General features: G+C 33.7%; 2 protein-coding genes across 2 annotated transcripts; both read left to right on the top strand.

The window, feature by feature from the left end:
* The first annotated feature begins 34,475 nt into the window (after positions 1-34,475).
* Positions 34,476-38,722, top strand: LOC143612595 (zinc finger CCCH domain-containing protein ZFN-like). Its single transcript, XM_077086543.1, has 6 exons — positions 34,476-34,705; positions 34,798-34,860; positions 34,979-35,098; positions 35,426-35,719; positions 36,545-36,859; positions 38,245-38,722. Exons 1-6 carry the CDS (start codon positions 34,586-34,588, stop codon positions 38,479-38,481), a joined length of 1,149 nt encoding a protein of 382 aa, XP_076942658.1. The 5' UTR covers positions 34,476-34,585; the 3' UTR covers positions 38,482-38,722.
* Positions 38,723-44,207: 5,485 nt separating this feature from the next.
* LOC143612596 (protein FAR1-RELATED SEQUENCE 12-like) lies at positions 44,208-45,121 on the top strand. The gene is made up of 3 exons (XM_077086544.1): positions 44,208-44,461; positions 44,512-44,518; positions 44,768-45,121. Exons 1-3 carry the CDS (start codon positions 44,208-44,210, stop codon positions 45,119-45,121), a joined length of 615 nt encoding a protein of 204 aa, XP_076942659.1.
* The last annotated feature ends 26,968 nt before the right edge of the window (positions 45,122-72,089 follow it).

Below are 72,089 nucleotides of genomic sequence, written 5' to 3'. Positions count from 1 at the left end.
CCGTCCGAGATGCAAGAATGATCCAATCAGTTGCAAGAATTGTTGGATAAAGGATTCATACGTCCTAGTCATTCCCCGTGGGGTGCACCTGTATTATTCGTGAAAAAGAAGGACGGGAGCCTTGGAATGTGCATTGATTAGGGAGAATTGAACAAAGTGACGATCAAGAATAGATATTCACTTCTTCGAAGTAAATGATCTGTTTAACCAACTGCAAGGGGCGATTTATTTATTTTTAGAAAATTGATCTTAGATATAGTTATCACCAAATGAGAAATCCAAGAGGAGGACGTTGCAACAACAGCGTTTCGGACTCGTTACGGCCATTATGAATTCTTATTTATGCCGTTCGGGCTAACAAATGCGCAGGCAGTGTTCATGGAACTCAAGAACCGAGTCTGTAAACTTTATTTTGACAAACTTGTCATAGCATTCATTGATGATATTTTGATATATTTGCAACGTAAAGAAGAGCACGAACGACGGTTAAGGAAAATTGTGGAAGTGTTAAAGCAAGAGGAGTTGTACGCGAAGTTTTCGAAATAAGATTTTGAATACAGAAAGCATAATCCCTTGGTCATGTTGTAAAGCAACAAGGATTTCACATAGACCCAATTAAGATAGAGACCATTAAAATTGGCAGTCACCCAAGGCGCCAAAGGAAATGCGCCAATTTTAGGACTAGCCAGAGACTATCAACGGTTTATTGAAGAATTTTTAGCATTACCCAACTCATAATCCTTTGTACGACGCAAATATACAAATTTTATAGATGATAAGAGACCGCAGTCTCATATTCAACGAAAGATGGGTCGAGTTGTTAAGCGATTATGACTGTGACATCCGTTATCACCCCAGCAAGGCTAACGTCGTAGCCGATGCCTTGAGTAGGAAAGATCGGGTTAAGCCATTGCGAGTGCGAGCGCTGGGGATGATAGTCCAGTCGAACCTTTCGGACCTGATTCGAGTCGCTCAACGTGAGGCGTTGAAAGAGGAACAATTGGAAAATAAAGGACTTTACGGCAATAAGAAGAATTTCGAACAGCGCGTGGACGAAATTCTCTATTTCAAAAATCGGGTTTGGATCCCGACCCTCCATGACCTTCGTGAATTAATCATGGACGAAGCGCATAGATTGAAATATTCCATACATCCGGGATCGGATAAGATGTACAAGGATGTGAAGGAGATCTACTGGTGGCCGGGTATGAAAAAAAAGGATATAGCAACGTATGTCGGTAAGTGTACGACTTGTGCGAGATGTTAAGGCGGAGCACCAGAAACCCTCGGGGATGTTACAACAACCGGAAATTCCCGAATGGAAGTGGAGCAAATCACGATGGATTTTGTGACACATCTCCCTAAGACGTCCCGAGGACATGATGCAATTTGGGTAATCGCGGATCGATTAACCAATCCTCGCATTTCATCCCAATCCATGACGATTACCACAATGAATTCTCGCCCAAATTCATGATGGTGAAATGGTATTTCGTCGTGGAGTACCATTTTCAATTATCTCAGATCGAAATAGTCATCCTACTTCCATTATTGGAAGGCGGGGAAGGAAGCATCGAGAGCTTGAAGCTTTCTATGGGTGAAGTAATTATCACCAATTTGTTAAATTGAAAATGGGCGTCAATCAAGCCATAAGATTGAATTGATTCGAGAAACAACCAATCGGATTTATAATATTTAAGATAAGTTGAAAGCAGCGCGAGATTGGCAAAGGATTTATGCCAACATTCAAAGGAAACCATTGTCACTGGAAAGAGGTGACAAGGCATTTTTAAGGCATCACCTTAGAGAGGTGATATGAGGTTTGGCAAAACCGAAAATAGCTCCTTAATATATTGGACCTCATGAGACTATCTCCATGATTGGTCATTTAGTTTATCGATTAAAGTACTCAAGGGGCTAAGTACTATACTTGATGTTTTGCCATGTATACGGATTGAAAAGTACCTAAGCGACGAGGCAACGAAAGTACCAGTAATGGAGGTACTCATAGAAGACATGCCTGATATCATAAATAATTCCGTAGAGATAGTAGGCGGGAAAACTAAACAGTTTGGACATACCAAGCTTTATTGATTAAGATTAAGTGGAATTCACAGCGAGGACCAGATTATACCTGGTAACGCGAGGGTGAATTCTGAAGGAAAAACCCCCACCTTCCTCTCGGAAGGGGATAGTGGGCGTGTAAAATTTTGAGGACGAAATTTCTTAACGGGGGGAGAATGTAACGATTCCGACGAAACCAGGGATACCCTAACCGGTAGACAGTAGTTACGTTATATTTAATGTCGGGTACATGAATTACCATAATAATTATACGAGAATACATGGTTCACTGTATTGATTGTACGTGAATATATAATTCATCGTATTGAATATTCGATTAATCGATCGATAGTTATTGAAACCCGAACGAATCGAGGGTTCAATTATAGACGATATATATGATATTTAGTGATGTTTACGAAGTATTAAAGCTTCGGGATAAGTGAATTAAAGCACAGAAAAAGAATTTTCGATTTAATGTACGTCGGTACGTTAAACGAAACCTTTAATACCAAACCGAGCAAGAGACGATCGATCAAGCCGAAAAAGATGCTCAATAATTAACAATATGATGTTTTAAGTTAATAAATGTCATGGTTTAAGTTTTTTTAAAGTTTTTAAATCGGTTTTATATAAATTTCATTTTTAAGCCGAAAACGACCGTTTTAACCTCGTTTTAAGCCGAATTAGACATTTAACCGAAAAACAAACTGAACCAGATTATCCAAAACATTATCCGGATTTCCGAAATCCAAACATGTGGCTAAGATTGGAGAAGTGGGTCCCACCCCACCCCCCTTTGAATGCCGATCGGAATGGGGATGTTATCCCCTAGCTTTCATTTTTTTTTACATCAAACCTTCAAGATCCTCTTCTTCTCTCAACTTCATGATCTAAAACCCAAGATTTTTAGCAAGAAAACCAAGGTAAAGGTCGAGTTATTTACGTTTCCATCTTCGATTCTTGAGTTTATTTGCAAGAAAATGAGGTTTCAAAGATGAAAACCGATTCTTGCATGATCAAGTGATGTATACGGGTTATACAAGGGATCTTGGTCCAAGAAAGGAGTTAAACGAACCAAAAACGAATTTTTACGGTTTAAACTTTAGTTTTGAAACAATAACCGAAACTATAGTGTAAGAGGCTTGATTGTGAGTGTAACTTGCTTGGTATTGTGGTATGTTGGTTGTAGGTTCTGTATTTAGTGGTAGATAAGGCGGAAAGACGAGTTTGTAGCTTGTAGTGGCGGAAAACGAAAGGTATATTCGGTTTATGTTCGGTTATGAGTTTTTGGACAGATTGTTGACGGTTTAGATTTAGGTCATGAAATTTTACAGAGGTGTTAAATACATGAAAATATGAGTTCTGTGAATTTTTGGTAATTTTTGGACAAAGGATGAATATTTGGTGAATTTAATGCTCGGTTTTGGCTAAAAATGGTGAAAAATAGTTAAATATCATGAAAAATTCTGGAAAATTGCAGATAAGCTTTTTATAACATTTATAAATCACACACAAAATTTTAGGTCCGTTGGAGAAGTCTAAGTAGGCTTTTCGGTTAAACGAGTTCTAGGGTTTTCTAGCTCGGTTTTAGTGAAAATGGCATGTAAAAAGATATTTTGGTTCTGGAAAAATTACAGGGGACTATGTGGATGGCAGGGGTCATCCAGGAAAAATATGGGATTTTTCTAAGGTCGTTTGGTATTTACGACATATTTAGTGTTTAAATGGTGTTTAAAAATAGATAAATAAATTTTAAATATAAAAATTAATTCTGGAAATATTTTTATAAAATTCCCCACTGTCAAAAAGTGATTTGTGAAAAATTTCAAGATTCGAGATTAAACGGATAATTATTTGTGCAAAAACAAACTTTTAAGGCTTAAAACGCGTAAACCGGTAAAGTTCGCCTAAGCGAGCTGACTGGTGTATAAAAACCCTAAAAATGAACTATTTTCATATAATTGAGTTAAACAAGTAAAAATGAATCATCCGAAAATAATTCGGATGATTTAAGTAATTTTACCCGATTTAACAGTTTCTAGTGCGATAAAGACGGAAACGGGTCCCGCGGCCAAACGGGGCGTCTAAACCGAGCTCTAATTTCACAACATTAATTAAATTATCAGTCATCAACTATTTTCGGGTCGTGTGTGACCAAACTCATTTTTGAAACGTAAAAACGGATAAACGTGTTAGGCACGCAAAACGGTAAAAAACGACTAATAGAAATTTGACTAGTGAACTCTAAACGATATCACAATCTGAGTCCGGAGAAGTGTTTCTGGGTTAAAATTGCCCCCGGAACGGGTACAGTACTGGGTTAACAGTGTCTCCAGATGTACCGGTTAACACGGTTAAAGTTATATTAATAATGAGTGTATTGTAACGATCGTAGGGATCATATTACAGATTGGACGTGTTAACTGATAATGATTGTTGTTACCTGCTTGCATGTGCTAAGGTGAGTTTCACGAGCCCCTTTTTCTGAATTGTTTTTAAATATTTTCCCGGGGCGGAAAGCATGTTACTATTGAAATGTTTAAGTACATACTGAACGCATGGATTTGCGTGTATTTATAAATATATGATTGTATGGGAATCGTACGGAATGGGTACAGTACTGGGTTAACAGTGTCCCCAAATGTCCCTAGAAGTGTTTCTGGGTTAACATTGCCCCCGGAATGGGTACAGTACTGGGTTAACAGTGTCCCCAGATATCCCTAGAAGTGTTTCTGAGTTAACATTGCCCCCGGAATGGGTACTGTACTGGGTTAACAGTGTCCCCAGATGTCCCTAGAAGTGTTTCTGGGTTAACATTGCCCCCGGAACGGGTACAGTACTAGGTTAACAGAGGTTTCACTTGTGGGCTCAGCATAATTACATCGATAATATTATATTTTGATAATGATTTATCATGGTTTACTCAAATTGTGAAACTCACCAACTATTCATAGTTGACCCGTTTTCTCGCATGCTTTTCAGGTACAATTAAGATGAAGTGATTGCTTACGTGCTAAGTGCTTGATGTGTGTAAGATTTGCGTGCGGGATGTTAGGATACATTATAATAAATAGAATTATGTATCTTATTGTATGATGTGTGTATCACCTAGACGGTAATGAAATACGAGATAATGTAATTTGAAGTATATTAATGTACTCAGTTTTATTTATAAACAATGTGGTTGATATCAGAGGTGTCTGTTGCACCCCGTTTACGTTTCCGCTGCGGTTACGGGGTGTTACACCAGATTATTCCTAGTGACATGATCTAGAAAGATCTTAGGACCCTCCTTGGAATTTAGAAATATGTCCTTAACAAACATCTGTATAAATCTCGGATACTACAACCACTGATCCTCTCCGAAATTCATCTTCATATTATCAAGAATCAGGCGAGAAAAATTGTACTTAAGATTCAAGCACAAAGCAGCCATCGTTCTCATTTGGTAATCTAAAATCTCCTCGTAACCTCATTTCTGATGTCCAAGGCAATGAACCACAATATGAACAAGATACTTGAACGACCTAGATAATTCAGTCTTCCTCAAAGCTATTATTTTCAAAGAATCTCTGTAGCCCATCCGGAGCATACAACCTTTCACCATTCTTTTATCAAGATCAACAGGATCTGTTGATTCGTCACCCAATGCAAAAAGCTTCCTAATCAATGCTTCATTCACCACAATCTTCTGACCTTGTACTGTGGCCTGAATATCAGCTCCAAATACCTTGGAAGTCTTCCAAAATTCTGTCACAATACTCTCATAAGGATCTGCCAAATGTGTAATGTCCTTGTAGATTCTGGATCTTCTCAGAAATGGCATGATCACTTTAAAATTTACTACTTTAGGATCCTCTTGATTCAAATAAGCACAGATGTTGTGCTTCGGATCAGTAATTTTCCCTTTCTTACCCATCTGAAAACACAAAATAGATTCGCATGTTAGCATTGAATTCAATCAACGGATAAGTTCTATTCAGCAGATAAGTTCTATTCTATGTATAAGTCAAATCCAACGTATAAGTCTGATCAACGTATATGTATGTTTAGCGTATAAGTCAGAGTTAACGTATAATCCTATATAATGTATAAGGGCTGTCCAACGTATAAGTCTGATCAGCGTATATGTCTAAACAACGTATAAGTCCATTTATCAATGTATATGTCCTAGTTAGCGTATATGTTTGAATATTGACTTTGGTCAACGCATAAGTTATACTCTGTATACATATACAGAGTATAGGTCTATGTTTTGACCAAATCAAAACTTCAAAATATGCACCTCTTTTGAACACACTAATTATCATACACCCATCGTTAATGTCCGTTAATTATACATTTGAGTTCAGTTTTATGACATATGAATGTTTAACTGGTCAAAAATCAGGGTATACGAACGGATATGTTTTGCTTTTTAGATCTAACAAAATAAACCCCTTATAATCCAATTAAGTGTTATCACAACACTCATAACACCAAACTGAAGATTATACGATTATGATTTGCATCAAAAACTGGATTATTCTTATCAAATTTGACTTATTCGTGAACTTGTTACTGTTCATCATGAAATCACATATTTTTTACCTTTCAGTTTTGAGATGGTGTGTAGATCACCAAAACAAATATCCTCAAACAAAGTAACGGCAAGAGTTTGTGTGGAAAAGTGAATCAAAGCAGAGAGAATTCAAACAGTCAGACCCATAAGTATACACTTATGCGCCGTATAACCATCAATATATACTCAGACTTATGCGGCGTATAAGTTGAAAGACTTATGCGGCGCATAACTTATGCGCCATATAAGTTTCTCAACTTATGCGTTGCATAATCTCATGCTTTAATCAGTCATTTCGTCCAATTCACACCAATGTAATGTCACAACTACAAATTAATGTCCTTGTATATTATAAGAATAACTTAAATAAGCTCAGTTTGAAAAATCACTATTTTAACAGGTCCAAATCAATGACCTTGAGTAAAACATATAAACATTTTGATCTTTTGATTTTTGATTTGATAAAACTTGGCAAGATTTGTTGTCCAATGAAAAACCCAAAGAGATAATTCACCCGCACATCAAGAGTCGAAAACTAAATTAGAAAGAAAATCTTTTTGGTTTTTCAATAGAAACATATACCAATTGAAATTAACAAGTAAAAACTAGACAAATACAGAAATCACATATTTTTGTGAGTTTGAGCAGGGAATCATATTGACCAAATTGCCCTTCCATCACAGTTTTATTTTCATCTTTTATTTTGACTGGTGTTAAGTCAGTCATTGGTATTGTTGTCCACCTAAACCTTCTAAACAAATGATTTAGGAATTTCTGTGATACGTTTAATTGGTACAATTAGGCACAAGATATCAGGATTTATTAGTATTAATCTTGATTCATGAGTAATTTGGTTTTTACATAATCACCCCAACTTGACTTAAACCTTAGAATCAGAAGATAAAAAGACTTTTATTTTAAGCATATCAGCAAATAATCCCCACTACAAGACATACCCCCGTTATCAAGCAATACCTTAAGGTCCTTTCCTATGGATGAGTATGCACGATTTCATCTGTCGGCTTGCATACATTGTGTCCCTTGTGGTCCGTTTCTTAATGGTAATAAGACGCGAGCAAGGGGACAACGTATGACTAACAGTGGATTTTGATCAAGTTAGTAATGAATTTAGTACATAAGTACTTGTGCAATCAAGTTTAATGACTTATAAAGCAGCCTAGTCTGCAGGTTTGCTTTTTAAAGCTTGTTTAAATATTCATCGAAATTAATACCCAGATGATAAACCGCATAAAGACCCGATGGATCCAGGAACCTTAAAGCATCCCATCAATACAGGATTTAAGGCAATAAAACCATACATCATTGAAGCGTTAACCACTTACTGATAGCTATGTTTAATAAATTTGAACAATCATTTTGATTAAAAGGCTTGAGTATGACCAGCTATTTTATTTCTGCCATCATTATCAAGACTTTTGTTAGAGACTAACACCCCATCAATTTGGCAATTTTAAGTTTCTCTCACTTACTTTTCCTTACTTGTTTGTTTTAAAGGCCTACCAATGCACCAATACAATTAAGCACATAGCCTTTTATACCTACTTTTTACTGGATTTGGGACCAGATGATCAATGTACTATCATCTTCCCTTTTTGTTTCAAAAACTCATTTTCTGAGGAGCAACATTTTTTAATGTTTTTGACATTTTCAAATTTGTAATGTTTTTGGCTTTTCAACTTTTTCAATGTTTTTGGTTTTTATTGAAATTTCTCCCCCTAAAATCAAAAAATATACAAAAAATTATTTACAAAAGAAAATTTTGACTCTGATGTTCGGGTTCACAAGGTATCCAACACACCTATTATCTCGGTAACCCTCTTATCAACACTGCCCAAAACTTTTAAACCATTAAGTTTTAGTAAGTATTGAAATCATGACTTATCAAAAGCTTTGGTGAAAAGATCTGCTTTTTGTTCATCGGTGTGAATTTTATTTATGGTAATCAACTTCTTTTCGTAGCAATCACGAATGAAGTGATACCGTATCTCAATATGCTTGGTTTAAGAGTGGGTTACTGGATTTTTAGTAATTGATATAGCTGCATTATTATCTACGAAGATAAGAATAGTAAGAAAATTCAAGCCGTAGTCCCGCATCTGTTGTTGTATCCAAAGAACCTAAGAACAGCAACTAGAAGCAGCTACATACTCATCTTCACAGGAAGACAACGAAACCGTGGTTTGTTTCTTGCATTTCCAGGTGACAAGACGCTTGCTGAAGAACTGACGCTCTGCCGTTGTAGATTTGGCATTCAGCTTACAGCTTCCATAGTCTGAATCAGAATAAGTTCTTAACACAAATTCATCGCCTTTTGGATACCAGAGCTGACCTCCGGACATCCCTTGAGATAACGTAGAAATCTTTTGACTATCATGAGATGTGAAACCTTTGGATTCGATTGATATCGGGCGCACAAACACGTGGCGTACATGATGTCTGTCCGAGAAGCAGTAAGATAAATCAACGAGCCTATCATGGATCGGTATAATGTTTGGTCAACCTTCTCCACGTTGGGATCAGGATCGATACCATGATTCAATGGAAGAGGAGTACTGATAGCTGATGCATCGGTCATGTTGAACTTCGCCAATACGTCATTGACATACTTGGTCTGATGGATGCAAATACCATCTGACATCTGTTCTACTTGAAGTCCAAGGAAAAATTTCATCTCCCCCATTGCACTCATCTCAAACTTTTTCTTCATTACTTCTTCAAACTGCTTGCACAGAACATCGTTTGTCGACCCAAAAATGATATCATCGACATATATCTGCACAATCAGTAGATGTCCATCAATAAATTTGGTGAAGAGTGTACAGTCGACGGTTCCTCTAATAACCCGTTGTCCAAAAGATGTTGGGACAATGTCTCATACCAGGCTCTCGGGGCCTGATGGAGACCATAAAGGGCTTTATCAAGGAGGTACACTTTGTCCTTGTGGATCGGATCGACAAACCCCGGTGGTTATCCCACGTAGACTTCTTCACTAATCTTCCCATTAAGAAATGCTGACTTCACATCCAATTGATAAACTTTGAAACCTTTCCAAGAAGTAAACGCCAGAAAGATCCGAATAGCTTCTAGTCTTGCAACTGGTGCATAAACCTCGTTGTAGTCGATACCTTCCCTTTGGTTAAAACCCAAAACAACAAGTCTGGCTTTGTTTCTGACAATGATTCCATTCTCATCCCTTTTACACTTGAACACCCATTTGGTGTTAATCTGCTTCTTTTCCTCAGGAAAATCAATCAATTTCCAGACCCCGAGCTTCTCAAATTGCAAAAGTTCCTCTTGCATCACATTGACCCAGCTCTCCTCAGTCAGGGCTTCTTTGTACGTTTTAGGTTCGATCTGCGAAATAAAACACTTGAATGAGAATTGATTTTGTAACGGAGATACCTTTGAGTAGAAACATTGGATATTTTTTCGATTTGACGTCTCGTTTGAACTCCAGTATTCAAATCTCCTATGATGTTATCCTCAGGATGGTAGGATAAAGTCCTTGGCACCACTTCTGTAGATACTAAAACTTCAGGTTCGGGATTATTTACATTCTCTTCAGCAGTAATGATGGTTAGAGAAATAGCCTCGATAATCTCCTCAACTGATTCACCATCATCATCAAAAATATGAGTAGTCTCTGGCATGTCATCAGATTGAACATGATCCGGTACATCTTGAGAAATTGACACAGGAACTTCAGGTGCTGGTACACAATCTTCTGACACTGTTGATTGTATAGCATCATCAAAGTCTCATCAGAAAGAACTTCTTCAGGAAGCTTGAAACTCTCCCAACAACTTTCGTAATCAAACAGTCTAGAATTCCCTGGTCTTTGAACGGCAGGAGTATATCTTTGACAATCAACATTTTGAACTTGAACAATCTTGTGGAGGCTAGGAATGTATACACGTTTTAGTGGACTAGCATACCCCACAAAGAATTCTTCAACAGATTTTGACCAAATTTGCCACTTGGATCAAGAACAGTACACGTTGATCCAAACGGTTCAAGCCACTTCAGATTAGGTTGTTGACGATTAAGTAGCTCGAAAAACATCTTGCCGAATTTCTTGACTGTAAGCACCCGGTTAAGTGTATAACAAGTTGCCGCTACTGCTTCTGACCAAAAATTAACTTGTAATTTTGAATCTAAAAGCATAGTTCGAGCTGTTTCAATCAAGGTTCGATTCTTGCGTTCAGCGACCCAATTTTGTTGTGGAGTGTACGATGCACTGAATTCATGAAAAATCCCCTGGTCATTACAGTAATCAAGCATTTTGTTGTTCTTGAATTCCATCTCGTTGTCACTTCTTATTCGACAGATCGGTAGATTATACCATGTCTCCAATTTCTTGAATAGAATCATGAGGGAATCATATGTCTCATCCTTTGATTCCAAAAACATTACCCACAAAAATCTCGAATAATCATCGGTAACCACAAGACAATAAAGTTCTCTTGTGATACCTTTGACATTCACCGGAACAAATAGATCCATATGGAGACGTTCGAACGGTAAGTTGACGGTGTTGACAATTTTCTTCGGATGTGGTTTCTTTGCTTGTTTTCACTTTTTACTGTCCAAACACTCTTCATTTAACTAAAAATTTCTCACATTCACTCCTTCCACCAAGTTCTTATAAATCAGATGATTCATCTTCCTCACACTGATATGTCCCATTCTTCGATGCCATAAAACTGACTCCCGTTCTGATGTCCTAGAAATGAAAAATTGAGCAGATCCCGAAGATGTTGATGCCGTACTCATATTCATGACGTAAAGATCATTCTCTCAAGGAGCACGCATAAGAATCCACTCTTCAGGAATTTTGAAACCCGGTTTCAATATTAAACACTCTCGGTCAGTGAAATGTGTAAAGAAGTTTTTATCACAAATTTGTGATATGCTCAGCAAATTGTTCTCCAATTCTGAAATGTAGTTGACATTCTCAAAAGTAACTTTCCCATTTGTCAATGTGCCTTCCCCAACAATTTGTCCTCCTTGGTTCCTCGGAAAACCGACATACCCTCCTCTTATTGATTTGACATCATTAAGAAGATGAAGAGTACCCGTCATGTGCCTAGAGGCTCCACTATCCATTATCCAACGAGAATCGTGAGATCTTGGAAGCCCTTGCACATACAGTGAACAGTTTTAGTGAAACAAGGAAACCCAAGCCTTCTTGGTCTTGGGTTGTTTGAATGTTTTAAACAACAACCTTTCATCATCAAAGTCTGATTCACAAGATAATAAATCTTCACTGGTTACTTGTGTCTCATATTCAGTTTTACTTTTCTCAACAACCTCTGGTGGTTTAACAACATTTTTCGCCACCCAATTTTGACCTACAGCATGCCTTTTGTTTTAAAAAGATGTTTGACTTGTCTTTGAAACTTTTGATTTTGAAACGTCAGTTTTAACAACTTTTGCAACATTAATTTTAACAGACTCGCTATGTTTTAAGATTTTTACATTTTCAGGAACACTCATCTGTTTCTTCTCAATCACATAACCTAGGCCTGGTTTCTTAGTGAATGGTTTTTGACATGGAGCATGATCATTCTTAAATCAATTGGGACATGTATAGAAAACATGCCCAATTTCATTACAATCAAGGCAACATCTCCGGTCAACAAACTTGTTAAACTGAGATGTTATTTCAGATTGATCACGCTAGGCCTTTTGTTGATAAAACTCTCGTTTTGTTTGATTTCTGAAAACAGCTTCCTTTTCAGATTCCGAGGTCTTACCATGCACAAATACAATAGGAATTGGTTTAACACGATGAGATTGCTTGTGGTAAAACCTTTTTTTAGAAAATCTCTTCATGTCAAATATTATTTTCCCTTTTAAAACCCAGATTATTAACATTGTCAGAACTTTTAATTTTAACACTTTCCTCAGTCAACACTGATTCTGCAACTTTGATTCCGGTTGTCATGTCACAACTAGAACTATCATTTTCAGACTTTTTAGATTCAACACAATTATCATTACCAGACTCAGTGGTATCATACAATGGAGTCTCAATTTCCACATTTAGTGCCTTTTTCAAACCCTTAGGTTTGTTAAGAATATAAGCATTCCACATTGGTGGAGGCACAACATGATATTCCACTCTTGATGTTATGTTCTCATTCACATCATCCTTGGGTTTTGGTATAATGTGATCAAGAACATACGATGAAGCAGCATAACTCACCAATTTCAAGTTTACCCTTTCTGTCTCAATCTTGAGTGTTTGCAACTCAAGTTTGAGAGCTGCATTATCTAGCAAAGCTTGATCATAGTGTCTTTTCAACTCTTTAATTTCAAGAGTTTTGAAATCACATTCATCACATGGTAGTACACACTTTTCACAGATATTAGAGTTTAGAGTTACCTGATGTGCCATGAATGCTTGATCTGTTGGAGAACATTCTTCACGTAAAATTTCAGAATCTTCGTCGGTAATATCTTCAACCAAACCTTCAACAAACTCCTCTTTTACCTCAAAAGATTCCTCCGCATCACTTGAATCTTTGACTTCAGGAAGCATCACCTCTTCTTCATCTCCAAAGTCAATCTTTCCATGAGGAACTTCTTCTCCATTAAACCAACCTGCAAAACTTTCTATGATATCAGGTGGAAATAATGAAATCAGATAGTCAGAAGGAACCTCATAAAGTTTTTTATATGTTCGTGGAAGTTTGTCATTTGAAGTACTTTGATCAACTTCTTCACCGACCTTGTCACTTTCTTCATTCTCATCTTTGAACCCCTTGTCCATACCCTGATCATTAACCACTTCATTTTCAACCAAATCATCCACTTTGTCCTCAATTTCTTTAACCACATTCTCAATCACTGTTTCAATCATAACCTCTTCCTCATCAACCATTTGTGCCACATTTGCTTGGAACACTGAGTTCCAATTGAAACCGTCATCTACTTGAGCTGTAGCAGCCTTTTGATGATTCTCCCTCAGGACGATGATATATTGCTTGCTTGTAGTAATCCCTCACAAAAGGATTTGCAGCATTATCATCCACATTTTTTCTTGTGCATTCCCTCTTGAAGTGTCATTTTTCTTTACAACGAAAACATCTCACTTTAGACTTGCCAAAACCTAATTTTGAAGTCGAACCATCTAGCACATTCCTTCCATTGATTTCCTTGAACCTTTGTGCTCTCCTTATCACACTTGCCATGCACCACCGTATATAAATCATTTCCATTTCCTCTGGATCTATTTGGTCATAGTCCTCTTTTGTCATATTATAATTTCCAATACGACCAGCAACCAGACACTCGTATGACTCTAAAACTGATCCAAGAAATGTCATATGTTCTTGTACAGTCTCAGTGGTCAGGTTTCCCATATTCTTCAGATTTACAGCAATGTTGCACTGTATAACATCAGAATCTTGTATGTTTGAGGCTTGAGATACTGGAATTGTTCCTGAGTAACTACTACTGTAAAGTGGAGTAGTAGTAACATTGGTTACACAAGCTTGTCCAGTTTATTTTGCACAAAATGCTATGGGAAACTTAGGATTTGAAGAAGTAGCAGATTAAGAACCTTTGAAATACAACCCAACATCTTGTGGAACTGCTGTTGATTTCATTTTTAGCTTTTTCCTAAGCTCTAATTCGTGTGCTTCAAGCTTCTCAATAAATCTTGCAAGGTTTAGTCGGGCATATGCAACAGGATTTGACTGTTGGATCATTATGAAGGTGCCCCATTCTTCAAGAAGTGCGTCAGCCAGTTTATCAATGTACTCGTAATCAGGCTTGTCAATGCCCAATCTTTTCATCTCATTCACCAAATGGCAATATCGTTCAACCAATTGTGCAAATGTTTCCCCCTTAACCTGAGTAAAGATATCAAACTCTTTCTTCAGTAGTGCCATCTTACTTTTTCTCATGTCAGGGTTCCTCTGTCCTTATTTAGTAGAGCTTGCCAAATTGAGTAGCACGAGCCATTGTGTTGTAATAATTGAAAATTTTCTGCTTTAATGGCTTGTTGAAACAGATTCAACATCTTTTTCTCTTTTAGAAACAGACTTTAGTCAGCCCCAGCAATTTGTGACAGCCTATAGTTGCTTCCATTCTCATTCTTTGGGATAATATATTCTTCCTCAACAGTCGTCCATGTCTCGTAGTTCAAAGCTTGAACATGCGTTTCAAACTTGTCAGCCCACGACAGATAATCTTCCATTTTAAGAAGCTTGGGAGGCTTGTTGGATGTCCCCATTTAATTCTCAAGATTAATGTTCTAAAGCAATGCAGAAGGTTGTGACACAAACGCACTAAGATTTTCCATGTTGGTCAAAGAAAGTCAACGTGTATGTATGATGGTCAACGGATAAGTATAAGGTCAATGGATAAGTAGAGGTCAACGGATAAGTAAAGACATGGTCAACGAATATGTATGAGCTATGGTCAATGGATATGTATGAGCTATGGTCAACGGATATGTATAAGCTATGGTCAACGGATATGCATACAAACGTATATGTTGTTCACCTTATAACATATGCGGCGTATATGTTATACGCCGTATATGTTATACGAGAATGACTTATACGTTTGACCAACATATACGTGAAGACGCATATTTTTTGTATTTTGGTAATTTGAAGGTTCAAATGATGTAGGAATTGGATGAAAACTTGAAGGATTTGACACAGATGAGTAAGGAACAACTTGTGAAAGTTTGGAGAACTTTTGACGGTTGAATTGGTAGATAGTGAGAAAAACCTTTGAAAACTTGTAAAGTTCAAGCTACTAACGAGCCATAATGCTCTGATACCACTTGAAAGGGGATGATGTGCTGATGTAGACAACAATTAGTATCTCTAGATGTTACAGCTTATATCTCAATGTGCGGAATCCAATGAGAATGAACAAAACAAGTAAACATTAAGCATCATATTCATTGATAACTTCAAAGATCACAAGATATGACTCTTTGGCAACTTTCTCTTTCTACTATCTCACTCTAACATTCACCAAAAGTCCCTTGAATAATGCATAAGTCCCCTATTTATAGGAAACAACATACAAGGCACCAAGTCCGTATAAGATATACAGCGCATAAGTTATGCGCCACATAACTTATGCGGTACTTGGGACTTATGTGTTAATCACCAACAAACAATCATAAATTTTACATTTCAAGCCTTATACAATCATATTTAATACATCTAAGACCCTAGTAATAGACATTATGCTCTAACAAGTTCGGAAACTAGGATTCGGTCATTTAAATTGTTAATTGTTGTGTTTCGCATGTTGTTTGAGGGAATTAACAACCAAATCAGTTTGTGTATTGTTAATATGATTAACGGGCTATTGAAACATTAAATGTTAGTAAAAAGAGGCTGAATTGGTGGGTGATTGCTCAAACGGTTCGGTAGAACGCAAATTCTCGCTTAAACGGTAATTCGTGCGTTGTACAAAGGGATTGCCGACCCGTTCAGCTAATGTAGTGTCATGGGGAATTATTGGCTGTAATAATACCATATTTTATTTAAACGGGCCTGATTTGGTTGGTAATTGCTTAAACGGCGTGATAACGCGCGAATTCGACACAATTAACGTAAACAGGGTGTAGTTTGTAGACTCTTTTGTCCCCGGTTTTATTTGAGGGTACTGTTGGTAAATTAAAGGCCTCGGGGCTGATGTAAATAATATTATCATGGGTGAGCTTTCGGGTCAATTAAATTATGTTAGGACGCCCCGTAGAATAAGCGAGTCGGTTCGGGTTAGTTAGTAATTGTTGTGTGCAACCCAACAGGCCTTTGATTTGCGGGACTATTCAAAGATTCTCTAGCTTGTTGGTACTTATGTGACTTGTGTCATGTGAGTTCATGATGCCTCTTTTTACCTTTTTACGTTTTGGGCTAGCATACACACCATATTACAATTTTACTCGTTTAAACTGTTTAGATGGTATTGCATAGTCTTAAATGTATTTGCACATTTATGAAACCATGTGTGAATTATATTATATGCTTTAGGATATTTTAGACTCGTCTATGGTCATAAATTTCTTTGGGTTATATATATATATATATATATATATATATATATATATATATATATATATATATATATATATATATTGCTTATGGTCTAGGCTCTAGGATATTATTAGACCTGGTATTTATTCCTAGTCTATCCATTATTTATGGATTACACATGATGATATTGTTTGGTTGATCGATTGGCTAAGATTTATGTTATTGATAGTCCATGTTCGAGGACATTATTGGAATCGTTTATAATTATATATTTATGAAAATTATGTAGTATTGATAGCCTATGCTTGAGGACATCATTAGACTCGTTTACAATTATATATTCCTGAAACCATTTATTATTGACAGTCTATGCTCGAGAACATTTTTGGACTCGTTTATAATTATATTTCTGAAATTTTATATTATTTATAATCTATACTTGAGGATATTATTTAGACTCGTCTATGATTATACATTTCAGAAAATTTTATATTATTTATAATCTATACTTGAGGATATTATTTAGACTCGTCTATGATTATACATTTCTAAAAATTATATATTATTTATAATCTAAGCTTGAGGATATTATTAGACCTTGTATTAATTCCTAAACTATATATTATTTATAATTTACGCGTGATGATGTTTTTGGTTGATTGATTGCCTAAGATGTATATAGGCATGTCTATTGATCCGTGTGCTTGAATAGATTGTGACCGGGTCAAATATATTACTCGGGAGAAACCCGTGGTGAGTTTAATGTTTTTATTCAGTGGACATGGTTATTGGCAAGAACTTATTGAATCCATCATTTGGGCTCATAATAAATAAAAGTTGCTCATGCTACCCAGCCGAGAGCCTTAAGCATTGTACAAGGGCGTGCTATAGGAGTAACCCATTACCTTCTGGGTGGAATTTCCATGACATGGGCGTTCTTCTTAGCAAGAATTATTGCAGTAGGATAATGGCTAGGAGGATTTGAAAGGCATTATAGCATTAAGATTTCCAAGGTTTAGCCAAGGCTTAGCTCAGGACCCCACTACTCGTCGTATTTGGTTTGGTATTGCTACCGTGCATGACTTCGAGAGTCATGATGATATTACTGAGGAACGTCTTTATCAGAATATTTTTGCTTCTCACTTCGGGCAATTAGCAATCATTTTTCTGTGGACTTCCGAAAATATCTTTCATGTAGCTTGGCAAGGAAATTTTGAGTCATAGGTACAGGACCCTTTACATGTAAGACCTATTGCTCATGCAATTTGGGATCCTCATTTTTGGTCAACCAGCTGTAGAAGCTTTTACTCGAGGGGGTGCTCCTGGGCCAGTGAATATCGCATATTCTGGTGTTTATCAGTGGTGGTATACAATCGGTTTACGAACTAATGAAGATCTTTATATTGGAGCTCTTTTTCTATTATTTATTTCTGCCATATCTTTAATAGCGAGTTGGTTACACCTACAACCGAAATGGAAACCAAGAGTTTCATGGTTATAAAATGCAGAATCTTGTCTCAATCATCATTTATCAGGACTCTTCGGCGTAAGTTCCTTGGCTTGGGCAGGGCATTTAGTCCATGTCGCTATTCCTGCATCCAGAGGGGAGAACATTCGATGGAATAATTTCTTAAATGTATTACCACATCTCTAAGGGTTAGGCCCACTTTTTACAGGTCAATGGAATCTTTATGTTCACAATCCCGATTCAAGTAGTCATTTATTTGGTACCTCTCAAGGAGCAGTAACTGCCATTTTAACCCTTCTTGGGGGATTCCATCCACAAACCCAAAGTTTATGGCTGACTGATATGGCTCATCATCATTTAGCTATTGCATTTAATTTTCTCATTGTTGGGCATATGTATAGAACGAATTTTGGGATTGGGCACAGCATGAAAAATCTTTTAGATGCGCATATCCCTCCGGGAGGGCGATTGGGACGTCGGCATAAGGGTCTTTAAGACACAATTAATAATTCGATTCATTTTCAATTAGGCCTTACTCTAGCTTCTTTAGGGGTTATTACTTTTTTGGTATCTCAACACATGTACTCTTTACCCGCTTATGCATTTATAGCACAAGACTTTACTACCCAAGCTGCGTTATATACTCATCAGCAATACATCGCAGGATTCATCACAACAGGAGCTTTTGCTCATGGAGCTATATTTTTTATTAGGGATAACAATCCAGAACAGAATGAGGATAATGTATTGGCAAGAATGTTAGAACATAAAGAAGCTATCATATCTCATTTAAGTTGGGCCAGCCTCTTTTTGGGTTTCCATACCTTGGGACTTTATGTTCATAATGATGTCATGCTTGCCTTTGGTACTCCGGAAAAGCAAATCTTAATCGAACCTATATTTGCTCAATGGATACAATCTGCTCATGGTAAAACTTTATATGGGTTCGATATACTTTTATCTTCAACAAACGTTCCGGCATTCAATTCGGGTCGAAGCATATGGTTGCCAGGTTGGTTAAATGTTGTTAATGAGAGTAGTAATTTATTATTCTTAACAATAGGTCCTGGAGACTTTTGGGTTCATCATGCCATTGCTTTGGGTTTACATACAACTACGTTGATCTTAGTAAAAGGTGCGTTAGATGCACGTGGTTCCAAGTTAATGCCAGATAAAAAGGATTTTGGTTATAGTTTTCCGTGCGATGGCCCAGGACGAGGCGGTACTTGTGATATTTCGGCTTGGGACGCATTTTATTTGGCAGTTTTTTGGATGTTAAATACCATTGGATGGGTTACTTTTTATTGGCATTGGAAGCACATTACATTATGGCAGGGTAATGTTTCACAGTTTAATGAATCTTCCACTTATTTGATGGGCTAGTTAAGAGATTATTTATGGTAAACTCTTCACAACTTATTAATGGATATAATCCTTTTGGTATGAATAGTTTATCAGTCTGGGCATGGATGTTTTTATTTGGACATCTTGTTTGGGCTACTGAATTAATGTTTTTAATTTCCTTGCATGGATATTGGCAGGAATTGATTGAGCATATTCATGATTGGGACGGGTCAAATATATTACTCGAATCCTTGACTTCGTGACTCGTGATTCGTGGTGAGGAGGCCCGTCTTTTGCTAAACCGTAATCAGGTCAAATATAGTACTCGAAAGAAACCCGTGGTGAGGAGGCCCGTATTACGTGTATTTTTCTGTAATCGGGTCAAATATATTACTCGAGTATTAACTCGTGGTGAGGAGGCCTGTATTAGATATTGTTTTCCGCTACCGAGTCAAATATATTACTCGAGTCTTGACTCGTTGTGAGGAGGCCCGTGTTAGCATAATTAACCAAAGAAAAATTATTTACTTAGTTAATTAAGATTTTCTCCACTATATCTATATTTATAAATTTTTAAACTGATTTCTAAATGTTGTTTATAAAAACGTGAACTCACTCAGCTTTAGTTGACTTTGTGTGTATGTTAGATTGATTTTCAGGGTGAGAAGTTGGGAACTACCGCTTGGACGTGCTCGAGACTACTCGGACGGTTGAAGGCATATCTAGTCGGAGAATTAATAATGCAGTTGTTTTCTTTTCATTTATTATTACACATATTTACACTTTGATTCTTGGGCATATTTCCCTGTTTTGGGATTTGGTACTTGTTTATTTTTCCGCTGCATGTCACTCTAGACTGGTTTTTAATAAATTGAAATCGCTTTAACTTTTATGTTTGAAAATTTTGAATATGATGACCAACTGTTTGACTCCCGAAATTCGGGGTCTTACAAATACACCCATGTTATCAAGAACAAAAGGAAAAGACAAAATAGAAGGTTCTGAAGCTCACCATGGTCGTGCCTTCCCAAAACACGCCCATGTTTATAGTACAAGAGAAAAGGACAAATTTTGGACTGTTGTGGACTCACCACGGTCGTGCCCAACTCACCACGGCCGTGTCAACCTTCACTGTATGATTTGACAAGGAGCACTTAATGCAACATGACAAAAAAGTCCTCACCATGGCCATGTTTTGCTAAACACGGCCGTGTTTTGAGTCCCGGATCAGCCTATAAATTGAATGATCATCTTCCATATTCAATACACCTTTCAACTTCATTTACTCCACTTCAACCACCTCTTTTCACCACCATTTACAAGGGAATTATCTCATCCATCTACCCCTTGAAGATTGAGAAGATTAAGCTCTTGGAAAGAGTCATTAACATCAAAGATTAGTCATCCAAATTGGTTAGATTATTTCAATTTGATCATGGTTGTATCTATTACTTTGATGGTTAACGTTATGTTTATTAGTAGCTAGACTTTCATAGTGTCATCTTGGTTTATAATGAATCTTAATTGAAGTATAATAATGATATTTAAACATGTGATCGTTTTTAATATGTAATGGTTATGTTTCAATTATCACTTGATGAGGAATATTAAAATGCTCTTAAAAGATACCCCAAGTACCAAGCTGGACGATAAGCCGATAAATTGCTAGTCTTGTGAGGCCTTGTCGAACCTTAAACTAGACACCAAGTTCCGAGCTTGACGATAGCCGAGAACCACCACTCTTGTGAGGACTTGGTAAATAAATTAAGAATCTTTAAAAGAGTAGCCAAGTTCTGAGCTTGATGATAAGGCAGGGAATTACCATTCTTATAAGGGTTTGGCTGGAGAAAAAACGTAAATCCTAATGTTGGCATGGACCAAGTGAAGTATTAGTGGTAATTAATCATTTTAAAATGGAAATTATTGACAATATTGTGAAAAAAAAATTGTTGACATCATCCACTAAAATCGACTAATTACTTGTTAAGTGAGTGTGCAACATAACCTATTTTAAACAACTCTTAGGTGGTTATTACATAAGTTCTATAATTGTTCAAGAGTTGTGTTGATTAATAATTGGTAATTCAAGGTTAATCCTTCACACCTCAACTAATCTTAATTGATATTTTATGTATAATACAAAGGTTATTTTTACTAAAATATCAATGTAATTCACTTAGTAATTTAAGGGATTGTCTTATCTTTAAAGTGAGTTATCTTATAAATATTTATCAAAAACCATTTGGTTACATAAAATGATGTTATAGTGGAGATCATAAAGTTATGCATATCTCTTTCATTAATTATCATGGAATTACATGACTTAGGAATAAGGTGTTATTCCCACATTAATCACCATAGCAAACTCCGATCACATGTTTACTAACCAATTTTTAAAGTAAGTTAAGAGGAGTTTGAACCAAGATGATACACCTACACCTGTATCTTTGATCTTCAATCTAAAAAAATATAAAACCCAAAAATATTGGCTTTTAATTTATGTCTTTAATTTCTTTATAAAATTAACTTGTCAAACCAAAACCAATATGATATTCACTTCCAATTGAAATAAATACAACGATTTAGTAGTATAAAATCAAACAAGTGTGTCCATGTATCGATACTTGGTTCTTACCTACACTTTACTACATATACGATAGGTACACTTGCCTATTTTTGTGTGGTTTAGTTAAGATAATAATCACTTTTATAAATTTAAAACTAGACATTGTGTGGAATAAAACCCTTGAAAAACTTAACACTCTTTCATACACCAAACAACACACATTATTATCGCACCACAATAAATATATATATATATATATATATAGGGTTAGGCTAGAATAAAAACCCACTAGAGTTGTAAAAACTGTAGAAACTCATTATCAACCACATGTTTTTAATTAAAGATTAAATCTTATGGTCCACAATTAAAGTTAATAAAAAATGTAAAAAGTTTATTTACATTTTCTCTCTCCTGAAAACATATATAAAAATTACTAAAAAAATGTAAAAAAAATAGCAAAACGTTTTTTTTATGTCTTCGATGTTTTGTATTAAATGTAACAAGATATATTACATGTAACAAAAAAAAAACGATGTTACATAGGGTTTTCACGGGTTTTACAACTCAAATGGGTTTCTATTCTATACTTTGCCTATATATATATATATATATATATGGGTGGGTTATAATAAAAATAGATAATTTTCTAGGAAGAGTAAGAAGAATAGATCTAAGCCCTTAGATCTAGGACCTAGTGGTTGAGATTAGTAGTTTCCAAAATAACAAATAGTTTCCTATGATCTAGGATTTAGGCTACATAGTTCTCTTAATAGGCTAAGATGGTTTCCTAACTTTAAATTTCATGTCCTTCCTACTCTTTCTACAAAACTATGTATTTTTATTTTAACCATTTTCTATATATATATATATATATGAAAAGGTTAAAATACAAAGGAAGACAAACATGAAAAGTGTGAGTATGATTTGTGGCCACAAAAAACCCGTCAACAAAATTTCTAAAAAAATAATAAAAAATTATAACTCAAAATATAAGTAAAAAAAGAAAAATTTTTAAAAACTCAAATGTTTCCTCCGTCATTCTCGTTCAAAAAAAACGACGAAATGACACATTGCCGAGATTAAAGACACAATTATAACTAAAAAAGACACAATAGATCGTAAAATACAACACAACGCCGAACAAAATTTAACACATTGTTGAGTAATATAATACAATATCAAGAAGAAAAGGCAGAATGCCAAGAAAAAAGACACAATCAATGACGAAAATAAACACAAAACACAATGATTAACAAAAAAAATGAGTTATGATTTTTTTAGCAAGGAAGACGGTGGAAACATTTTTATGTTTTTACTTTTTTCGTATTTTTATTAAATTTTGGATTATGGTTTTTTTCTTTTGAGGGGATTTTTTGTGTGGCAATAAATTCTTCTCATCCTTCTTATTTTTGTTCCCCTTTGTAGAATAACTTGGCCCTATATATATGTGTGTGTGTGTGTGTGTGTGTAGGGTAATGATATTTTGAGAATTGATAGGTTGTAAGAACTTTAACTCTTTAAGAACTCAATATGGATCACACAATGGGTATATAATATGTGATTGAGATTAAATCTGATTAAAAAATGAATTAGTAAAGAGAATAAAGATATGTGATGATTACACTAGTGTAAACGTTAGTTACACCTATGTAAAAAGTCGATTCGGTGTGTAAAAAATATTGTAATTTCTTTACGTATATGTAACCTACATATTAAATATATGTAATAAAAATTCAAAAAAAAATTGTTATGTTGAGTTCTTTTGAGTTCTTAAAACTCAAAGTGATTCTCAAAATAAATCACACACACACACACACACACACACACACACACATATATATATATATATATATTGTTTTATAAATATAATAATGCATCGATACTGATAATAATAAATATTATTATCATCATCATCATCAAGGACAATAAAAACAAAAGAATGATAAAAATTAAAAAAATAGAAATAAAAAAATTATAACTTTTAGTTTAATATTTTAAAGAGAGACCATCAAATACAAAAAAATGTTGCATGAGATTAATATTTCAAACAAAATTGTCAAAGGAAATAAAAGTTTAAAAGAAATAAAAAAATAAAATAAAAAACTTTATAGTTTTTAATTTAATATTTTTAAGAGAAACAATAAAATGTTACAGTGGAGTAATATGTCAAATAAAATTCTTAAAGGAAATGAAAATTTTCATAGGATACGGTATGACAACTACGTTTAGCCTAACTCATAATTTATTTATAAAATACACCAAAATTCATGGACCATTTAAGTATACAAGATGGACTTATAAATTGGAGTGGACTTAAGACAGAATATGGGCTTAGATGGTCCATGGGTTTGAGATATATAACACCCTTAAGTCCTAAACCCTCCTAAGACCCCGAACCATATATTCCAATTCCTTTCACCTACACCTCAAGAAAAACACACAAACCTCCTACTTGCTTGATTGTTTTCGGATTGAACAAAATAAATTTAAACTGGTTTAGAATTGCTTACATCTTGATAACAAGGAAAGAACCAATATTTAAGGTAAGTTCACACTAAAAAATGGTTCATTATGTAGACAGATTCATATCTATAATAATATATATAAACGAAAACCCAAAAATCTTATGTGTCGCGATGTGCTCGCTCCCCTTTTTTATGGAAGCCACCAGATTTCTTAATTTTTAAATGGTGACCTCTCATTGATTTAACCCAAATTCATGAGTATGGGTCTTACCAAAACCAGATAGCTCTTAAACGAGTTATAACATCTCATTAAATTAAAAATCAATCTTACCAATTTTTGATATGAAAATCCTACAAAATAGAAATATACTAAAATTTAATATCCAATTTAAAAAGAAAAAGATATTATTTATAATTAATAAACAATTTTATAGTAAAAAACATAAGCGGGTCATGGGTCACCAAATCCAGATAGCTTTTATACGGGTTATAACATATCATTTATTTATGAAACTCTTCCATCATTAAACCCTAAGTATATTATTAACTTTCTTACAATGAAGAAAATTAAAATCCAAAAAATAAATAATAAAAAACAAAAAATATAAAACAACCATTCTCTCAAGCCATCTGATTACTTTATTTGTAAACGAAGGCTTCTCACGCATTTGACCCGAATTCACTGGTAAAGGTCTCACCAAACCCAGATAGCTTTTAAACGGGTTATAACATCTCATTATATAAAAAAAATAATCTCATCAAATATTTGATATGAAAATCCTATAAAATAGGAATATACTAAAAATTAAAATCCTATTTTATTTAAAAAAAAAGATATTATTTATAATTAAGAAACAATTTTATAATAAAGAAAATAAACGGGTAATGGATATCACCAAACCCATATAGCTTTTAAACCGGATTATAACATATCATTTATTTGTGAAACCATTTCATCATCAAACCTCAAGTATATTAATTATTAACTTTCTTACAATAAATAAAATTAAAATCCAAATATACATATATAAATATTAAAAACGAATAATGTAAAACAACCCCCATAATACGGGGGATAAAATCTTGTTATCTATATAGAGTAAAGTAGAAAGTTGGTACCACAACTTGCATTTGATAAAGTTTTATTTAGTATATAGAAGATAGTTTTACAAAACAAACATAAATGAAGTAATGGAAGAGTGGTTATAATATGTTTGTTTCTAGGTCACCACCCGGGTTCGACCCTTGACAACTGATTTGATTTATTAGTCAGCGTCATTTTGTTATTATTAATAGATTCAATCTCATCTTGCCAACTGATTTGATTTTGGAAGGAAAAGGAAAACAAATTGTTTTCTTTATATATATCCTAGTTTTAGAGCCCATGTCACACACGGGATAATTCGAATTATAAAATTATAAGTAAAGCAAATAATTACATAGCGTATATACTACACCAAGAAAAAGATTTTGATAAGTTTCAGAGAGCTTCTCGACATTGTCATAATAACAACATAAAAAATAACATGTTAACCCATTCAATTTTGTGAATATTTTGTTTCATTTGAGCATAGTTTTGCATGACATGCTTCCCATATAACGTTCTGATCACCATTGAAGAAAAAGTTAACGCTGACATAAATATTTCAAATTTGATAAAAGTTAGAAGCATTGATAGGCATGGGGGTGGCATGTCGAAAGTATTCTTAATCTTTTCTTAAATTTTAATAGCCGGGGGAAAAATAGTTAATTTGCCAAATCCCGAACCTTTTAATTATTTCAAAAAATGCCCTTAAAAATAAATTTGAAACCCGAATCATGTTTAAAATTCTAACTTTCATACTTTTGACATTTTCAAGTCAACACTTTGAACCCATAACAAATTTGACGATAAATCTATTTGCATTCTCAAACTTTTAAAAATACTAAAATTTTCTATTTTTGACCCGTAATAAATTTTGACCTAAATGTAGTTAATTTGTACCAAACAATCTATTTACCAACTTTTAACCCATAAAATCAACTTTAAGTTCCAGAAAAAACAGAAACAATCCTTGATAAAAAAAATTAAGAAATTAAGTATGATAAACTTTGTTATGTTTGGAAGTGATTCGTACATACTATCCTTATATTTTAAAATATATATATAGTTTACTAAATTAACCGAAAAAATATATGAATAGATTTAAAGCATATATTTATAATTTATAAATTTATATCACAATTTACAATAATAATAATACTAATAGATAAATGAATTGATTTTAAAAATATTGATCGACTTTTAAGCATATATTTATAATTTAATGATTAAAAAATTACTTTGTAAAATGAAACCATATTCGAGTTTTGTTTTTCTTACAATCTTCTGCAATATACATAATATAATATGTGAATGATAACATTTGAAATTATATTCTTTTTAATCTTTGAAAACATAATTTGTTGTTGATTTTTGAAAATCACCAAGTATTTTGAAATATATAGTAAATAATATGTTAATATTTATAATTATAAAAATATATTGATATAATATAAATAGAATGTAAAAGGAAAGTGAATAATTATAGATCTATTACATATATTAGGGTATATTAGTTTTGGAGGGAAAACATTGTGAGAATTAACCAAAATATGACAGGTGTTTACAATTATTTTACTTTATTGGAATAGGTAGATAGGGGTGGGTTATAGTAAAAATAGATAGTTTTCTAGAAAGAGTAAGAATAGATCTAAGCCTTTGGATCTAGGATCTAGTGGTTGAGATTAGTAGTTTTCAAAATACCAAATAGTTTCCTATGATCTAGGATTTAGGCTACATAATTACCTAAATAGGTTAACATAGTTTCCTAACTTTAAATTTCATGTCCTTCCTACTCTTCCTACAAAACTATGTATTTTTATTTTCCCTTTTCTATATAGGTAGATATATATATATATATATATATATAGGGGTGGGTTCTAGTGAAAACTCCTCTTAAAGAGAAAACTTAAAAACTCTTAAAAACTTCTAAAAAACTACTTTTAACTTTTTAAAAAAAAAAATTTTTGAAGTTTATTTTTTTTCCATTATTCTTATATGTTGTTATTGGTTCAAAAAAAAAACTTGTCGGTATAGTGCGCATGTGTAATAGTGTGCATTGCATATATGCAAAAGTGTTTGTATTGCATATAATACAACACTATTGCACATATTTTATACACACCATTTTATATATGCAATATAAGACTAATACACACATCGAATACACATTAGTATGTATGTGTAATACAACATTAAAACACATGTGCACCACATCGACTTTTATTATTTTTTTTTTTCATATAATACAACACTACTACACATATACAATACACAAATATTGAATAGATGCAATAAAACACTATTAAACTCAAAAATATATAGTAATACACATGTGTAATACAACGATATCGCACAGTAATACGTATGTGCATTACATCGGTTTTTTTTTTTTGTTTTTTTTTTTTATATTTTTCGAGTGAAATATAAAAAATATAAGAATAATGGCTAAAACAGAATTTTGAAAATATTTTTTTATTTTTAATTAAAAATAATTTTTTAGGAGTTTTTAAGTTTTCTCTCTAAAGGTGAGTTTTCTCTTGATCCTCTCCCTATATATATATAGGGGAAAGTTAATGTACAAATGAAATTAGCGTGCTAAACGTAAGAATCAAGTAAAGCAATTATATATACAAGTATTTGATCCAAACCCTAGATATATATATATATATATATATATATATATATATATATATATATATATATATATATATATTATACAATACATAAGTCATGGGAAAATTAAGACACCTCTTTTTTAAGTAATTTACAACTTATAATGCATAATGCACACATTATATAGCATGTAAAATAAGGACAAACTTGTCCATTAAAAAATATGCTTATAAATAGTTACAACATTACCCCCTCAAGTTTACTCAACTTTTGTAAATTTAAGAAATAGTTACAACTTTGGACCTTCATCTTTACCGATGTATTTCTTTTAAATTTAATTGTTAACCAACTTCCCACCAACGATTTTCCAGCGGCCGTAACTTTTTCATATGTTAATATTCTTTTAAGAAAATTACATCATAAAAATGAGCATTTTATTGTCTTTAATTTGGGTATGGTATTGCTATTGTTTATTCCAATTAAAATTAGGATGTTACGTATGGGTGTTCACAATTCGGTTTTAACAGCTTCAAAGTTAAGCAATAAGTCAAACCGTCGGTTCATATTTTTTCATTGAAAACCGAAACTGAACCGTTGAAAATTCAAACTGAATCGTTACTAATGGTTTGGTTTCACACACTGAGTTTCAATAATAAGTTTACCGACCGGCCCGGTTTTATATGGCAAATTTTCAGTATAAAGCATAAACCAAACCGTTTGCTATGGTTTGAACATTCTGAAACCAGCTAACCAAAAGTGATGATCGGTTTAAACGTATTTAAGGTTTCAAACGAACCTTGAACATCCGTAATTTTTACATGATTACTAGAATTTTCGTTCCCCGCCGCATCGCACGACCATCCAACAATACTATATATAATGTAGCACTCATGGGCAAATTAAGACACTAGGTTGTTAAGTAATTTACAATATTCAAAACTTTATGTACACCCTATAAAGCACGTAGCATAGGGGCAAAGTTGTCCACTACAAAATATGTTTTACGCAAATTGAATTTGTTAGAAAATAGTTACAAAATTGGCCCTTAAACTTTATTAACCTTTTGTAAATTTAAGAAATTTTTACAACTTTTACCCCTCATCTTTACTCATGTATTTGGCAGGTTTATATATTTTCTAATTTTTCTTCTATATCTCTAAATATATTACGTTTAAGGAAAAAACAGAGCTTACCGATGCATCGTACTTATTTTTGTCGACGTTTCCATATAAAATTTATTCTATAATGAAGTACGGTTTATAATGTACAAGTCACTAAAACATTATTGTACAATTCAAATATGTAACTATAAATCAATAAAATGTTTAAACACATAAATATACATTAAAGTATAAACCATGTTATGTTTTAGTTTATAAATTCTGAAATTACAAATTCAGTCCTCCATTTATACAACTCACATTACAAAAACAAAGCAATAAAATCAACTCAAATTAATGTTGTACGAATTTGTAACGGCTTCACAAAAAGTATGAAGGCTAAACTTAAACCGTGGGCATAACCGTTAGCAACGGGTTTTCGTCGAAAACCAAAAACAACCGGCCAGAAGTTAATGGAAAAAACTAACCGTGAAATCAAGCCATTGACCAGCTTGAACGGTTTTACGGTTTTAAATCAAACAACGAACACCCATAAACTTGTTACATGATTACCAAGGTATGTGTTTCCAACTGCATCGCGCGGACACCCGCCTAGTGTGTGTGTATATATATATATATATAGAAAATAGTTAAAATAAAAATACATAGTTTTATAGGAAGAGTAGGAAGGACATGAAATTTTTAAATCTCGATTATTAAATTAAGTCAGCTTGTTTGATTTGAAATTTTAACGAGTGAATATGAGACAGCTTTACCCAATCATATATTTTTTTAACACACAATATTTGTAAACACTAGTTTCCAACTTTACACGTGTAAGAAACGAATTTTTTTAAAGTGATAGAAAAACACGTTGCACGTGTTAACTAAACCACCAGAAACAAAGGAAATGCGCGCGTCATCCCACCTTCCCCTCATTACAATATTGTGTCTGGTGATGTGCGTGTAATAATAATAATATTTAGTTGTTTAACAGGTTTAAGTTCGGAACAGAAATGAGATTAAGAGAAATGAGATTATTATGAGAAATGTGAGAAATTAATATGAGCCACTAGTTTTATTTTAGATTTTAAATAATGAAAAAATTGTACAACAATAAATGCATTCTCTCTTTTCAATTAATACAACTAATATAACCATAATAAATCACTCTCTAATTATGGATACACATATTCTATATGTGTGTAGGTTATATGTTTTTCGTGTGTAGGTAATATGTTTTCTTATTCTTAGGACAAGTGTATGTTATATGTTTTTGTTTAGGTTGTATATTTTTTATTGACATTTAATGCTAACATATGTAAGATGGTTTTTTGTATTATTCATCACAATGTACATACGTGTTGATTGATATTGATATATTGAGTTGGAAGAAACAGGTTTCGGATAGAAAAAAATTTAATATATGAATAAATTGTATTTGTGTAAGATAAAATTTTCAAGTGTAGGTTATATGTTTTTCATGTGTAGGTTATAAGTTTTCATGTGCGTGTGTAGTTTATTGATGTTGAATATTGTGTGTCGGTTATATGTTTTTCGTGTGCAGGTTATATGTTTTCTTATTATTAGAACAAGTGTAGGTTATATGTTTATGTGTAGGTTGTGTATTTTTTTGTTGATATTTAATACAAACACGTGTAAGATAGTTTTTTGTACCATTCATCACAATGTAACTACGTGTTGATGGATATCAATATATTGAGTTGGAAAAAATTGGTTTTGGATAGAAAGAATTTTTAATGTATGAATAAATTGTACTTGTATAGGATAAAAATTCAAAAGAGAAATAAGTTATAAAAATAAATGAATTTTTATTATTTTTCAATTATAATAATTTGATTAATTATATTAATTGAAAAGATAACTATTATATTTATTAGTTATATTAATTGAATGAGAAAGCATGCATTAATATTTTTCTCATTTATCTTTAAACTTTCAAAAAAATATAAACCTTTCACCTAACGGATTTGAACCTGGGATACCTCACTCTTCAACGTGAACCAAGCTCTTTTCTTGTAAATCATCTATGTTAACAAATTATAACATAAGATAAATAACAGATCCCGGTGCCGCATAGGTTTTATGATTATTTTAATATTTTGCTTTTGTTTTAAATATGCAATTTTTTTTCGTTTTAGTTATGGTGCGGTAACGATCGTAACAAAACACCGAACAACTTTGTATTAACTCGCTGCTGTAAAACTCGGATTTACCGGCCAGAGTCACCACGGTCGGGTCTTACCGTACATTAATGCCCTTCCGCAACACAAGGGGTAGAAAGGTAGTTTATGTTGGGTAAACAAAATGGGCAGCAAAATTTAATTTAATCTACCTATATTCTAATAAAGTAAAATAAATGTGGACATTTGTCATGTTTTGGTTAATTCTTACAATTGTTTCCCTCTAAAACTAATATACCCTAATATATGTAATAAATCAATAATTATTCACTTTTCTTTTACACTATATTTATATAATATTTATATATTTTTATAAATATAAATATTAACATATTATTTTACTATATATTTCAAAATGCATGGTGAATTTCAAAAATCAACAACAAATCATGTTTTTCAAATTAAAATTGATTCGGGTTTTTTGTGGAACTTAAATTTGAGTTTATGGGTAAAAAGTTGGTAAATAAATTGTTTGGTACAAGTTAACTACATTTAGGTCAAAATTTGTTACGGGTCAAAAATGAAAATTTTGTGTACTTTTAAAGTTTGAGAATGCAAAATAAATTTATCATCAAATTTGTTATGGGTTCAAAGTGTTGACTTTAAAATGTCAAAAGTATGAAAGTTAGAATTTTAAACAAAATTGAAGAACATCCGGTGCTACAATTTAATGTCCTACTTTCCTTTGATAGGTGGTAAATTGATAAATATATCAATAAAGGTAACGTCTCTTTTGTATTTAGGCTGAGTGGTTAGAACTACTATCGTATGAGAAGTCTTATTTCCGAAATTGGTTCATAACCAAAATTCTTTCAAGTATACATATATGACACCGAGAATGAATTTTTCAATAGAAAGAAGCATTCTTGGGTACGTTTTTGCACGAACATTTTTTTTATTAAGTTCATTTAAAAAAATCATTTTGTGATATAAATAAAATCAATTTGTGTACACATTGTATAGATACAAATAGACGTAATACATTTTTTTTCATCTAGGCCATGTAATTATTTTTTTACTTATAATTTTATAATTTGAATTATCTCGTGGGCGAGACGGGCTCTAAAACCGGTACATTTATATAATAAGAAAAGATTAAAGGAAAAAGCAAAGCGAAGCAAAGCAAAGAAGAGATGACTGGTGTGGTGTGAGTGTTTGGTTTTGGGGGGGTTTCGTTGGGGAAAAATGGTTGGTTGGTTGGTTTTCATTCTCTCTCTTACTGTTCTGTTCTTTTGTGGAGAGCAGACAACGAACCAAAATCTCTCTCTCTCACACATTTTCGGAACCACCGGCCACGCAGATTACTCTCACTCTTACATGTGATTGCCGCCGGTGAACAACGACGTCGTTTCCACTCCGTAGCTCTGCTCCGAGGTGATTCTGTTTTGTTTCTCATCGATCACTCTGATACTGATATATCAATATCTATTCAATCACTTTTTACGATTGAAATTGAGCGTCGTCAACGAATGCGAGTTTGATCTCGATTTCGTGTTTCTGATTTTTCATATTGTGGATTGTGTTTGGACTAGCATATGCTCATGTGATTGTCTGAAATTTTATTATCTTTTTCGAGTTATTATATTTTTTAATTTGTTATGAGTCACGAGTTTAATCATTTAGTTGTTTTTTACTGGTTTCTAGTTGCTAGAGTTGGCACTTGGCAGTTATAGTTATATCTGCTTTTGCTGTTATTATTATTATTATTCTATAAAGGAAACTTTAGTTTTTTAATTAAACACATTAGTGGTAACACTTGTTGTACTTTAGTTTTAAATTATCTTGAAATGTATGTGTGTATGTATAGTGGTGGTCAATCACTGAATATTTAGAAATCATTATATTCACATAGTTCCTATGTATGCACAAGTACTGTGTTTTAATGTTTCTAAATATTTAGTGGTTATCGTTTGAACTAAACCCTGTATGTACGTATATTTATGCGTTTGGCTGTGTGTGTATACTGTTGGGATCTGTGAGAACCGCTAAAGATATAGGAACCGTTTTATTAATGGATGAAAACATGTATTCACTGGTGAATATGTTATACAACTGTGAAGTGTAAATACACTGTAGTTCTATTGATTCAACATATATTGTGTTCTCATTTGAATACATTATCATTATGTATGCTTGAGTGTCATGTGTATGAATTATTATTAATCTAGTACATGTTTATATATGTAACTTGCTTTCTTTTAATTAAAAGCAGCAATAAAATGATCTAATTACAATAGAGAGGCAGGTAATCAAACATGTACATGATTAATCTTTACTCCTTCGTAACATTTAAGAAAATGTAACTGCACTTACATATTATATATGTAACTATTCAACATATAGATTAGTCATGCACTTAAATATGAAAATGTAGCTTTTCAAATAGACTGATTACATATCTAACTTGCTTTCTTTTAATCTATTTGAGGAAAGAAAGTTGCTTTTTCATTCATATATGGACTTGTTTTATATGTAAGTGCATGATTTTAAATGCAATGTAACTTGCTTTCTACAACTAGAGAAACCATAAGAGAATTGATTCAAGTCCATAATAACAAAGAGTACGTGTATGCAATTGACATGAAATATTGATAAAACAATGAGAACTGCTAATCAGTTAGGAACCGTTTTATTAACGGATGAATACATGTATTCACTAGTGAATATGTTATACAACCGTGAATACAATATAATTTGCTAATGATTTAACAAAAAGTGCATTCACCGGTGAATACAATGATTCTTACATATTTAGTGGTTCTTATTTGTACTCACTCTTTTATATATGTACATCTTTGTGTATGATTATACATGTAAATTGCTTTCTTCAGATATAGAAACCATAAGAACTAAATCAAGTTCACAATACCAAAGTGTATCTGTATGCAGTCGACAAAAAATATTAACAAAGAATAAAGCGTTAAGAAAAAGAATATGTTGTTGGATGAGTTAAGTGTTACATGAAGACAAATGAACAGATTCATACTTAGGCATCTTTTTAATTAATCTAGATCAATTAACACAAATTCATAATATTTCAGATGTATGGTCAAAATTAAGCTTGTGATCAACAGAAGTAATGGAAGCGGGGCCTTATCCTGTGCGTGAAGGGGAGCCTGACTGTTCTTATTACATCAGAACCGGCCTTTGTAGGTTTGGAGCAACATGTCGTTTTAATCATCCTCCTAACAGAAAACTGGTAACGGGTCAACCCAATTTGATCAATAATAGTTATTACTTGTGTTCATTTATTGTTTTCTCTTTTTATAATAATGTCCTAATTGGTTCTAGGCCATTGCAACTGCCAAAATGAGAGGAGAATATCCAGAAAGAGCAGGACAACCTGAATGTCAGGTAAGTATCTATTCTCAAATGTTAAAAAATACCCTTTTGTTTATTTGCTAGTGATTTTAAATATATACTGATTAATTATTGGTGCTGTTTCATTTTCTATTTTCCAAATTTATGACAGTTCTATTTGAAAACGGGTACTTGCAAATTTGGAGCAACATGCAAGTTTCATCATCCCCGGGACAAGGCTGGGATTGCTGGAAGAGTTTCACTAAATGTCTTGGGTTATCCACTTCGAACGGTTTGCATTTGCATCTTCTATTGTTGCGTTAATGACATAAAAAACCAACATATTTTTCATTATGCAAAAGAAAAAAGTTTCCAAATGTGCAATTTTGTTATATTGAATTTGCTAAATTTGTATTAATTTGTTCGGTTTGTTTACATGCCTAGTTATACTTATACATACATGTTAAACGAGTTCAAGACTTTAATATATCAAAATTAGGTTGAGCATGTTGGTTTTTTTATGTTATTAGCTTCTTATCGTTATATTTACTTTATTAGTTCTGTTTTTAAAAATAATATTAACAAGTATTGACACACGATCTCTTTGTTTGTGATGCAGAATGAGGCTGAATGCGCTTATTATCTAAGAACAGGACAATGCAAATTTGGAAGCACTTGCAAGTTCCACCACCCGCAACCGTCTAATATGATGGTTTCATATCGCGGTTCTCCAGCGTATCCTACAGTCCAGTCACCAACCAGTCCAGGTCAACAGTCATACCCAGGAGGATTGACCAATTGGTCTTTGTCTAGAACTCCTTTTGTTAGTCCACGCTGGCAGGCTCCTTCAAGTTATGTACCGATGATTCTGCCACAAGGTGTGGTTTCAGTTCCAGGATGGAGTGCATACAGTGTAAGCTGTCTTTTGATATATGTTGTTTTATTAAACATCACTCTTATCATTACTTCTTAATAATATAACAGTAGTTTACTTTTATATAAATGGGTGGCTTGGCTAATGGGTCGATACGGGTAGGGGTGTAAACAGCCCAATCTGAGTTAGTAGTTTTTGCAACCTCGAGCTTGGATCGGGGCCAGCTCATCTATTATTTATTAATTTTTTTGTATACATTTTAAATTTATTATATTATATATGCTTATAACTAAAAATTGTATATGCAACATACTATTTATATTTTTTTATCATATTTTATATATAATAACAGATATTATATAAATATAAATTGTACTAACATTTCTAAATAATAGGCTAGCCGCTAGCAAGCTAGCTTGAGCTCGATAACTGAAGCTCGGGCTAAGGTTTAATTGATTATTCATATGCTTACAATTAAAAACTGTTTATATGCATTTTTAATTAGCCGCTAGCAACATTTTTAGTATATATTAATAAACTTATATGCATTTTTAATTGATTATTCATATGCTTAGAATTAGCCGCTGTATGTAAACATAATACATATTATTTAACTAATTTTATCATATTTATATACATAATAATAGATATAATATAAATATGTGTTATATAAAAATTACTAAAATAATAGGCCCACAAGCTAGTTTGAGCTTGATAAGTGAAGCTTAGGCTCATACTCGGTTATTAAACAAGCATATGTTTAGGCTCTGGCTCGTTTACAATCAGCTCGATTCATCTTCTGGAACTCAAGAAAACACTAGCTTAGTCAACTTTATAATCTTACATTTTGAAGATTTTGTTCAGGGTCAACTTGGTTCAATTTCATCTTCAGAAAATCAACAACAAACTGGTGGAAATGGTCAGACTTATGGCACTTCAAGTCAAAATGAAGCAGCTAATGAAGCACTGCAAGGAACTTATCCTTCATATCGTACCGGATATTATGCGTTACCAAGCGAAAACGTGTTCCCTGAAAGGCCCGGTCAACCCGAATGTCAATTTTACATGAAAACCGGTGACTGTAAATTTGGTGCAGTTTGTAGATTTCATCATCCAAGAGAAAGAATTCTTCCTGTCCCTGATTGTGCTCTTAGCCCAATGGGCCTCCCTTTACGTCCGGTTAGTTTTGTTGTTGGCCCAATGGGCCTATTCTAGTCATGATTATATAGTTTCTTAATAGAATAATTAGGGTGCCAAACATGTCCGGTTGAGGGGTTTGGGTTGTAAAAAACATCAAATCTAACCAACACCCAATTAAATTCACCTGAACACGACTCATTTAACCCATTTATCTAAACTTATCAAGCAGGTTGGCATGTCATAATCAATTTGTAAACGTGTTAATCAGGTTGTCAATTTGTAAGAAAAATGTCTTAAACGGGTAAGGAGGTCGACCTGTTTAATAAACAGAATGGCGGGTCGATGTTTTTAATAAAACAAGTTTAACAGGTCAACTCAAACACGACACATTTAATTAAACAGGTCAACCTGAACACGACCCATATAGTATACTTATTCGTGTAAAAATCATCAAACCTAACCTGCACACAATTAAAATTGCGTAACCCGAGGCATGACCCGTTTAACCTATTTATCTAAACGGGTCAAACAGGCTTACATATTGACGGGCAGTGAGACAGTTTTAATCATGTTAATCTGGTTGGCGTTTGTAAAAAACGGGTTAATCTGGCCAGAAATGGGTTAGGAGATCAACGTATTTAACAACAGGCTGGCGGGTCAACCTGATTACTTAAGCATGCTAAGCAGGTCAACCTGAACGTGACCTCTTTATTTATTCCGGTACAAAACATCAAACTGCTTAAAGTCATCTACCTTGAGCATGACCCGTTTAAACCATCTATCTAAACGTGTCAAGCAGGTTGACAAGTTGGTGGGTTGTAAGCAGCTTGTAATGTGTTAATCATGTCAAAAATGGGTTAAACAGGTAAAAAAAATGGGCTAAACATATCAAAAATGGGTTAAACAGGTAAAAAATGGGTTAAAGAGGTCAATCTAAACGCGGCCCATTTAAACTGGTCAACCAGAACACAACCCGTTTAACCCATTCATCAAAGCTAGTCAAATAGGTTGACAGGCCGGCTGGTAATAATCAATTTTAAGCGTGATAATTGAGTTGATGGTTTTAGAAGATGGGTTAGACGGGTTAGGAGATCGATGTGCTTACTTAAACGGGTAAACAAGTCAAGTCAAACACGAACCCTTTACTTAACCAGGTCAATCCCACGACCCGTTTAATAAACGATATGATAACCCAAAACCTAATTATTTTCAATTTTAAACGTGTAGTAATCAAGTTGTAAGCGTGTTAATCGGGTTAGTGGTTTGTGAAAAATGGGTCAAACGGGCTAGGAGGATGACTTGTTTAATTAAAGAACACGACCCATCTAGGTAAACAGGCCAACCCAAACATGACTCGTTTATTAAACACTTGAGAAATTGTGACCCTATAATAAATAACAATTTTTATTTCAATTTTATTATAGGGAGAGCCGTTATGCATATTCTACTCTCGTTACGGTATATGCAAATTCGGCCCAAGTTGCAAGTTTGACCACCCAATGGGACTCTTCGCTTACAACATCTCAGCATCCACATCAGCAGCAGACAGTCCGGCCGTGCGCCGGTTTTTAGGCTCATCTTCAACAAGTGGCTCGTTAAATATGACCCCGGAAAGAAGACAAATTTCAACAAGTGACGACAACATTGACACAGAGGGATGAACATGAGCCTCTCACGTGACTTCTATTTCCACAAGCCTATGGAAAAAAAAACAAAAAAAAAGTTTGTAACTTTATTCATATCGTTGGAGATGTACATAATACATGTTAAAGTCAACCTGTTCTTATAAATCAACCTGTAGAACTGTGTTGATGCTTTGTACAACTCCTCATTTTTGTCACATTTGGTTTAACTTTAACCACATGTGAGCAGATAATCTATTTCAAAATCATGCTTTTCTGATTTCTAATGTTTTGCTTATTTTATTTTATTTTATGTTTTTGACTCGATCCGGTTTATTTGGTTTTGAATTTTACTGTCCTTCCGATCCGAATTAGAAATGTGCAGATTAAACTGATTTATTCTGTTTATATGGTTTGGTTATCTGATTAAAGCGGTTATATTCGGTTTATTTGGATGATATCAATTTGGTTATCAGTATAAGCAAGATTTGTGAAACAGATAACCAAACGGGAAACATAATTCACAATTCAGATACGATAATGAACCAAACCAAACCAAAATCCGAATTCACATTTTGATTTGTTTTTTCGTTCATGGATACGATTCGATTTCGGGTTTTTTTGGTTTTATTGCATACCCCTAGTGCTTTTGCTTCTGATATTGGTTGATTTTTGCTACTTATATTACTATTAGTAGAGGTGAAAACATGAACCGGTCGGGCTTAGAGGTGTACAGAAAAACCGGTTTCACCCAAACCGGTTCCCAAACTGACCCAAACCGTCAGTTTCAGGACCGGTTCCCCTTAAGATCTACCAAACCGGTTTTAAAACCGAACCGGTTTGAGAAAAACCGGTTTAAAAACCGAACCGACGTGACCAAGTTGGCCTATCTTGTGTCTAAACTGGTTTATAAACCGAACCGGTTTGAGTCAAACCAGTTTTGACCAGCCGTTGACCAAACCGGTTCGATTTGGATTTAAAACCGGTTTTATACCCCTCTAGTCGGGCTGGTTGGTTAACTGATCAAATGGGTTTGGGTTAAAATGGGTAAACTTTAGTTTGGACGGAGCCAAAGTTGCAAAAGTTGCTAGACGGACCCTAGGCGGCCGACTGGGGAGTGGGGTGTAATCGGAGTACTCGGGAAGTACTCGGAGAGTACACGAACATAGTAAATATAAAGAAAATTAATTTTTGGATGTTATATATATACTAAATATCATAAGTTTACTAATATTTATAACAAAATAGTTGAATATCAATATAAATAAGAGAAGTACAATTTAAAATAATAAATATTTTAAAAATTGATAGTTATTAGGTAAATGATATTTATTCATTAATATTAAAGAAATATGACTTATGTTTTATTTTTTTAAAGTCAAAATCGGCCCAAGTTCACCGACTAGATGTGACACTGGCAGAGTTTGATCACCTTTAATCGATTCTTAGTAACTAGGCGGAATTAAAGAAACTCCCCTCGACGACATACCTTGTAGCGAGTACTCGGGGAGTAGTCGGTCTTGGAAACCTACTTTTACAATATTGGACGGAGCTGGCCGAACTGTTTGACCATTTTTGTATTTTTTTTTATAAGTCTTCAGTTCCTAACATTAGAAATAGACTTTGGGTGACTTTCAGCCCATTTGATCCGTTGTTTAGTTATTTTTTTAATTTGGCTCAATTAACCGTTTATCGACTCATTCACAAGTCTTTTGACTTCCATTGGTTCAATCACAAGTCAAAAAGTAGAAGTATAGAATAATCGAATTGGTGTAAATTCTCGTTCATGTAGTTTGTTCTTGTTGCGCTCTTTTTTGGTGGCTTCTTTCCCGGTTGTGGAGGTAGCTTGTCGGTGTTTATCTGGTTGTTTATAAAAAAAGAAGTTGTTTGGGCTATGGGTTTCTATCTATATGTGTAATGGTTCCCTCACTCTCACTCTCATCATCATACACATAGTCATTCCTCAATCCGTCCACTTGAACCGCATCATCTTCCGACTCCATGTTTGCCCCTCCAACAGTCAGAGTCACGGTTCTTCTCCTCTTCAATTCTTATTTTAAAGGACGGAGTCCATCCCGAAAACTCCCTGACCGGAACAAGCCATTTCCCATCTACACTCGACCCACATCTTTGTCAATATACATAACTTCACCCCAAGATGCCATATATTTAACGCTGGAGCAAGACCAAGCATTAAGAAATCTTCAGTTACCGGTTTCAGTTCACTAAAAAACATCTTCATGCCATGCCATGCCATCATTCCCTTTAAACCGATTACATGCCATTGACGAGTTAAATTCTAACCAAACCCATAATCTTGTCACATACTTAATTTCTACTTTATGAAACCCACAAAGACTGAAGAGAAACCGTCACCTAAGGTTCCTTTACCCGACCTAATATGATACAAGACGGGTCCATACCTTATTGGGGTTCAGTGATGTTCAGTTTAAATTTTATTTACCAAAACCCGGTTAAATAAATAATTGGTTAATTAATAAAAACGCAGCGGAAACATAATAAACGAAGCCTGAAAGATCCGGTTACATATGAATACGAGCATCGATAAAAACTAGATCTATCTAATATACCGATGAGACAACAAACCTTGTTTAATGACTAACCAGTTGAGATTTCAAGGTTCAACGAAATGACGCTAGTTGAACGAACCCACGACACGTGGGTGGCGGTGACCCTCGAGCGAATAATGGTGGCGATGGCGGTTGTCAGCTGGAACAACGACGACGGCGTTAGACGACTGAAGTACCGATGGTGGCCGGGGGTGGAGGGGCGACGGTGACCAGCGGTTGCCGGTAGTTGCAATAGCGGTGGCTGCAGGTAGTTAGACAGTGCCTTGTGTAAGAGTTGGAAGATGGATTCATCTCCTCCTCTTCACACTGTCTCCATTAAAATATACTCCCTCCGTCCCATTAAAAGTCATGGTTTGAAAAACATAAAGTTTAAGATGGATTGAATGATTACTTTTTTTATTTACCAAAGGACAATTATGCCCTAGGAAATCAGGTCCATCAATATTGTTTATTAATACTAGTTGTGTGTGTTTAAGGGTAAACTTGAAAATTGGTTAATAAATTTTGAAAATAGACATTTGTAATGGGACAAAAAAAAAGGAAATATGGACACTTTTAATGGGACGGATGGAGTATATATTTACAGGAGATGGATCAAATACAAATGAAAACCGTACTAAATGTATGAATCAAAGAATTGAACGGTGACAATTTCGTAATTAATTTCTTCAACGCTGATCATTTGTTAGTTATATAATCTCCATCAATTGAAAAACAGATTACAATGCCATTCCGGAGTAGCTGCAACTAAATCAATTGTTCTTAATTTCTCAAATCTTATCGTGCATTCGATTAATCGACTTCTTCAATGGTGGAAGACATGGACACTGAAATTGAAGGTATGTAGTTCTTCAATCAGTTTCAATCAGCCTCGTTTAAGTGCAATTACTTTATTGATTTGTTGAGCTACCTATACTTAGCGTATTTTGCATAAGTTATCAATCGGTTTCAATCAGCTTCGTATAACTAGAGTAATTATTTTCACAGAGTAATTATTAGATCCCAAGTAGAATAGTTATTTGAATAAGTAGTTTAATTGTTTAACCCTAAATAGAGTAATTATTTAATCACATGTAGTGTAATTATATGTTTGATCTTATTGTCGATAATTTTACTTTGTATAACTAGACACTAGTGTAATTGTTTAATCTAAATAGAGTAATTATTTAATCATATGTGGTGTAATTATATGTTTGATCTTATTGTAGATATTTTACTTTGTATAACTAGACACTAGTGTAATTGTTTAATCCTAACTAGAGTAATTATTTAAACATATGTAGTGTAATTATATGTTTGAGCTTCATTGTATGTAGATAATTATACATTTGATTGATCTTAATGTAGATAACATAATAGAAGATATAACTGTCGGAAGAGAGTTCAAACCTGTTGTATCTTCTTCATTAAAACCAGCTGAATGCATGATTTTTCCATCTTTGGATGCTTCATATCAGTATTTTTGTAAAATATGCTAATAAACGCGGTTTTTTGGTACGTAAAGGTTCTCAAACTGAAAAGAATGGCATTATTCAATATAAGTATTTTATACGCTCAAAAGAGGGATCTAAGCCACAAAAGAAATTTGATTCTTTTGAAGAAGTTCATCAAGGAAAAAAACCAAAGAAGTTTAGGAATAGGCCTTCTGTTCGAACCGGTTGTCTAGCGTAGATTGCATTATGCACTGTTGATGGTGGCAAATCATATAAGATAAACAAGTTTATTGACGAACACAATCACACTTTGATTTCCCAAGAAGATATGCACTTTCTCCCTTCATCACGAAATTTGACAGTTATGCAAAAAAAGAGGTTATATTCTTTTATCCACGCTACATCTAGGTCCTGTTAGATCATTTAATATTTTGAGGACAGAATATGGTGGTTTTGATGATGTTGGCGTAACTGTTGCGGACTGCAAAAATTTTAAAAGAAATATGAATTGCTATATTGGAGAATTTGATGCCAAAATGATTGTTCAACGGTTATTAAACAAGAAAGAGTATCTTCATAATTTTTCATTTTACTTTACTGTGGATGAGAGTGGTTGTCTAACTGGATTATTTTGGATAGACGAAGTTTGTAAAAAGAATTATTTGACTTTTAGTGATGTAATATCTTTCGATGCAACATTCAATACCAATAAGTAAAGACTTTCTTCCTTTTTATTTATTTTTTTGCATAGTCAAACATTTTACATTTCCTTTTATTTTGTTTCTTTTTGTGCATAGATACAAGATGGTTTTTGTTCCATTCACCGGAATTGATAATCATTTTCGCAATGTTAATCTTGGAGCTGGTCTTATTGCAAAGGAGACAATTGAAAATACATGGTTACTAACATGTTTTCTGAAAGCATTTGGGCGCTAACCAAAGGTTGTTGTTACCGATCAAGATCCCGCTATAAAGCAAGTTATTGAATCTGTTTTTACTGAGAGGGGGCATAGATTTTATGCATGTGGCATATCATGAAGAAAATAGCTTATAAGGTTAGTATTATTGTTTTATTTCTAAGTAGAGTAATTATTTTCGTAAGTAGAGTAATTATATTTATTTTTAAACTAGTGAGATTGCTCATAACTTTTTACTGTGATTAAAAACTCAAGTCGAGCAATTATGTGTGTAACTAGAATAATTGTAGGTTGTAGAGCTTAGATTTAAATAGAGTAATTATTTGTGTAACTAGAACATTTGGTAACTAGAATAATTGTGAGATTTGCTCATAACTTTATGTAGAGTTTAGATTTAGTATAAAGATTGTGAAATAAAACTGCAATTTTTAAGTAGAGTAATTATTTTTTAAGCATTTTTTAGTTATTACAAAGTATATTCTGTCATGATCTTAAATCTTTCTTTTTTTTTTCAAGTTGGCCCGCATTGTGTAACAATGAGCATTTTAAGCGTCGTATTTGTAATATAGTTTGGACATATTTCATTGAACCTGATGAGTTTGAGATGAAATGACATGAAATATTGAATTAATTTGGTCTTATTGATAATTCTTGGATATCAACTATGTTCGGTTTAAGATCAATGTGGATTTCAGCATATTACCACGATGAGCCTTTATCGGATCTTATGTGCACTACATCAAGGTCTGAGAGCGAAAATCAATTCTTTGGTCTTGTTTCAAACTCACAACTAACTCTTGTCGAGTTTTTTTAGTCATTTCGATATGGCGCTTGAAACTCAAAGATATGCTCATCGAAAAAATGATAATGACACGAGAAATACGAAACCCGATGGATGTACTGAATTAGAACTAGAGGTTGATGCTCTTAAGAGATACACCCAGACAATATTTGGGATGTTCAAGAAGAAATATATTGTAGTATTAACAAATGTTATCCCCTTAGAATTGTTGAAGATGGACAAAATGCAAAAATCTATGTTAAAGATAAATAAGCTTTTGGAAAATGTTTCATTCAGGTACTTTTTAGTGTTTTTTTATGAATAATTTTTTGTTGTCTTTGTTGTAGAGTAATTGTTTTTATAAGTAGAGAAATTTTGATGTCAATTGTGACAAATAAGATATTTTTTGTTTTTTTAGTTGAAGAGTAATTATGAGTATAATTAGAGTAATTATGATGTTCATTATGATATATAAGAAAAATAATTTTGTAGTGTATAGAGTTTTGAAATAAAACCATAATTTTGTAAGTAGAGTAATTATTTCTAAAAGTAGAGTAATTATTCTATTGAAGTTTTTTTAACCAATTGTTTATTATTTCACAGGTATCTATCATTGTTGATGATAATGATTTTTCTGCTTCATATAGCTGCAAAAGGTTTGAGCAATATGGTTTGTTGTGTCGGCATGTTTTTGTTGCGTTTAGAGTTTTTGAGATTGACGAGATTCCAAAGAAGTATATTTTGAGACGTTGGATGAGGGATGCAGTTTCAAATAAAAGCAAGTGTTCGATTTTTGGTAAAGATGTTGCTATTGGAAACGTTGATAAGGCTAATGAGATTGTCCGTGATATAATGTTTGCAACTGAAAATATATGTAATATGTTATTCACGGACATAGAAGCATTAACCAAAGTTAGATATCAAACTAATGGCATAAGGGGAAAGGCAGAAGTGTAACATTCGTTACTTTTCAAACACGAAAACCCGACCCATTTTTGTTTATAAATATATATATATAAATATATACTAGTAAAGAGCCCGCGCGGTGCGGTGGAGACACATCGGAAATTCGGTCTGTAGCAGGTCGTCTTGATTTTTTTACTTGCGGCGGGGAATGCAACATGGATTCGATCAGTGCTGGGTTATTCGTTATGGCATCGGCATTGGCTATAGCAAAATTTATACTCGGTATAGTTTATGAAAAAACAGAAACAAAATTTTGTTCACATTAATAAAAAGTTTGATGAGTTTGCAATAAACTGAGCTTATGTGATTTGATTAACAAATCATGTCATTTTGGATGACTTTGGATAGCAAATTATACATGAATCTGAAGTTAGTTCTCCAAATCAAATCTCTCTTTGGAAACTGAAAGAATAGATCCTCAAAAAGTCAAAATTAACATTCTACACTTGATAAATGGATAAAAGGAAGTATTTGGTTAGCAGTAAAAGGAAACATGTAAATGCAAGATTTATAAGTGAGCGCTTTGTTTCGGTTCGGGTGTTGTTTACTTCATTTTTAACCCTAATCGATTACCAAAACAGACTCAAAACCAGCCCAAACTCGATTTTCGAACCCGACCCAAAGTCGCCCAAAACTCAATTAAACAACAGTTGGCTTACCCAAACTTGACGACCGAACCCGACCCTAAGCAACACGCAACCTGATTAAACATTATCCGAGTTATGCGACCACGGTTAAACAGCTACCGAAACTGACCCGAAAGGTGAGCATGTCGGCCAAGAGATTACAATTGATGTTTGGCATTGATTAAAATAAAGTGAAGGCAATTATATACTGCAAACTTTCATCAAATTATATTCCAATTTCCAAGTGTCTACCAAAATTACAAGGAATTAAATTAGTTTTTAAAGAAACTGATACGAAACAACAATAAACAAAGTAAGATACAAGAAAGAACAGATTAATGCATTTCAGCAATACATTCATTCACGATTAGACCGTTTAGTCACTTATGAGTCGCCACAAAAGAATACGAGTTGCCGCACCAACATTTCAGCAACACGTTCTGATTATGTATCTGTAATCAATACATTATTAAGCAGTAATGGGAAAAAATCAAGTTGGGGTCATAGATTATGGTTCAAAATCATACATTATATATATTAATATCTAAGGTTTCAACCAAGTATAGCATGCCACTTCAAATTTACCTTCAGCTACTCTAATTCGTAGCGCCACTACCCAAAGCACTCCAATCCATTTTTCGTGTTTTAATTAAAAATTGATGGGATTGGGCGAAACATGTTAAAATCATGTTTGCTGTATTTTAGCCCAAAACTATGGACTCAAAAGAAAGAAATTGTGTTTGTTTGGCTACAGCCCACATGTTGATTACTAATTGATTTAATCGTTACCAAACGAAACTGTTAGAGTTAAAACCGAACAAAGAGATATAACTAAACATTCATCCTAAGTATTAGTTGATAAATATTTAACTATTGAAGAGTTTGTACAATCACTTATATAGCAATCATTAGTCTTCCCTTTGGTTGTTTGAAAAGTTAGACTACCAATAATTATGTTGGTAACCATTAGGAAATCAAAAAATATAACAATTTCGGCCCATCAACTTACAAACGGGCCAACCTGGGTTGTGTATAACCTCAAACAGGTCAAAAAATTAGATTATTATTGCAATAACATTATTACTGTAATCATAGACTAACACATCAATTATTTACAATTTTTCTATTACAGATTAACAAAAAAGATTGCGGATTGAAATGTCCCACCCGTATTAAAAAACGACCCTGTGTTGAACCGTTACACAAAGGTCACTATGTAGATAACTCAATTACCTCCAGCTAAGCAACCGTAATAACATTGTTGTTGTAATCATAAACTAAACCCTCAATTATTTACAATATTTATACTACAAGTTCATTATCAACTGACTCTGAGTTTGCAAGTTTGAGTCAGCAGTAATGCATATTAAAAACAATAGATAAAAATTATATCAACCATGGACTTGTTTAGGCCTGGCTCAAGCTTGATAAGTGAAGCTTGGGCTCGGGCTCGTTTATTAACAAGCATATTTTTAGGCTCAAGCTTGTTTAAACTTGTGTTGATTCAAGCTTTTTGCAAGCGATTCTCGAGTTGCTCATGAGTGGCATGGCTCGTTTACACCTCTAGGCAAAAAATAGTAATATACCAACTACTAACTAAAAGATAAGTTTAACACCTTTTTATGAAGAAAACCAAAATCATAGTCATCAGAAACACCCGGTTTTGTGCTCATCTTCACCTGGTACAAAAACATTTGGGCACGTTCGCATAGGAGCCGATAACGCCTTTGCAATTGCGGCGGCTGTCGATGTTAATAATGTTCGATAATCTCTTGTGGCTCCAGAAGCTTCTAGAATGTCAATCCCGAGAGATAAACCAAGACTCGCTATGATCTTTGTGGGACCACCATGCACAGTCGTAGCCCGTGATTTTTCTCAAATGCAGGAACCTACAAAAGTTATAATCTTGTTATGGTTATTTGTTTGGGAATTTGTTAAGATTATAAACGGTACCTCGATACGAATACTGCAACCTCGTAAAAGGACAACATTAGCAATGTTTTTTCCTTCGGTTGTGCGTTTTTGGTTTATAGGATGAGCAACCAAGATTTTAGAAATTTCTTTGGACAATTCCTTGACAACATTTGCAGTGAGTTTGACTTCTTCTGTATAGTCAAGAGGGTTTGCTTCTAAAAGCAAACGATTATCCTTTAGCGGGTCGGTTCCCAATATGTTTCCACTTAGCTTAGGTCCTTTTACAACAACGCCACATCTATGTTCAGTTGCATACCTGAAAAAAGATACAAAGATTTTTAACTTCATGAAAGATTCCATTTTTCAAAAACTTAATATGTTGAATGAGCGAGTATTATTAATTTACAAACACCTGACTCTGACTTCATACTCGGGAAAAGATGGAAGCCTCATTTTATCCAATGCCGCACATAAAACGGGCCCTTCTTCTTCAAAGTATCGGTCGGCTCGTCTGCTAGTGACCACTCCGGTTTTCTCATCAGAGTCGTAAAGTTTGACTGATGGAAAGCCAACACAATGAAAACCCAGCCTTGAATCATCAAGAAGTATAATTATTAGGACCTAAATGAACAACACATGAAATGAAAATTTTGCAACAGATGATTAACATGAACCAAATTATCTTGTTGCATCAAAAATAAAATACACAGAGGTTTAAGAGTAGATATCAACATGAACCAACAAATACACACTTTGTTCAAACTAATTTTAGAATTTTGTAATAGATGATATGGTTTAAAATGATGTACCAAAAGGCATACATGTAATCAATTTTGTGGAATGAAAACCAACTAAACCTCAAGTTAGAGGGACAAATGGAAATAGCAAATAAGGAAAAAAGAAGAAAAAGAAAGGAACCTGATGGTGCAAATGCTTCCATTGAGGAGACCTTAAACCAGTCAATTGAATGATGGTTTTGGTTGGGTTATCTAAGGGGGTTGCGGCGCAGCTTGTTGCCCGTTTGCCTGCCACTTTATTGTAATCGTTTTGATTTTAATGAGAAACTCAAAAAATGTACGTTACCATGAAGCTACAAAATAAATTAGGGCAAATCTGTTAGATCGAAGTGGGAGAGTCGATGTATATCATGTTATGTGGGATTCAATTCTATTTATTTATGCATTATAAAACATAATAGCGATTGAATGCACAGATCAAAAGCCTTAATTAACAGATCAAATAATATAAACACTATACCTTGTTCTTGGTGCCGGAGTGATTGAGGTTAGTGGCTGGAAAAGGCAAAATATCATTAGCTCGCATCTGGTCGTCTCCTTCGCCACAACGACTAACCTCTCTTTCATCTTATGGCACCTCTTCAGATAACCTGTCATTAATAATCGAAAGCATTGAATGCGATGACCGATTGAATCCCCCCTTCAGAAGCAATTTTCTTCCATGTGCGTTAACATCTTTCAAAAAGAGCCATTCTCAGAATCTCTAGCATTATCTGAAGGACCAAAGTCGAAGTAAACAACAAAAATCAATCATAAAACCAACCAATTTCATCGATTGCAAAATTAATGAAACTCACCAGGACCGGAACCCTAGAGCGACTGTGCTGGTGATGGAAGACGACGACAACTGGAATCAATTGGGCAAACCACACCAGTTTGCCCTAATCGGATATACCAAAACAATCGAAATCAATTGATTAGTTCTTCATGGTGCAGAGATGATTTTGAGAGTGAGCGAGAGAACGACGTTTGAATTGTGAACAAATGATTGAGTGATGATTTTGAGGACTTCAATTGAAACCGTTCATTTCAATTGAACGATTTATGATGAGGTGAAATGAAATGCTGGTAACGGAATTGACCGGAGCCTTAATTAGCAATTAATATGCAAGGTCTTACGGAGAGAGAGTAATGCATTATAATAATGTAATACAGACATAGGTTTCTCAAGTTCGTTTTATGTATTTATATGACTTTCGTTAAAAGTTGTTAGAATTTATATTTGTATTCGTTAAAACAAACCGTTTCGTTGTCTCATTGTATTCGTGTTTAACGTTCATCGTTAATATAAAACATAATGTTTAACGTTCACAAGGATTTAATTTGTTGTTCGTTCGTTTACTTACTCATTTTAACCGATTAACGGAACTCCGAGATTTAACGTTTCAAGGTTTATATGTTTAAACAATTCACAAGCTATTATATAATTCCTATTTCACTTTAAATACATTGTAAAGTACAAGGTTCAAAAGGTAATTTATATTTAAATTTCTGTTTAATATAATCTGAAAAGTCTAAGGACCAAAAATGTAAATTAAAATTAAAATAATATATTATAATAAATCAAATCACCCAGCCCCTGCCATACCGTCACCCCTGAGCGTTTTTCCGGTGGGCTCTCCGGCTGCCGGAAAACGGAGCCGGCAAGCCAAACATTCCCCTTAAACTCGCATTTGATCACATTAATATCGTGAATTGACCATAGACTATAACGTACATCTCTAATCGTCAACAATAACGTATTTTAACAACCAAATTTGCGCTTTTAAATCGCGAAACCGTCGGCCGTTTGGTCAAAATCCCATTAAAGAACAATTAGCCATATACGATCAAATTGGTGTTTTAAATAGGCTGCTAGCATGCATCTAAACCTACTACCATCATCAAAATACATTAACATATCTTCTGTAATCTCCAATTGTTCGTCAAAGTTATTTTTCCAGCGAGTCTTCATCCACCTTCAAACAAGAACGATTCCGGGTACTTTTTTATGCTTTCTGTTAGTTTTCCATTGACAAACGAAACCCCTAACTTGATGGACGAACATAGAACGAATTAGGGTTATTGAATCCTAGGGTTTTTAGGTAGAAGATGATGAAGTTTTATGTTTGTTTATATTTATTATATTCTAACAATAAACAATCACTCTGATCTGGTCTGTTGGTTTTGTCACTGACATACAAAATACATCACATGTAGGTTCGAACCCGGGTCGTTGTAATCTTTTTGGTTCATTTTCTTTTAAAGCCTTTTCCTTATATTTTAATTAAATAAATTGTTTAAAAATCATAATAAATCAACTAAAATTATTTTTAAACTAAATAAATTTTTATAAGTCAAGTATAAATTATATTTCATCATTTTTCTACTTAAAAATCAAACTTTCATTTTTGTACCCCATAATTTAAATTCGTTCGTTAGCATAAACCGTAAACTGTAATTGTTTAGATTATTTCATTAAAACCTTTAAATTTAATTTCGATTCGTAAACGCTAGTCCCATTCTTACGAATATCATGGTTCGTATAATTTCCGTTAAGATATTAATCAAATAATAATAACCAAAATTCCGTTAAAACACAAATATTATTGAAATAATCAAAAGATATAAAATTAGTAAAATTTTATAATAAAATAATAACTAACTTCTAAATAAATTCATACTTCTAAATAAACCCTATTTTCGGTGATATTATAATTAAATAATAAATTATTTAATTTATTTTCCGTTACTTTTAATTCTTTAGCTTTATAAGTTGTTAAACCATTAACGCTAGTTTATAAATTCGTTATACATTAATTCGTTAGCTTTTAAATTCTTCAACTTTTATTCGTTAACATAAACATCTTTCGAGATATGATTTCCATTTAAAATTCGTACCTTCTAATATTGTAAATTTCATATTAGTGTTAAAATTTACAATATTAAAATAATATAAATAATTAGAAATCCATTAAAACTTAAAAATAATATAATATTATAATGTCATAAAATGCTAATAAAATATATATAACCTTTTCAATCCTGATAGTTAGATTTTGTTTTTGTTCTAATTATAATTTGAGAAGTTTAATCACTTTGGATTCTTTATCGCACTTTTGGTTGCTTTGGTGTCGTTATCGTGCTTTCAGCTTTTATTGCATGTTTATCTTCAATTTCGAGGTGAGTTTCTCTGTAACAACCCTATTTTCAGGGCAATTTTTTTTCCAAAATACTTATGACCCGAGTTCGGAAGCGATAATGTGATATAAGAACCCATACATATGGAGAATGCATAAGCGGGCTAGAACCATTAAACATGGCACAACTATAGATCATTGGACCTGACCCAATCCATTCTAACCATCAAACTTAACTAACGTAGAAATCTGACTATCCAATCTAATACCTAATGTATGTGTATAATTCTCATCAACAATTTTGTCTAGCACCAACTCAGGCAGATAAACATATGTGTATGCCTACGTACGTATGCATATATGTGTGTATATGTATAAGTATTATATAATCTAAAAGTAACAAAAATACTTGACACATATACTATTTATTTACATTATGCATATGCGCACTCGCGTGTATTAGTTTACGTCCATGTAAACTTCTTGATCTTGTCATAAATATCACAACGAATAATTATAACTTATGCATTATTACACACAATTTACTAGGTTGTTCCAGATTAATTATTTCAAGATTAATTGTTTTATAAAACTATTAAACCTAATATATATTAAACCCAATACATATATATATATAAAACATTATCTATAAAAAGTTTCCAAGATAACACTTCTTAAAATATCGTGAGCTTAAAAGTCATCTACCCAAACTCCCCACCTTCCTTCCCAGCGTCGTCACATAGCATACATACATGCTAATTTTATTATATTTACTTTGTAATATTAATACTATTAGAATTAATTTAAACCTTTAGATAAAAACACAATATCTTAATTTAAGTCACCGTATAAATCCAACTTCCATCTCTTGAGCAGGCCACCATTCCTTGTATCATGATTTTTTTATATATATGTTATCCTACAAAATTTTTCAAAGATATAAAAAAAATTCAAAGGTTTCCGAATCTCACCAAAATAATATGCATATCTTCTCAAAGTCAAACCATACTTCCATAGATCTGGATTTGGCTGCAACATCTATCTTCGCTCACCAATCACCGTTCATGAAAAGACTTTGCAACTCTTAAGAAATTTCCTATAAGAATCATGCAAATAACCTACTGGTTTAATATCCCTCTCAACACTCTCCTGGTTACTCTCTTGTTCCAGCCATTAAACCCCAAAAATCTATTCCACAATCCCTTCAAACAGTCCTAAGAAGAGCACAGCAAGATCATCAACGCGCAACGTTTTAACAACCGAGAACAATATTTATTCATGAACCTCCTACGCATTATGTTTTGTTGCTGTAGAAGCATACTAGCAGCCATCATTCAGAAAATCACAGCCCCTTTGAGCCCTTATTCTCAATCATATCATATCAGGCCAAAATCTGATATCTCAAGCTTGGTTCCCAAAACACCGGATCCATCGGAAACTCAAAACTAGCTATGTCTTGTGAATCTTCTTGCTTGTTTCTTTGATACAAGTTCTAACCTTCCTCAAACTAATTTACACAGAAAATGCTCAGCCCTAAAGACCTTAATCCCATCATACTTCAGCCCTCATCAAGTTCCTAGTATGAATCACCGACAGAATACTTTAATCTATTGAAGCATCGATCTTGAAACCTGTTTATTTCAGTTCCGACACGTGGTAACGATTACTAACTCTTTTGCTCATTTATTGCGCTTAATATCATGATTTTTCACAATATAGGCACAAATGATATCACACACATACAATACATCAAAAAGTAATATTTTCAATATATAAGATATTCAATATATGCTCGCATAATTATAAATGACTGATGCATATACACACTGTAACGCCCGGAAAATTCGTAAATCGGCTTGATCGCTTATAGAAGATTGTTTAAAGGCGGGGTTTTATCTTTCGAATTTAGGAGCCTTGTAATATGTTTTAACAGTTCGTCTATCCATCCATTTGCTTAAGGCATCACCTCTTATAACTTAAAGGACTAGATTAGTATGTAGCACCCACTAATTTTCATTTAACGACATGCATGTTGTAGAGTTTGTATGTTAGTCGGATTTTAATATTTAAGGTTGAGGGGCCTCTTGTGGCCATTCTAATAGATCATTTAACAATCTTTGGAAACAAGTAAACTCAATTGCAAATTCGAGGGGCCAAAATGTACTTTGCCTAAACCTAAAACAAAACAGCCGTTCCTTTCTTCTTGCGATCGGCTACATCAAAACACCTCCACCATCAATTTCTTTCAAGGTTCCAACCATAATCATCTGATGTTCTTCTAATTCTAGGTGAGTACTAGGCCTAGAAACATCTTTTTCACCATTAAAACCTTTTATTGAACCCTAGAGATGCCATAACATGTTAGGGTTTAAGTTTTGATGATAACAGTTTGCTGACAGATTCGTACTCGTTTATTGTTTGGTATGTAACTCGATGATAATTGATTGATTTTGATCGATTCTTTTTTCCATGATGTTCTAATTTGAGTCTAGTTTCCAGAAAGGTATAATTTGTAATTTTTGGACGAGATTTGAATGGTTTTTATGATTTTATAAAAACATATGTCAAAGCTGACGCGGGGAGTCAAATTCTGGTATGTCTTCCCGACATCATAACTCTTTTATGACATGTTCAAATTGGGTGGTTCCACTTCTGGAACTTCATATTTTGAGTTAGGATTCAACCCAATTGAAATTGTTTAATTTGGTTTGTTATTTATTTATAAACAAATAAAACCCTTTTGTTGCGCACTAAAATATCTGCATGTACCCTTCTGTGTTAGAGGAATTTTTATGATTTTTGTGTGCACTGGAAAAAAATAACAAAAATACTTTTAGAAACCTAAGACATTTATGCAACTCTGGTAATAATTTCATAATTACTTCTACGAGTTTCCTATGTAGTAAAATACATCTTTGCATGCTAAAATCTGCATATTAGACTCGTTATTGATCGATTCTTTCGGTTTAGGTGAAACCGGTGGCTGCCCAATTAAGCTATTTCCGGGGCTGTTCAAGGTTTTTGTTCTAATAGATCCCTAGGTATGTCACATACTTCATATGAAAATATTTTGGCCAATTGAATTGATTTGACCGGTCAATCGTTAATAGTCCACAAACTAGGATTTCGGTGGTTTAAATTTTTAATTGATGTGTTTCGTATGTTGTTTGAGAGGATTAACAACCAAATCAGTTTATGTATTGTTAATATGATTAACGGGCTGTTGAAACAATAATTTTTAATAAAACGGGGCTGAGTTGGTTGGTAATTGCTCAAACGGTTCGGTAGAACGCGAATTCTCGCTAAAACGGTAATTCGTGCATTGTACAAGGGGATTGCTGACCTGTTCAGCTCGTGTAGTGTCGTGGGGACTTATTTGCTGTAATAAAGTTATATTTTACCTAAATGGCCTGATTTGGTTGGTAATTACTTAAACGGCTTGACAACGCGCGAATTCGACACAATTAACGTAAACTGGGTGTAGTTTGTAAATCCTTTTGTCCCCGGTTTTACTTAAGGGTAGTTTTGGTAAATTAAAAGCCTCGGTGTCTGATGTAAATGATATTTCCTCGGGTGAGGTTTCAGTTCAATTAAATTATGTTAGGACGCCCTTTAGAATAAGCGAGCCGGTTCGGGTTAGTCGGTAATTGTTGTGTACAACCCGACAGGATTTTGATTTGCGGGACTGCTCAGAGATTCTCTAGCTCGTTGGTACTTGTGTGACTTGTGTCAAGTGAGTTTCATGATGCCCCTTTTTAATCCTTTTATGTTTTGGGCTAGCATACACACCTTATTACAAATTTTACCCGATTTTACTCGTTTAAACTATTTGGATGGTATTACATAGCCTTATTCGTATTTGTGCGTTTATGAAATTATGTGTGAATTATATTCTATGCTTTAGGATATTTTAGACTCGTTTATGGTCATATATTCCTTAAGGTTATACATATTACGTATGGTCTAGGCTCGAGAATACTATTAGGCCTAGTATTAATTCCTAGATTATCCATTATTTATGGATTACACGTGATGATATTGCTTGGTTGATTAATCGATTAGGATGTTTGTAAGTGTGTATGTGCATATTTCCTGGTTTTTGGGATTTTGTAACACCCTGGCTTTAAGCGGAATACGCCTGGGTGTAATGTACAGATCACTCATAAGCTCGTAACTCTATTAAAGAGATAATAATTATATTTATTCATTTCGTAGCATAGCAAGTACATAAATTGTTTATAAGAGTAAAAGGAACAATAAACACTTCATCACATCACAAATACGTTCTTTATTTAAATAACCTAAGGTATTCTAATGATCTTCATCCTTAACACTTCATCGTATCAACCTGCAGCACGTTTAAAATATTATATTTTGTCAACAACACATGTTGGTGAGTTTTCATAAGTTTTTGCGTATACATATATAGAGAAAACTCGCGATTCAACGATCGTCATGGAATAAATATTCAAGCGCAAAGTAAATGAAATCAAATAGTGTCGTCCTCCCGTTCATTTAGCCGAAGCCGTTGAAGTTTGGGAAATGAGAACCACCTTACGTAAACAACCGAAGTTATAACGTTAGACGGCGCCGGTACGTCCCGTCGGACCCTCCCACTATGTGTATGCATTTGCGTTTGCGTAACTTCCACTATAAAAACAATAAACACGTTGCAAGCAAGTTCACGTATAATCATAAACATTATGCACGAATAATATTAAAATGTACGATATATGTGAATCGGTTTGTAAACAAGCACATAACTAATGAAAGAAAAACTTGTGACGTGCTACCCTCAAAATATTATAAAGCATTAAAATGGGGTTATGAAGAACTCACCTTGAAATTGAAGATAAACATCGCAAAAAAGCCGAAAACACGATAACAAAACCGAAGCAACCGAAAGTGCGTTAAAGACTCCAAAGCGGTTGAACTTCTCAACTATAACTGAAACAAAACAAAATCTAACTAATGGGATTGACAAAGTTGTAAATATTTGCTTAATGGGGTATCACATTATTTTAGTATATTTTATGGGGTTTTAAGACACTTTGATATATTATTGTTTTAACGGAATTTTAGCAAGTTACATTGTTTTAATATTATTCAATTAATAATTTAATATTAATACGAAGCATGGATTTTAATTGATAATGTTTATATCGAACGAATATAACTAAGTTGTTGAATTAAGGTTAACGAGTTGAGATTTACGAATTAGCATTACCGAATCAAAATTTACGAGTTAATGCTAAAGAATCATAATAAAACTAATTTTAATGGTTTAACAAAAAAGTATTACTTAATTATTATAATTTAACGCCAAGTTTGAATATTATAACGTTTACGGAAATTTGGTGTTAACGGGTGTATTTTATCTCGAAAATGAATGTGTTAACGAATTATAAAGTTTAAAAAAAACAATAAATAATATAAATGTTTTATGAGCTTTAATGAAACTTGACAGGTATGAAAGATTGGTTTTTAGGTGAAAATGGTAAATATAATTTCTATATTTGATTTTATTTAAATTAAAATAATTATATTTGATTTATAATAATTATTAATATATTTAATACAAATAAATCTTGGTTTTATATATAAAAAGAATGGTAAAAATTAAATCAAAAAAATCAAGGTCTGACCTGGGTTCGAACCCCGGTCTCCATGACTGCACCAACATGACTAAACCAACTGATCTTAGCTAATATGTGGTTATAGCTTGGAAACGAAATATATATATGCAATAAACACAAAAATCATCTTCTTCTTCAAAACCCTGGCTTCCAATTCGTTTAATCCGTTCATTGTTTATTTCAATTAGGTTAGGGGTTTTGATAGCTGGCTCAAAACTAACAAAATCCATACAACGATTACCTGGTAGTGATCTTGATTCATGGTGACCGCGGATTGCTAGAACAACCAAAACTTGACGGATTAGTTCGGGAATACAGAGAGTGTTTCAGATTGGGATGAGTTTTGGGACAAGTTTAGACGTTGGTCTATTATATATTTATAGGGTTAAATGGAGCGGAGGATGGCCAAAGCTTGTTAATGTAGTTTACGTATTTTCCATCGGGTTTTAGGATTATATCGCACAGATTAATCGTTAATTACAAGTTATTATAATTGATTGATGTTTGTCGTTACGGTCTACTTTCAATATACGTAATTAATTGAATTATTTGGCCTGTTTGAGGGGTGTTTAGAGGTCGCCGGATGTTATGCGTCGCTGGGATCGTGTCTCGCCGGAATTACGGGATATGGGGACGGGATGATGGGTGGAAACTTTATTATTATTAATTTAAATAAATATTTACATTTAAGCCCTCATACTTTCATATTTACTTAAGATAGAAATTAAAATAAAAATACCATTTGAACCCTGAACTTTGAATGTATTTGAAATGAAACAAATTTATAATTCTTGGATATTTTACATATTATGCCTGATGGTTAGTAAGTCACTTAAACTTAGTAAAATATTAGGCTTCGAAGTTCCGTAGATTAATCAAAATGAATAGTAAATGAAACACAATAAACGATATATATAAACAAAAACCAAAAATTCGAAATGGGTCGGGTTTGAAAATTAACGAATGTTACAGATTTAATATTTGATTATTTCTGCTGCATGTAACTCTAGACGTATTTTTAATAAATTGAAATCGTTTGGCTTTTATTTTTTTGAAAATTTTGGATATGATGATCAACTGTTTGACTCACGAGATTCGGGGTCTTACAAGTTGGTATCAGAGCCAAGGTTCGAGGGATGTGGGCATCCTCTGATTCTTGGACTCGAACCGTTAATTGAAGGACTAGAAATGCCAACCGCGGGTAGTTGCACGCCAAGAGGTAATCTTTTTGTTTTTATAAGTATTAGATTTACTTTTGTGTGCTTAAATTGTTTAAGTGTGGGATAGATTGCTAATACAGTTAAGAACAGGGGGTGCTTAGGATGCCCGGGTAAAGTAAACAACTAGTAACACTTGATCAACGTTATTAGCAGTTTACCGCTATCATAAAAGGTTCTAAATGCTACTTGTGCTTGACTGTGTTAGAGTTTTTTCATTGTAGGGATAAGATATGAGTAATACTCGTGTTAATAGCGTTAAAGTTCCTCTCATTCGTTAAATTCTCCCTTTTATTTCTCATCCTCTCAAAAGCTTTTATGTGTAATTGTTCTGCTAAGACAAAGCATGCTATCACTCCAGGTCTCCTTTTTACTTGTCCAGCGGCATGCTTTGGTCCTGGTTGACTCGGGTACCAGTAGGAATTTTGCCTCTACCTTCCTATTGTGTGATTAGATGATTAGGTTTCATCTCAATCTGTGTCCGTTCATATTGCGACGGGATTCGGGGACGAATCCCATTGTAAGGAGGGTGGACTTGTAATGGCCGGAAAATTCGTTAATCGACTTGATCGTTTATAAAATTTTGTTTAAAGGTGAGGTGTTATCTTTAGAATTTAGGAGCCTTGTAATATGTTTTAGCAGTCCGTCTATCCGTCCTTTTGCTCATGGAATCACCTCTTTTAAATTAAAGGACTAGATTAGTATGTAGCACCCACTAATTTTCGTTTAACGACATGCACGTTGTAGAGTTTGTATGTTAGTCGGGTTTTAATATTTTAGGTTGAGGGGCCTCTTGTGGCCATTTTAATAGTTCATTTAACTAGCTTTGGAAACAAGTAAACTCAATTGCAAATTCGAGGGACCAAAGTGTACTTTTCCTAAACCTAAAACAAAACAGCCGTCCCTTTTCTTCTTGTGATCGGCAGCATAAAAACACCTTCACCATCAATTTCTTTCAAGGTTCCTACCATAATCATCTCATGTTCTTCTAATTCCAGGTGCGTACTAGGTCTAGGAACTTCTTTTTCACCATTAAAACCATTTTTTGAACCTTGGAGATGTCATAACATGTTTGGGCTTGAGTTTTGACGATAACAGTTTGCTGACAGATTCGTACTCGTTTATTGTTTGGCCTGTAACTCGATGAAAATTGATTGTTTTTAAATGATTCTTGTTACCATAATGTTCTAATTTGAGTTTAGTTTCCAACAATGTATAATATGTAATTTTTGGACGAGATTTGAATGATTTTTATGATTTTATAAAAACATGTGTCAAAGCTGATACAGGGAGTCAAATTCTGGTCTATCTTCCCGACATCATGACTCTTTTATGACTTGTTTAAATTGGTTGGTTCCACTTTTGGAACTTCATATTTTGAGTTAGGATTTCAACTTAACTGGAATCGTTTAATTTGGATTGTGATTGATTTATAAACAAATAAAACCCTTTTGTTGCACACTGAAATAGCTGCATGTACCTTTTTGTGTTAGAGGAATTTTTATGATTTTTGTGTGCACTGGAAAAATATAAAAAAAATATTTTTAGAAACCTAAGACATTTATGCATTTCTGATAAACATTTCATAATTTATTTCTACGAGTTTTGTATGTAGTAAAATACATATTTGCATGCTAAAATCTGCATATTAGACTTGTTATTGATCGATTCTTTCAGTTTAGGTGAAACCGGTGGCTGCCCAAATAAGCTATTACCGGGGTTGTCCAAGATTTTTGTTCTAATATCTCCCTAGGTATGTCACATAATTCATACTAAAATATTTTGGCCAATGGAATTGATTTGACGGGTCAATCATTAGTAGTCCGGAAACTAGGATTTTGGTCGTTTAAATTGTTAATTGTTGTGTTTCACGTGTTGTTTGAGGGGATTAACAACCAAATCAGTTTGTGTATCGTTAATATGATTAACGGGCTATTGAAACAATAACTTTTAATAAAGCGGGGCTGAGTTGGTTGGTAATTGCTCAAATGGTGCGGTAGAACGCGAATTCTCGCTTAAACGGTAATTTGTGCGTTGTACATGGGGATTGCTGACTCGTTCAAATCGTTTAGTGTCGTGGGGACTTATTTCCTGTAATAAAGTTGTATTTTACCTAAACGGTCTGATTTGGTTGGTAATTACTTAAATGGCATGAGAACGCGCGAATTCGACACAATTAATGTAAACCGGGTGTAGTTTGTAAACCCTTCTGTCCCCGGTTTTACTTAAGGGTAGTTTTGGTAAATTAAAGGCCTTGGTGTCTGATGTAAATGATATTTACTCGGGTGAGGTTTCGGGTCAATTTAATTATGTTTGGACGCCCTGTAGAATAAGCGATTCGGTTCGGGTTAGTTAGTAATTGTTGTGTGCAACCCGACAAGCTTTTGATTTGCAGGACTGCTAAGAGATTCTCTAGCTCGTTGGTACTTGTGTGACTTGTGTCAGGTGAGTTTCATGATACCCCTTTTTAATCTTTTTACGTTTTTGGCTAGCATACACACGTTATTACAAATTTTACCCGATTTTAATCATTTAAACTATTTGGATGGTATTACATAGCTTTATTCGTATTTGTGCATTTATGAAACTATGTGTGAATTATATTCTATGTCGTAGGATATTTTAGACTCGTTTATGGTCATATATTCCTTAAGATTATATATATTCCTTATGGTCTAGGCTCCAGGATACTATTAGGCCTAGTATTAATTCCTAGATTATCCATTATTTATGGGTTACACGTGATGATATAGCTTGGTCGATTAATCGATTAAGATGTTTGTAAGTGTGTATTTGGATGTGTATGTTTTGATAAACTGTGACCGGGTCAAATATATTACTCGGGGTGGACCCGAGGTGAGGAGGCCCGTGTTGCATGTTTATGTCCCGGCGGGTCAAATATATTACTTGAGTCCTTGACTTCGTGTCTCGTGACTTGGGGTGAGGAGGACTGCCATCCTGCTAAACCATGATCGGGCAAAATATATTACATGGGGAAGACCTGGGGTGAGGAGGCCCATATCACGTGTTTAGGTTTATTAAACCGTGACCGAGTCAAATACATTAATTGGGGAAGACCCGGGGTGAGGAGGCTCGTGTTGCGTGATTTTTTTTGTTAAACCGTGAGATAGTCAAATATATAACTTGGGGAAGACCCGGGGTGAGGAGGCTCGTGTTGCGTGATTTTGTTTTGTTATACCATGACCGAGTCCAATATATTACTCGAGGAAGACTCGGGCTGAGGAGGCTTGTGTTACGTGATTTTTGTTTTGTTAAATCGCGACTGAGTCAAATATATTAATTGGGGAAGACCCGGGGCGCGGAGGCCCGTGTTGTGTGTTTGACCAAGAAAAATTATATATATATTTATTTATTTACTTATGACTTGACCAGGGAAAATTTATTTATTTACTTATGATTTGACCAATGAAAATTATTTATTTATTTATGATTTTCTCCAACATTTTTATATTATTAATTTAAATCGATTTATGGATTCCACTTACAAAAACATGAGGTCACTCAGCTTTAGCTGACTTTATGTGTATGTTAGATTGATTTTCAGGTTAAGAAGTAGGGAACTATCGCTTTGACGCGCTCGAGACTAGTCGGACGGTTGAACGCATATCTAGTCGGATAATTAATAACGAAAACTATCTCTTTTCCTTTGGGCATATTTCCCGGTTTTTGGGAATTAATATTTGATTATTTCCGCTGCATGTAACTCTAGAAGTATTTTTAATAAGTTGAAATCGTTTGGCTTTTATTTTTTTGAAAATTTTGGGTATGATGACCAACTGTTTGACTCATGAGATTCGGGGTCTTGCAAGTTGGTATCAGAGCCAAGATTCGAGGGATCTGGGCATCCTTTGATGCTTGGACTCGAACCTTTAATTGAAGGACGAGAAATTCCAACCGCGGGTAGCTACAGGCCAAGAGCTAATCTTTTTGTTTTTGTAAGTATTAGATTTACTTTTGTGTGCTTAAATTGTTTAAATGTGGGATAGAGTGCTAATACAGTTAAGAAAAGGGGGTGCTTAGGACGCGTGGGTAAAGTAAACGACTAGTAACACTTGATCAACGTTATTAGCAATTTTCCGTTACCTTCAATGTTATAAATGCTACTTGTGCTTGACTGTGTTATAGTTCTATCTTTGTAGGGATAAGATATGACTAATACTCGTGTTAATAGCGTTAAAGTTCCTCTCATTCGTTAAATTCTCCCATTTATTTCTCATCCTCTCGAAAGCTTTTATGTGTAATTGTTCAGCTAAGACATAGCATGCTATCACTCCATGTCTCCTTTTTACTTGTCGAGCTGCATGCTTCGGTCCTGTTTGACTTGGGTACCAGTAGGAATTTTGCCTCTACCGTCCTGTTGTGTGATTAGATGATTAGGTTTCATCTCAATCCGCGTCCATTCATATTGTGACGGGATTCGGGGACGAATCTGTAACGCCCGGAAAATTCGTTAATCGGCTTGATCGTTTATAGAATTTTGTTTAAAGGTGGGGTGTTATCTTTCGAATTTAGGAGCCTTGTAATATGTTTTAGCAGTCCGTCTATCCGTCCTTTTGCTCATGGCATCACCTCTTATAAATTAAAGAACTAGATTAGTATGTAGCACCCACAAATTTTCGTTTAACGACATGCACGTTGTAGAGTTTGTATGTTAGTCGGGTTTTAATATTTTAGGTTGAGGGGCCTCTTGTGTCCATTTTAATAGTTCATTTAACAAGATTTGGAAACAAGTAAAATCAATTGCAAATTCGAGGGGCCAAAATGTGCTTTGCCTAAACCTAAAACAAAACAGCCGTTCCTTTTCTTCTTGCGATCGGCTGCATCAAAACACCTCCACCAACAATTTCTTTCAAGGTTCCAACCATTATCGTCTCATGTTCTTCTAATTCCAGGTGAGTACTTGGCCTATGAACTTCTTTTTCACCATTAAAACCTTTTATTGAACCCTAGAGATGTCATAACATGTTAGGGTTTGAGTTTTGATGATAACTGTTTGCTGACAGATTCGTACTGTTTATTGTTTGGTCTGTAACTCGATGATAATTGATTGTTTTTGTCACACCCCGTTAAGCGATTTGCGGAAGCGTGAAACGGAAATGTAATAGACACCTCTGATATCAACCAAATTGTTTATAAAGAACAATACAAACTACTTTACAATACTTTCCATTGATCTAACTTCATTTATAACTAGGTGATACAAACTAAATCCAGCCCGTTAAGCGGCTTTACTTCCTTTTAGCACACTTGCATCAATTCACCTAGCATTGATCGCAAGTCAAACACGTAGCATATTGACTTTCTAATCCAATCCAGTACTTGAAAAACATGTTAAAGAGGGTCAACTACAAATAGTTGGTGAGTTTCACGAGTTTCAAGATATCATTTATGCGTACAACAATCACAGTTTGTAAATACGCAAGTATGTATGTATGTACGTTCACAAGTACGTTTGTTTGTATGTTTATGATGTAATTATGGTAAGCTACAGTGAAGCCTTGACTGTATGTGCTGCGTGCATCCATTTCCCACGCTCAATCAACCATTGTGGCTCCCCTTTCGCCCACAACTACAAATAGTTGGTGAGTTTCACGAGTTTCAAGATATCATTTATGCGTACAACAATCACAGTTTGTAAATACGCAAGTATGTATGTATGTACGTTCACAAGTACGTTTGTTTGTATGTTTATGATGTAATTATGGTAAGCTACAGTGAAGCCTTGACTGTATGTGCTGCGTGCATCCATTTCCCACGCTCAATCAACCATTGTGGCTCCCCTTTCGCCCACAACATGCTCCGGTAGCTATGTCTAACACTACATAGCTTGTTTGTATAAATATGGTCATGTGCAAACGGCGCTATGTGACACGGCAACCAGGCCGATTCCGTTTGGGTTTGTCAAACCAATAGTACTATTCACAAGCCACCGGCTCGAAGTTAATCACTGTGTTCGTGTGGACTTTTGTGTGTTAGCACTTAGATAATTTCCATCATCAAATAGTTCAGAGTATATATATATATATATATATATATATATATATATATATATATGCATCAACACGTTTTTCACCCCAAAATCTCGTAAAACAGTTTAAAGTGGGGTCATGAAACTCACTGCTTTGTAGGCACTCAGTGCGAGGTCAGCTCGAGGTTCGTTTCCCTTGTTATCACTTAGTCCCTATAATTAATATTATAATAATATTAATATTTTAATATTATTATAATATCAATACTAAATCGGTCTGTATAGCTAGTCTGGATATAACTGTTATATCCAGAAAGTGTCAATAGGCTTAGGTTGTGATGTTGTTCAATGTCTAATACTTAAAACCGAACTTGGCTCAGTTTCCCCGTTTCCCAGCTGGGCCAAGTTGTTTGTTTATGCGTTCAGAAAACAGTTATGGGGAATTAAGCTTGGGTAAATGTGTTGGTCGATAAAATGATTAAGTTATAAAGAAAGATCACACATTGGGGTTCTGGATTCGCTACGGGGCCCGTTTCCGTTTATTCAGTTTGATTTGAGGAGAAACGCGCACAATCTATCCAGATTGTCCAGGTTTCTCATAAAAAAGTTTGTTTTTTACTTAATTAATCCAAAAATATGATTTTTGATCACTCTTGGTGTTCTGATATTCCCGCAGATTCGTTAATCACGAACTTGCTGGTTTTTATCAGAATTGAAGTTGTTTAATTTTCAAATTAGCATCATTAATTAACCATTAATTATTAAATTATGAAAATTTAGTCACTTACCAAATAAAATATGTAGATTCTTAGAAAAATATTTCTGAAATTATTTACTAATTTATTAATTTATAAAAATTCATTTTATCAGCTATATTTAGCCTGAAAATCGTCCGTTTATCCCAACCGATTTCCAAAAATTCCACAAAAATTCCTGTATGCTCAAATTATATCCCAAAACCATCTGTATCAATTCCAGAATGTAACAACCTTGTTTAATATTCTTTTCGGGCCAAAAACGACTATGAAAATTCCAATAAACGCAATATACAAAACATATTTAGGGTTTTCAAAATGATGCCAAATTTCATATGTGAACATAATATACCAAATATGAGTTCCCCACAAAATTTCATAATTTTTCAAGCATTTAATTATTTTTCCCAAATAGACGTCCAAATTCGGTAATAAATTCGCCAAATATTCTCGGATGGTCTAAAAATTACCAAATTTTAACAGGGACTCAATGATATGGTCCCTGATGTCCCTGCAAAATTTCATAACCTAACAATGTGCACATCATAATCGAATCCTAAACAGCCTGTAATCGAGTGTTTCGGTATTACCTTAGTGGTTTTGGTTTGTTTTCGCCCTTCTAATCAAGTTTTCGGGTTCTTGTGCTTCTATGCAAGCTAGATACAGGTCCTATATAACAAACCAAGCAAGTTTCATCAACACCACAGCCCCTTAACTTAGGGTTTCGGCTAGGTTATAAAACCAAACTTTTAAACAGTAAAAACGTCGTTTAAACCCTCTAATCCGTGTTTATGACAAAAAAAAAGTATGATTATGATTCCTAACCATGTGTATGATCTAAACATATTGTTGGACCATTTTAAAGGTTTTTTCATGGTTAGGAATGATTTTTGATAATCAAGTTATGTTTATATGATATTAAACATGATTAAGAAGTTGAAAAATATGATTAAAAATGCAAAAATTACCAAGAGTTTTGATGAAGGTATGAAAGAGCAGCAGAACCTTGGTGTTAATTTCTGGATAAATGTGGCTAAAAAATATCTACTTTGGCTTATTCTTAAAGGAACTTTAATAATAATAAATTAGGAGGTTTGGCGGCCGGGAATTGTTTAGGCCCATTTGAGCCTTATTTTGGCCCAAATATCTCAAGGTGTGTCTCCGTACGTGAAATTCCGAGTCCAAATTTATTCCGTGTTCGATTTTTGACACGAAAAAAATACCGGGTACGACAAACAGTGCGAAAACAATCGTTTTTCGGCCATTTTTGTATAAATTTATAAAAACATACTATTTGTTTGTAAATATCGAAAATATTTTCACAGGTCGCTTCAAACACTCCCACTAAGTGTTTTGTAAATCTTTTTCGGCTTAATTGATGATACAATGCTTGTTTTGTAACTCTCTTTCTCGTTTAAATCCATAGCGGGTAAACGAGCATGTTTTCGTTTAACTGGTTTGCTATCGTACTAAGGCCGCAATACTAATATTTTAGCTTATAATAAACATATATTACTTATAGATGACCCCCCTGAGATATCTGGGTCATAACCAGACCCGTTTGGTTATTCGTTTGTTCGATACGCAATAAGCGGTTAATCGCTTATTCGTCATGTAAATACTGAGGTGTATCCGGTTTTGTCACGAATGTCATAGTTTTTGAATGATTCTTGTTACCATGATGTTCTAATTTGAGTCTAGTTTCCAGAAATGTATAATAGGTAATTTTTGGACAAGATTTGAATGGTTTTTATGATTTTCTAAAATCATGTGTCAAAGCTGATTCGGGGAGTCAAATTCTAGTATGTCTTCCCGACATCATGACTCTTTTATGACATGTTCAAATTGGTTGGTTCCACTTCTGAAACTTCATATTTTGAGTTTGGATTCCAACCCAATGGAATCGTTTAATTTGGTTTGTTATTGATTTATAAACAAATAAAACCATTTTGTTGCGCATCGAAATAGTTGTACGTACCTTTCTGTGTTAGAGGAATTTTTTTGATTTTTGTGTGCACCGGAAAAATATAACAAAAATATTTTTAGAAACCTAAGACATTTATGCAACTCTGGTAAACACTTCATAATTTATTTCTACGAGTTTCCTATGAAGTAAAATACATATTTTCATGCTAAAATCTGCATATTAGACTCGTTGTGAAACCGGTGGCTGCCCGATTAAGCTATTTCCGGGGTTGTCCAAGGTTTTTGTTTTAATATCTCCCTCGGCATGTCATATAATTCATACTAAAATAGTTTGGCCAATGGACTTGATTTGACGGGTCAATCATTAACAGTCCAGAAACTAGGATTTTGGTCGTTTAAATTGTTAATTGTTGTGTTTCGCGTGTTGTTTGAGGGGATTAACAACCAAATCAGTTTGTGTATCGTTAATATGATTAACGGGCTATTGAAACAATAATTTTCATTTATTACTATACGCATTTAAATTTTGGTTTTGGGCGTATTTCCGGATTGTTGGGATTTAATACTTGATTATTTCCGCTGCATGTAACTCTAGACGTATTTTTAATAAATTGAAATCGTTTGGCTTTTATTTTTTTGAAAATTTTGGATATAATGACCAACTGTTTGACTCACGAGATTCGGGGTCTTACACACACCACATTAAAACCAAGTTAATTGCATTATAAACCTGGACCCATAGCAAATACTAATATCTTCAGAACAGGCTTTTTCTAAACTTAAATCTACTATAAAAATCATAAAAATGGATTTATAAGTCCTCCAAGTATTTATATAACAGCTATTATAATTTTTACCGATTATTAAGATAACCGTACGAATACATAAAATAGCAAATATAGGTGAGACCAAATCTAAGTATAAAAAGTTACTTTTACAGACTAGTAATCTTATGAAAATGAAATTTGGGGAAAAGAGATAGAAAATAAAATTTCCAAACTGATTCTCTTAGAGCCGCAAAATAAACGATTTACCGTAAAAACATGGTTTCTAGGACTTTTACACAAGCATGGTATTTCCGATAAATTACGCTTAAAACTATTTTAGAATGTTTTCCTAAGTTTTTAAAATGATAAATTATTTCCTAATTACACTATGACGCTTTAAAACGCGATATTTACCAAAACTGACTGCTAGAAAAGTATATTTTGGAACCACATATTTTCTATAAAAATATTTAAATCCGAAATATACATTTTTAATTTTTAACCCGAGTTACTTTTTTAACTATAATTACTAATTATTTTATTTCTAAAATCGTTACACTTCTTTTTATACTTTGAACAAATAACCACATAACTATGAGGCTAATTTTTGACAATATCTTAAGGTTATACTCTAAGGAATACTCTTTACTCGAAACCAAACTATATTATGTAAATATCTAACCATTATGTATTAATAAGTGTAGATCTATAAAAGCTTAGGAACACGTGTTTTTGTAAAACCGAATTATTAGCCATTATTAGACCCAACGTAGTAATCAAGACTGGAATGTAAAGTATTGTTATCATAACTAACTGAGATACATGAGCTATATAATTAGTATTATATATCGATATAGTATGAACCTTAGTAATATCCTCACAAGACAAAATTCAAACCTTTTAACTAAGGGAACTTTAGTACAACACGTTTCATAATATGTAACCATAACCTCAAATAACATAATATTTGCATAACCTTAATCCACTTAGGTCACGAGCACATATGAAATTGCTCATATTACTATTAGTGACATGTTATGTGGATTTAGGAATGTCTATCATTTGAAGTCGTCACCGGCGTAGCGTACAATATTTGTTAGTATTTTGTCTCTAGCCATCATTGGCGTAGCGTACAAGATTTGTTAGTATTTTTGTCTCCACGCATACGCATAGACCCAGGCGATTCATGCACACCCTTTTTCTTAAATTTTTGGGCGGATACATGCTTATATATGTTTTAAAATTATTGGTGTATTATTAATCAAGACCGATTTTGCTGCCATAAACAATCTCCGACTTTGTAGCACAATCATTAACTACATTAGGAGCCACGGGATATATGGGTAGTGCTATCTGGGGAAGACCCCGGCACACAGTGGGCCTATATCATGGACGACGTCCCACTGAATGATATAATGGTTATCTTGTGACATATATCGGCGCAGTTTTGTATCTTATGTTGGCAGACATAAGTAAATTTGACCAATAACAATAAGGGGTATGGGTAAGGGGTTTATATATTTTAGATGTTCATAGGTTGTGGACACAGGTTTGATAGTGAACTTGCTTAATGTGCACCATGCTATTTAGATCATTTTTATTTAAATGTTTTCATAACTTAAACTCATGAACTCACAACTTTTTAGTTGGCCCAATTATTTTAAGCATGTGTTCAGGTACCTCATCTCAAGATGTGGAAATATAGAGATTTAGACATGAGCTTGTTTGGAGATAGAAGACCATTTTTAGAAGACCTACATCAAACCGTAGAGATTAACCCGAAGAAGCCATGATGGATAGTAGAACCTATCCCCTAATTAAATGGTAGTTGAATTTCTAGCTTGCGGTTGTATCTGACATTTATTGTAACCTTGACCTAGTGTCTTAATATACAATTGTTATCTTATTTCCGCTGTGTTTTGGTTGATATTCAATCGTCACGTTCAGCCCCCTAGTCGGGGTGTGACAGATTGGTTACAGAGCATGCGGTTTTAGCGAATTAAGTTTCCTTAATGATTCCTAGGCTTTAACCGATGACAACTTAGGGACCTGGACTCTTAAGACTCCCACATTGCTTAGGCTTAAACTTTCTTTTATTGCTTTAGGAATATAACTGTTAAGTGACAATATATGATGGCGAGAGATGTGTACACCTTAGGTTAGTCATTTATTTAACTTGTTGCATACATAATTAGTTCCATGACGTAAAAATTTTGATCCACAAGAAAACTAGAAACACAAAGAATACACATAATATGGCTACAATGGGAGAATACTAGTATGACTGTGAGTTGAAGTAGCAATTATGGTCGCAAACGTAATTGTGACTTTACAGGCACATGAGCACTCTTGAAAATCCTATTGGGTCGCCATAAAGTCATAACGAATGTTAAAAAAAAAAAAAATCCTAAATGTTACCATTAACAAAATGCCCTCATCATTGAATCAATAATTTGTTTAGAGATGAATATAATATTTCCTTTCAACCTCTTTGAAGTTCTTAATCAAAAGATTTTAGGACTTCTCAAAGCTTAGCTCCAATCATGGCCTCATATCTTAAAAACAAGTGTGTTGACTCACTGTTAAGCACAAATCGCATTCCAAACGATCATTTCCTGCTGACTAAAATTATTATATGAGCTCCTATCATTTTGAAGAAACTAAAGATATTTGGATTAAGCCTCATAGAAGAAGGAATCAACCTGGAACTTCAAAGACTTATCGCGTCTGTCATATCTATCATATGACACCACATGAAGCATGGTGCAACCCTTCCTTTAGCTCATTACAACTCCTAACACACCTTTCTTTATCATCAATTGATATCAACATTTTGAAACCTTCTATTTATCATTCCCATAGATAATTTAAGTTAGTTCTTATTCCATGGTTGTTTGTCCATCATTATCTCTTGTAAAGTTTCCAATTTTCTCTAACGTTTACCTCGCGTCCTAACATGCTACCAAAGGCAGTCAAATAATCCACGTACCTTGCACAAAATTATCTTAAACACACACAAAAAGAGAAAGAGTTACTTGTACATATATTTTATACAAAAATAATAAATTCCTATTATTTTCATTTATGATTATTATTAATATTATTTTTGGATATTATTATCAAATCTAATTATTATTGACATTAAAATTCTAAATATTATTATTAGTCTTACTGTTGATACATGTTTTGTATGTCTCGATCTTTATCAGGGTTATTAATGTAATAGATTAAAGTATAGGGGTTATAATGTAATTATGGTAAAAAGGCCATTCGCTCTATTATAAGTTTCATTCGTTACTCCGTAACGAATATAACACATTCGTCTAAATGTAAGCTCATTCGTTAACCATGTTTAACGAATGAGATAACGAATGAGGGCCATTCGCTATCATTTAATGTACTAACGAATAAGCATGTTTATTCGTTAAAGTAATTGTAATGAATGACCTATTCGTTAAGCTTATCCTAACGAATAGGGTCATCTCCTATATATACCCCCTGTAATGTATTTGAATATAATAGTTCTGATTTATCCTTGAAATTCTCTCGTTACTCTGTCCAACTGCCGTCTCGATACACACACTACACCTATTAAAGTATATCTAGCCTAATCGTATAACGAATCAACATGAACACCGATGTAATCATAAGATCTAGATCCTTAGATGCTCACACAAGTGGTATCAGAGCTTGAGATTTGATCTTCGGTGTTAAATCGTTTATTTCATCGTGTATTGAATTCAATTCATTATGAATTGATAGTAATTGAAGTTTATTTGAGTTGAATTGAAACAGAGGATCATAACTGACTGAAAATTAAAATGTTCTAAGAGTATTGCTTCGTAAATAAGGTATTAATTGACTAAGTAATAGAAGTTTATGTTTGATTTGAGGATGAATTGAGGAATGGTTCGTCTAGACTGAGTTTGAATTGGTTTTGTGATTACTGAGTGTAATTGATAGAGTTGGTAATGGTTTGAGATTACGGACGGGTTCGAAATCATTATGCGAGTTGATTGATAGATTATTCGTGAATTTCAGACTAGTTTTGACTGAAATCTGGAGGTTTGAAAAGTTTGAATATATGAGTTCTTATTCGCTACTGATGAATACTGATTCGTTAATCTTGAACGGCTCATTCGCTAAGTCTTAACTACTCATTCGTTAAGACTTAACCTCTCATTCGCTAATACTCAACGACTCATTCGTAATC

The sequence above is a fragment of the Bidens hawaiensis genome, unplaced genomic scaffold, assembly GCF_021521415.1.
Source record: "Bidens hawaiensis isolate Kalapana, Puna unplaced genomic scaffold, B.hawaiensis_p1.1 tig00035048_1, whole genome shotgun sequence".
NCBI classification, from domain to species: domain Eukaryota; kingdom Viridiplantae; phylum Streptophyta; class Magnoliopsida; order Asterales; family Asteraceae; genus Bidens; species Bidens hawaiensis.
Note: the sequence above shows the minus strand (reverse complement) of the source record. Positions and strands in the feature narration are given on the sequence as shown.

What these genes read in the sequence shown, in the direction of transcription:
- LOC143612595 (XM_077086543.1), top strand. Translation starts at nt 34,586, where the DNA reads ATGGAAGCGGGGCCTTATCCTGTGCGTGAAGGGGAGCCTGACTGTTCT. An exon ending in ATCCTCCTAACAGAAAACTG is followed by an intron (nt 34,706 to 34,797) that starts GTAACGGGTCAA and finishes AATTGGTTCTAG; the next exon opens with GCCATTGCAACTGCCAAAAT. An exon ending in CAGGACAACCTGAATGTCAG is followed by an intron (nt 34,861 to 34,978) that starts GTAAGTATCTAT and finishes AATTTATGACAG; the next exon opens with TTCTATTTGAAAACGGGTAC.
- LOC143612596 (XM_077086544.1), top strand. Translation starts at nt 44,208, where the DNA reads ATGGCGCTTGAAACTCAAAGATATGCTCATCGAAAAAATGATAATGAC.